We start from the raw sequence: 72,089 nt of genomic DNA on the forward strand, positions 1-72,089 counted from the left end.
CCCTCAAAACCCTATTTTCTCATAGCCAATATGGTTCAATCATCTTCAAGGCTCGTTTACCCCAAAATTCTTGTGTGATTCGCTCCCATACTACTGTGTGCATCATTAGCATCATACATCTTACGCATTTCACACAATGGTGAATCTAAGAGGAGGAAAAGTGTCTGCCGGACGCAAACACACACTCAGGGATGAAGATGCTGATTCTCCTAAGGCCAAAAGATCCTCCAAACGTGTCAAAAAGGGGGCAGTAAAGGCTCAAACTTCACAGCCTTCCACTCAGCCTGAATCCGGACAAGGGACTACATCTCAACCGCCCTCCCAATCAACCACAGTCTCCCCATTCTTTGATGATGCTGCCAAAGAAAAACACTCATGGATATCCCAAAAAGGTTTCATTCCTCAACGTACCATAAATCCCTCTGAATTTCGCAAGATAGGTTTAGAGTCCATTCTGCGTCTCTTTGAATTCCAGAAATGGTCACATATCATTTCCATGCCTAACGTTTATTATCCTGAAATGCTATATCAATTCTTTGCCAATCTTAGGAAAGGCACTGATCACACTGAAATTATGTCAAGGGTAAATGGGGTAGATTTAGTGTTTGATCCTGAGATTGTGAATGCTGTTTTAAATACTGCTATTGAACCAGGATGCAAAAGTAAAATTGCCAATTTCTTTTCTTATGAAGAGCATCCCACTGCTGATAATCACTTTGATAGTGCTAAGATATTGTCTTATTTTCAAAAGAAGTTTTCTGCCCCTTCTGATGCAAAACTAAATGACCTTGCTCCTGTGAATCTCATTGCTTTCTCAATGATTTCAAATTTGCTTGTGCCTACTGATGATCATAGGACAGATGCCAATAAAATGGAGCTGTATCTTTTTTATTGTTTTCGAGAAAAAATTCGATTAACTCCCGAAAGGATGAAGAACATCAAGAAGGAAACTCTGTTGGACGCTCGTGAGGAAGCATCGGACGTCCGGGAGGATCGGAAGCATGCCTCGGACGCACATCGATCGCGTCGGACGTCCGAAAAATTTCGCAAAGTTTTGATGACTCTCTGACGACGTTCGGACGCAGAAGCTGTCGGACGATAAAATCCCATCGGACGTCCGAACGACAACTTGGCTGATTTTCGGACGATGGGATCGGACGATGATTAAGCTGTCGGACGTCCGACAGCCCCAACGGCTAGCTGACTCTTCATCTGCCTTCTATCCGTTGGAAGCATTAATGAAACCCATTTTTGGTCCCCATCAAATACAAACGATTCTGAACCAGAGAGTGTGTGAGACCCCGTAATTTTCTCATTTTCTGAGTTTTATTCTATTTAATAGCATATTTTCTGCATTTTCTTGATTAGGACAATTTCTCGATAAGTTTTATGAGTAAATATTCTTTTTTAGATGATTTTCTAGTATCAGTTAGTTTTTGAGAAATTAAGAGCATATACCGGACGTGGGACCCGCTAGTGCGGAAAGTTAGAAAAAATTCGATCAATTAGGTTAAGTTTGAGATACTGGGATAATTTACTAGGTGCTAAGAGATTATTAGAGGTTGTTATGGATGAGAGTGGAGAGACAAAAGGATAACCATGTATTAAATGAAGGGACAAGTGTCACTTGGTGACTAATCCTTGGACTTTGACTACACTATTCACTACTTTACCAAATAAATAAAAAAAAATTGCCAAAAACTCATCCTTATTTCTAAGCTTCATGGCCGGCTCTCTCTCTCAAAGGAAAAGAAGAAAAATCTCTCAACTTTCTTGCTTCTCATCTCACTCAATCTTCAATTCCAACCAATTAAACTTGAAAGTTCTCTATAAAAATCCTTCTCTTAGTAATTGTGAGGTGATTAGTGAAGTAGTTTGGAAGACTAAGGTGCTCAATTGCCTCTTTTCTTGGGTTGATAAGGTGAGTGGCTATGGAACCCCTCTTTTCTATCTAATAGTGTTTAATTAAGGACTTGTGGTGGTTATGAGTGTGATTTGGTGGATTATTTCATGATTTTGGTTGAGATTAGTGAAGTTTTATATTTATTTGTGATTTTTCTGTTTTCATATGATTATTATGGTGTGGCCTTGGATGATGGTTAGCAAGTGAATTTTATACCGTTAGAAAGCTACAGATGTCTAGTTTTGAATGCTGCTAACGGCACTCAATTTTGACTTTTATACAAAAAGTTATGTTCGATCAAAGGAGCACTGTTCGGCTGCCCAGAACCCATTTCCAGATTTCTTTCAATTTCGAAAATCCAAGTTTTGTTCAACCAAATGAAATAATTTTTGCAAGGCACTTTTTACACATTATATACAACATATATCACTCAATTCCACAGCCAAAAAACCAACAAAAATTCGAAATTCAAGCAAGATAACCACAGGACAGATTTGGCCAGCTTGAACTTCCAACTTTCCTTCTATTTTTCCTTCACTTTCTAACCATATTCATCTCAATCAACACATAAGAAACCACAAATAACTAATTAAACCTCAAGGCAGCTACCTAAAGGCATCATCAAGTCCGCTAGCTTAGAGTTAAAACAAGATAAAATGGGTTTCCTCAAGCCCTCTACCTATTTCATGCTTTGGGTTATCAAATCCATGAAATCTAAACTTGATTCTTGAAGGAAAATGGAGAGATTGCAAGATTTGTTGGTTACTGTGAGAACCCGAAAAAAAAATTTCTTAATTTCTAGGCATTATTTTCTTTCTTTGCACACGTTTTCTATATTTTCATTATTATATTAATTTTATCGATATTTTTATAAGTAAATATAGTTTTTAAATCATTTTTCTAGTATGAGTTAGTTCATACGATATTTGAAGTGTGTATTGGACGTGGGACCCGTTAGTGTGGTTAGTGCGATAAAATTCGGTCAATTAGGTTAAGTTTTACATTAAGGGATTCATTTACCATGTGTTAGGAGATAATTGGAGGTTAGCTAGGTTAATTTGCAAGGAGAGACAAAAGGATGAGATCAAGCATAGGAATGGACAAGTGTCAAGTAACTATTGGAGGATGGACTTTGACCTACTATTCATCACCTTTACTAAATACCAAAAATTGACCAAAATCATCTTCATTTTCCTAGCATCTTGGCCGGCTCTCTCTCAAGGAAAAAGAAAAGAAAAGCTTCCAATTTTCTTCATCCAATCTTGCTCAATCTCACAATCCAACCGATTAAATTTCAAATCTCTCCATAAAAACCCTTAGCTAGGTGGTATTGTAGTAATTGGTGAAGTGGCTTGGAAGGATAAGGTGCTAAGTTACTTCCTTCCTTGAGTTTACAAGGTAAGTGGTTAAGAGATTCTTTCTTTGTTCACTTTGGTGTTAAATTAGTGACATGTGATAGTTAAGGTGGTGATTTTATGGAAGATTTCATGATTTTTGGTAGAGATTGATGAATTTTTATTTTTATTCATAATTTTTCTGTTTTATATGTTTAATGTTGGTTGGCCATGGATGATGGCTTGGTATGGTTTAGAATGAACTTATGGAGTGTTAATTGTAGCTATTTGCGGAAAATTTCGGTTTTTGTGCGGAAATTTCAGCTTAGGGTTCCAATTTTTCCTGTTCTGTCTGGTTTTATTAGAGGATGTTAGAGGCCGAATCTGTGAGAACCCATAAAAATCCTAATCTTTTCCGAGGGTTTTATTTCCTTTAATGGCATGTTTTCTGCGTTTTCTGGCTTAGGAAATTTTACTGATGAATTTTTATGAGTAATTGTAGTTTTTAGATGATTTTTCTAGCATTGGGTAGTTTTTGAAAAATTAAGAATATCTTTTGGACGTGGGACCCACTAGTGCGAAAAGTTCGGGAATTACCTGAATCGGAGTTGTGTGTGCTGAGATATGATTGAATGAATCAGGACTGCTAGATGAATTTCACAGTGAGCTTCGAACTGGAAAATTTGGGGTTGTTTAGGTAACGTTGACATAGTTAGCATGAGAACTGGACTAAGTAGTCTTCATCAAAGTTATAGCCCTCTGTCTTAGCTTCGAAACGGTATAACTTTCACTTCAATCCAATAAGTGTAGTTTCGGTTATGTCGGATACGCTAAGTAGCGGTGAATCTGCCTTTTTGGTTCCTTCGCTTAAAGCTTATTTCCGGTTATTTTCCTAGCTAAATCTTGTACTTGGATGACTTTGAGCCTATTGAATGGCTGTTGTGATGAATTTATATTGTGTATGACTTTGGAATTGATTGAGGAAATTAATGAAGCTATAAGTGGCTTAAAAATAGGTAAATACAAAGGGCGTGCTGCCCAAATTTACACTCGAGAATTAGGTAACGATTTGAGAGCAAATACCATATAAACCATCTAGGATATTTGCGTCCTCTTTTATCGAGGTATATAAGGTCAAATCTGGCCGAAACTTGTACACTTGGAAAAAATTGAAATTTACGACTAATAGAAATATGTTTTCTTCATTTTTTCGACTCAAATGGATATTTCAAAGTTTTACGAGCGAGCATAAGTTTTCCAAATATTTTACTCATATCCTTTGGTTTAAATGTACTCTTTTCACTTTCAAAATCATATTTATACTTTGTACTAGTAGTATTTGAATTGTCTTCGATTCACCTAACTTTTGCTGGAGGAACTGTAATAGATTCTTTTGATTAACCTTAGGGTTTATCGGTGATTGAGAGTGTTACCCGGAAAGATATTCTGGACTTATTTCGCCTTAATAGGTGAGTGTACCACTCCCCTGGATTGTTGTTTAATTGGTTTCTCTATACTTGAAATTTGTGACATGGATAACTGTGAACTCTGTTCTTTTGAATGAACGAGGGTGTACTTTATCACACTCATTCTCTTTCCTGTCCTGTATAAACTGAAATCTATTACTTGTACCTGTTATGAACTTGACCCTGTTACTTGCACTTGTTATGATGTCGTTTGGAAGTGAGTCCAGCGACTTTCCGGTTAAACTTGAGCTCAACCTCATGGGGAGTTAATTAAATCGAGCCATGCAAGGGCTTGGTCGAGGAAATTGACAATCCATGGGTGCTTGTTCTTATGGAATCTTTGAGTATTGAGACTCTTGATTCCGGTATACTCGAGTATTACCATTCCTATTCTTGTTTGGCGTTCGGGCCCGATAAGGGGTATGTTTGGTGAACGGAATTTTGGTGTTAAAGTGGTGTTCTACGGGACTGGTTCCTTCATTTGAACGTTGACGGAGTGTCAAAGAGGCTGGATCAAGTATTGCAACGGGGATTTGGCTCCTGAGAGCCACCTGTATCCTTTACATTGTGGTGTTCTTTCATCTCTTGTATTTGATGTGAATATGTGCCTTAAAAGTGATTTTCATGAGTTCTACTGTTCCTACCGTTTATACTTTTGGTACCTCATTGAGCTTTTAGCTCACCCCGTCCCGTTATCCTTGTTTTCCTTACAGGGAACCACTTTTTGGAACTGTGATTTTGAAGCATGAGTTGAGCTAGTTTAGAGATTTTGTATAGCTCCTCGATGGTTGGAAACCCTAATTGTACTTGGATGCAAATGTTCCCTTTTGACTTGTAAAAATATGAAGGTGGTTTATAAAAGCGTGTACTCATGTTCATGTGCAATGTTTGGTTTGTATATGTCCATTTCAAGAATTATCTAAAGTTACTTGTATTGAACTGGGTCCCGATCGGATTGTGACGTGGCAGTCACTGTTCATCTTCGGCTTTCGATTTTCGTTTTCCTTTTCATGGTTGTTGAATTGTTTAAGCGCGCCAATATATTCCGAAACGTTTTGATTTGTGTAACCGTCTCTGTAGTCCTGGCGAGAGCTAGGCAGGCGGTCCGCTAACCCCTTTGGTACGCCTTAGAGGGAGGTGGAGCTGTCACAGTTACCTCCTTAGTTCTTGAAGAAACTAGAATTTTCACCACAAAAACCTCCAAAAATTTCCACTAGATGATGTCTTCCACCAAGCTAAAGTTAATCTCCGAGAAGTATGGAAATTGGATGGTGATTTGTGAGAGAAATAGAAGCAAATATGGTGCAAGATGAAGGAGCTTTCCTCCTCCTCTTCCTTTGCTATTTTCGGCCGGCTCCAAGAGAGAGAACAGAGAGGGTTTTGTATTCAGTGAAGCTTCTCTTGGAAGCTTTAAAAATTTGTGGCCAAAAGTTGTACAAAAGTCAACTAGGAATAGTGCGCGAATAATGTCCCGAACTACCACTTTTCTCTCTTGTTTGTTGCACTTGTGCACTAATCTTCAAATGTAATTCCTTTAACACTATAATTATTCACTCTTAGTAGTCTACTATAAATTTCTTAAATCTCTACTTAGTCATTCCAATGCGAAATACGCGAACTTCGGATTCGCGCGCGCTAAAGCGAAAATTTGAACTCACTTACCTCTAATCTCTCAATTAACTTTTCTTAGTCTACTATTGATCATTCTTAATTCTCCAAGATTATTGCACTCTCGGATCGAATATTGTCTCGAAAAACGTATACTCGCTATTTCTCGCTAAACGAGCCTGTGAAAAATTAAATTGTTAACGGGACGTTTTTAAAATATAAGTGAGCCTTGTTCCATGTAAATAAATTTAAAATGGTTGAAATAAATTATTCGGAGAAAACAGGTGAATAAATAATTAGATAACCCAGTAAAATAAGATAAAAATAAGAAAATTTTTGGGTCCTCACACATTTCCTTCCTTGTATGTTAAGTGATTGTGAGTATATGTGAGTGATAATTGATCACTATTTCTTCAGGCGCTCAAGAGGATATTGAAGGAAACCTCAGAGCAGAACACTAAAGGACTTATTTACTCACTTACTTTTGATTTGGTGAGTGTTCCCTGCATGTGTGTGACTTGAATAGTTTTGCTATATGTTTACTTCATATTTCTCGTGTGTTTAAGTGTTAAGTGTTCTCTATAATTGCTCCTATGTAATTTTTCACCGTTTTAAGGCGAGTGCGTACTATATCACACTCGACCTACTAAAATAACAAATTTCTACCGTTTACCAGTGTATTTGATTACTTGTGCATGTTGTAACCTCTTAGCTGAACTGGGCCCTGCCCTTGGTTGCTAACCTGCTCGAGCTAGGATTGGGCTCGGTCGGGTAGGTTGGAACCCTGGGCCACTGTTTCGGTATACCCGAGTATTACCACTGGAGGAATAAGGCGATGGCCAGACAAACCAGAGAAATTATTGGAGTTATAAGGTGAAACTGACCGAAATGGTTCCACGTGAACACCGTATCCTTTTAATGTGTGTTTATTTCTGTAAAATGATAAATATCTCATTTTAATGTGCCAATGTGAAACATTGAACCATATGTGCGTTATGCTTAATTTACTTGATTTAGTCGAACTACTTGTGTGTTTTGGAACCTCACTGGACTGTTTAGGTCATTTCACTCCTTTGTTTTCCTTAACAGGGTTCACGATCGAGAGTGCTCATGAATAGTACTAAGTTGTTTTCTCTTGGAGATTTTAAGTTGTATTATGGCAGATGACTGTAGTACATATTCTTTTGGGTCGTATTTAAGCTTGAAGATTGATATAATTTTGAGAACTTGTAATGTAAGACTTGGAACTTTATTTAAGAGAGAGATTTTTCCTTAATTCGACTTTTATTATTGGTTGTGTACCTTCAAGTTTAAATTTAACTTGTATCGAGTCCTGGCGAGAGTTGGGCAGGCATTCCGCGAATACCCTTGGGTTCGCCCTTAGGAGAAGTGGGGGCGTCACATCAACCATACTCCAGAATAGTTGGATTGATGGCACAACGTGCACTAGCTACTCAAGCTAGTCGAGTAGAGCTTCAACGCGAGAACATTTTCTACACTCACTGCCAAATTAAAGACAAAACATGTAGTTTGGTGATTGACTCCGGGAGCTTGTTGATGGTCGACAAACTAAACTTACCAACAAGCAATCACCTGCATCCATACAAGTTGCAATGGCTCAACAATAGTGGAGAGGTATGTGTTCTTAAACAAGTACTCATTTCTTTTCGCATAGGTCGTTATGAAGATGAAATTTTATGTGATGTTGTGCCTATACAAGATGCTCATGTGATATTAGGTCGTCCATGGCAATTTGATGGACGAGTTATGCATAACGGTTTCACTAACAAATATTCCTTTATTTTTGGTAATCTAAAGATAACACTTGCACCTCTCACTCCACAACAAGTTTATGAAGATCAAACTAGGTTCCAAAAAGAATATGAACTTGAGTGTGAAAAGAGAAAACATTCAAATGACAAGATAAAAGGGGAGGCCGAGAGCATTAGTAAGGAAAAAAGAAAGATAGGTTCGACTATAGAGGGCAAGAAAGTGAGAAAACAAAGTATGATCGCCAAAGTAAAATATGTGAAACAAGCTTTGTTCACTAATCAACATCTTTTCCTACTTTGGTGTAAACAGGTTCTAGTAATTACTAACGAGTTTGATGTGTCTTTGCCTAGTAGTGCTACTAACCTTTTGCAAGTATACTAAGATGTCTTTCCCGATGAAATTCCAAGTGGCTTGCCACCTTTGCGAGGCATTGAGCACCAAATTGACCTTGTCCCTAGTGCATCGCTTCCAAACAAGCCACCCATAGGACCAACCCCGAGGAAACTAAAGAGTTGCAATGTCAAGTTGAAGAGCTTTTGAGCCAAGGTTGGGTTCGAGAAAGTCTAAGCCCGTGTGCAGTACCAGTTTTGTTTGTACCAAAGAAAGATAGAACTTGGAGGATGTGCACTTACTGTAGAACCATAAACGCTTTAATAGTAAAGTATCACCATCCTATTATTCATCTTGACAATACACTTGATGAATTGTATGGTGCTGTCATATTCACTAAGATTGACTTAAAAAGTGGATATCATCAAATAAGAATGAAAGAAGGGGATGAATGGAAAACTGCGTTCAAAACAAAACATGGATTGTATGAGTGGTTGGTCATGCCATTTGGCTTAACTAATGCCCCGAGTATATTCATGAGATTAATGAATCAGGTATTGCGTCCCTTCTTAAGCAAGTTTGTCGTTGTCTATTTTGATGATATTTTGGTGTATAGTAAGAGTCTAAATGAACATGTAGAACACTTGTGAGCTGTTTTAGAAGTACTTTGAAAGGAAAGGCTCTTTGCTAACCTTAAGAAGTGCACTTTTTGTACTAACCAAGTCGTCTTCCTAGGATATGTTATGAGTGCACAGGGAATAAATGTTGATCGAGACAAAATCTAAGCAATTGAGGATTGGCCAATGCCTACCAATGTGAGCTAAGTAAGAAGTTTCCATGGCCTAACAAGTTTTTATAGGTGCTTTGTTAAGGACTTTAGCACCATTGCAGCGTCGTTGACGTCAACTATCAAGAAAAATGAGAAGTTTTTCTGGGGAAAAGAACAAGCTATGTCCTTCCAATTACTTAAACACAATCTCACACATGCACCTGTATTTAGTTTAATTAATTTTGGCAAAACTTTTAAAGTTGAGTGTGATGCCTCTGGTTTAGGTGTTGAGGCCGTATTACTTCAAGAGGGCCGACCTGTTGCGTACTTTAATGAGAAGTTGAATGGAGTTTCATTGAACTATTCAACCTATGATAAAGAATTGCTGGCCTTGGTTTGAGCTCTTCAAACATGGCAACATTACTTGCGTCCAAAAGAGTTCATTTTACACACCGATTATGAGTCACTCAAGCACCTGAAGTCTCAAAATAAGTTAAGTAAGCGACACAGATGGATAGCCTTCACTGATAGCTTTCCATTCATGATTAAGTATCAGACTGGTAAAACGAACATCGTTGCTAATGCATTGTCAAGGAGGTATACTCTAATTACTTCATTTGATGCTAAGTTGTTGGGTTTTGACCTTATTAAAGAATTATATGCAATTGATCCAAATTTTGGAGAAATCTTCACTGTCTTACCATGGCAAAATCATGAGCATTATTACGATTCACACGGATTTTTATTTTTCAGGGATAAGTTATGTATACCAACTTATTCCTTGTGAGACTTATTGATTCTAGAGACTCATGGAGGATGTCTCATGGGGCATTTAGGAGTAGCAAAGACCTTGTCTATACTTCAAAAGCATTTTTATTGGTCAAGGATGAAGCGTGATGTGGAACATAAGGTACGACGATGTATTACTTGTCATCATAAAAAATCTAAGGTAAACCCCTATGGTCTTTACACCCTTTTACCCATTCCTAGTATTCCCTGGGTAGATTTATCAATGGACTTTGTACTTGGATTTGCTAGGACTAGGGATGGTCACGATTCAATTTATGTGGTAGTAGATCGATTCTCTAAAATGACTCACTTTATTCCATGTCATAAGACCGACAATACAAAGCTTGTGGCTGACTTGTTCTTTAGAGAAGTTGTTCATATGCATGGTTTACCACGTACTGTTGTTTCTGATGGGAATTTAAGTTCTTAAGTTACTTTTGAAAGACATTGTGGAGTAAACTTGGAACTAAACTTCTATTTTTTACTTCTAGTCATTCACAAACCGATGAACAAACTGAGGTAGTCAATAAAACTCTATCAACTTTATTACATGCAATTATCAAAAGAAATCTTAAGACTTGGGAAGATTGCCTGCCACATGTTGAGTTTGCGTATAACTACATAGTTTATCGCGCTACACAATACTCACCGTTTGAGGTAGTTTATGATTTTAACCCTCTCACACCATTGGATTTGTCTCCACTACCAATTTCTGAGAGAGTTAACTTAGATAGCAACAAACAAGCTGAGTATGTTCGAGAGTTTCATGCCAAGGTAAGGGCAAATATTGAGAAACGCACCCTTCAATATATGCAAAGTACTAACAAAGGGCGTTGTAAGGTGGTCTTTGAATTTAGAGATTAGGTGTGGATACACATGAGGAAGGAACGGTTCCCTGTGCAAAGGCAAAACAAACTCTTACCAAAAGGTGCTGGACTATTTCAAGTTGTGGAGAGGATCAACGATAATGCATACAAGCTTGACCTTCCAGGTGAGTATGGTGTGCATGCTACTTTTAACGTCGCTGACTTGAGTCCTTATCTTGCAGATGACGAGCTTGATTTGGGGACAAATTGCTCGCAAGAGGTAGGGAATGATGATGAGCTCATGGCTAACGAAGCCCCTCCAAGGTCAACAATTCCAAGTTCAATCAATGATCAAGTTGTTCTCCATGGTCCAATGACAATAGCTCGTGCTAAGAAACTTAGAGAGTCTTTTCAAACCTTAGCTCGAGATGTACAAGCACAAGTTGGTGATATGAAAACCATTCAAGGACTTGGACATGAAGACACAATGCTTTACACACTTATTGAAATCATTGACACAAGTGAAGAGGGTTAAGTGCAATCGGGTCAAAGATATGTTGAGATCCGAGGCCGTTGCATTAAAATTCTTTATGGCGTTTGATTAGTTAAGTTTCCAGCATTTTTAGTTGTTAAATTAGAGTTAATTTAAGGGTTAACTAAGTCCTTTAGTTAAGAAATAAAGCAAGGTCATGTTGACCATGGCTAAGTCTGAAATAGGGTGTTTAGGAAAGTCACAATTGTTTCCAATTTTGAGTAGGTTTCTTGTGTCTTGTAGAAGGCTATAAATACAGCCTTTAGTCACAAATTTTGGAGAAAATAATAATAAAATTTTCAGCCAAACTCTTGTGTTTGCAACTCTTTTGTCCAAAAAATCTTCACTTGAGTACTTGAGAATTGTCCTTGAGTGTTCATCGACTTATCAACCAATATATCACAATTGGTTGTGGCGTCTTCTAACAACAACCTTGGTTCACTTTCTTGTTAAGTTGAGGGTTGAGATTAAATTCAAGGTTCGCAACTTCATGGGTTAAAAGGGTCAATAGTTTTTGCAACTCTAACTTGATTCTTTATCTAGATCCGGTGCTTCGTAGGATACAAGTTCAAGCCATTCATTGTGGGTTCGTATCAGCTATCAAACTCCCTTTCTTTTATACTTGCTTTGCATTCCATCTTTGCACTTCATATTCCCTTTAAATCATTTTAAATCATCAACAATCATTCAAATATCTTCTCAACTCACTCTAATTAATGATTGAATCATTGAACCCTACAAAAATATGAAATTTTCACCACTTTAACACATAGAAATGCAATGTTTGACACGTAAACCATAAAATGCATATTTTCACACATAAACCATAAAATGCATATTTTCACTAGAAACCTAGTTAACTAGCTATAAAAATGAGTAAAACCCACCAAAATAAATAATAATACACACTTAAATTACTCAAAATGCACACTTATCACTTATGAAATAAACAAAAATCAATGAGTATAATGAAGTTCTTGGATTGATATAAACTACTATTAACAATGGTATTATAAATTACTACATAAATAATTAAATTCATGCCTTCTTTTGCATAATTAAGGGATTAAGAAAGTAATCATAACTATTCTAAGAAAGAATTATTATGGTTGGCTGAAAGACAAACGATGTTTGGCTAAATCATACTTCATTTGAAATTAAGTTATCAACTTATCATATCAAGTTAATCTAAAAAAGATACATTCAAGTTAAACAATTTAATGACTTGAGAATTGATCTACCCAAACTTAAACTCAATTATAAACTTGATTGAAAAATAAAACCAAACTTAAACACCATAAAGTAGGTTCCCTTTTCTGGTCATTTTCACTTGTAGGTACACTGATTGTTGTTCTCCGGCTTATCTACTAAACTGGGTTTTAACATACTAGCTCTTTGACGCTTTTAATTTTAATAGGTGGATTTGTTGAATCAATAATACAAACAAATTTTGACTAATTTTTCCAATTAATATTCCGAGTTACATATTACACTTGCTAAGCTTGACATAAATGAAAGGAACTTAAACTATGCCCCAACCAAAATAAAACCTACATGGGAGTATCTACCCCTCTTGCATATGAAAAATTGTTTAATCGGAATAAAAATGAGAAATCTAGCCTTTCTCAAAGCCTGTAATCACTTTGGCTAATAATATCCTAAGTTGTTCAATCTACCTAGTAAGATAAATATGCTTTAATGTGACAATATATAAGAATATTGTTAACATTTTGATTAATTGCTTTGCCATATATTGAAGATAATTGATCTACATTGTTGGAGCATGGTTGGAGATTTAATTGGACACGCTAATAGTATCAAAGAAAAACAACGAAATTATATACTTGCATGCTTGTTATATTACATAAGTTATTGAAACTCAAACCGAAAACTAAAGTTTGATCACATAATTTAGTACTAGCAATGGTTGAAAGTGATGAGGTTTTATTGTGAGGACATTTATTTTTTTATTTTATTTTACCGGCTTATTTATTTAAATTATTTATTTATTTGCTCCAATTAATTTATTTCATTCATTTTAATTGCATCCGCATGGTTTATATTCTTAACACGTTTTCTCTTAAAGTTATTTTTTCAATCACTTGATTAGTGAAAATTAGTGAATACATATTTTTTGAGCCGATATTTGGTCCGAGAGTGCAGTGGTCTTGGAGAATTAAGGGTGATCAATTGTAAACTAAGAAAAGTTAATTAAGAGATTAGAAGTGAGTGAGTTGAATTAAGCTCAACTAGGAGCACTAATGGGCCACTATTCAATTGTTGACTTTTTGCACCAAAGGTAGCTTTATGTCACTTCTTCCTTTTCAACAAATCACATCACACAAAAGCTCACAAACCCTCTCTTCTTCGCTCCTCTTGGCCGGCCACTCCCTTCTCCCATTTAGCCAAAATTTTAGCTTCATCTTCTTCAATTTGCTCCCAAAACTTACTCCGACCTAGCCCATTCTCTTGGATCATCCTCAAGCTTAGTAGGAGACTTGAAGGAGGAGAGATTCTTGGTGATTTAGAGCTTGATTTCTGGTTTTGCCTACTACTCTTGGAGGAAAGGTAACTTTCAAAGCTCTCATTTTTCTTCCGTCTTATGGTTAGTTTTAGTCAGTTTTTAACTAGCTAAGCTTGGGTTGTTGATGGGTTCCATAAACCTTGACTTTAGCTAGATGTCTTGAGGAAAATTCTTAGGTAGTGGCCTTGAGGATTTCTTGTTTATTTGGTTGTTGTTTTAGTGATTTATAACTTGGTTTTGGTGTGAAAAATTGGAGAGAAAATTCGAAGAGAAGAAAGGAGCCATGATGTCGGATTTTTGCTGGATCATTTCCCTTGTTTTAATTTTGAATTTTGTGGGTATATTGATGCCAAAATTCTTGCTACATGTTGGGTTATGTGTTTGTAAATTATCTCCCAAAAAGCATTTCGTTTGGATGAGTTAAAGTTTGGTTAAAAGGAGGAAATCAAACCTGGAAATTTCTGACCAGTATGGCCGACCAGTGTGCATTCAACAGCATATAATTTTTCATACAGGAGTCAAAATCAAGTGTCATTTGCGGAATATGAAACTAGATTCAGATAGCTTTCTAATAGTATAGAATGCACCTGCTAGTTTGTTTTCTATGAGCTACAGTAAACCGGCAAAGTTGGCTGTTTTTCCTCACTGTTTTAACCGAGAAACAAGCATAGCTGCAGTTTGTAATTTGTTTTCACTTATCTTACAAAACGAATTTGAAGATAGTTTCTTCTAGTGATTTTTAGAATTTTGAATCTAGTTTTCAACGCCATAAACCACGCTAATTTTAGACTTGTGTAGCCTTAGTTATGACCTGATTACAAACTATATCGAGTGTTCCAAAGCTGGAATTTCGTGAACCAGGTTTCAAAAACTAGCTTTCATAAAACTTTATATCTTGGTGTAGAAAAATCCAAATTGAGTTCTGTTTGTTGCGTTTGAAACTAGACTTGGAGTTATTTCAGTGGTATAAATTTCAAGGGCTGGTTTTATTCCTATGAAGTTTTCCAAATTTTCAAAGTTCACTGAATTTTAAGACTGTTTTGCCCTGTTCTTACTGAAGCAGTGATTTGGAACTAGAGATTTGACTGATTTCTAATTGGAATCTGGAAAAGTGTCTTCTAGAGATTTTAGTTCATTGAGTCTATTTTCCAACGGTATAAAATTTGCAAATTTTGGACTTATGGAACTCAAGTTATGATTTTTCAAAGAAGGCTGCCAAAACTAAATTTTTCCTTGTAAAGTGACAAAACTCCAAAGACCCTTGGAAACATTTTCTAGGTTTCAAGCCTAACTTTCTTGGTTATTTGAGCCTCATTTCATACTTGGGAAATGGATTTCACTCCCTAGTCTTATGCCCTTGGTTCCCATGAAAATGAACCATAAATTGGAGCGTTTAGTTAGAGTAATTCTTGAGGAACTTCACTAGTTTTATATTCGAAATTTGAAACTTCTAACATCAACATTTACTATGAAAATAAGTAGCGTTTTGATGGATTTTGACTCCATAAGTTTAGAAACGTGAACGCTCCTTTATATTCTAAAACTTGGGCATAAGATTAGCAGTTTTAAGATATGAAAACCATTTTTCCTTTCCTCAATTTTCATGCCAATATTAAGTATGGTACTTCTCTTTTGAAATTAAGATTTCTTGCTACGACTTGACTCGGAAATGACTTTTGAGTCTTCCTTGAGTATTATTTCAATGATTAATCAAAAAAGTCTCTTTTAACTCAACTTGAACTTGTGGCTTGGAGTGTGGGTAGCAAGAAGATATTTTCTTATTAGCCTTGGTCGAATACCTAGGTAATCGTGATTGTACATGTCTCAGGTGGTCACGTGGACGCCGAGGAGCTTGTCTGACCTCTTGCTTTTGCTCTTGCTTTACCCTTGACTTTTGGTAAGTGTCAAGTGCATGTTTCATGTGCTATGATTGAAATGATATTTGTACAAGTGCTATGTGAAATTGTTATGATTTTGAACTTGTCGAGGTGAGGGTGTACTTTATCGCTCTTGTCCTCTCCTTCTTGAATACTCACTACTTGTATATGAATTTGTGTGACTTACACTTGTACTCAAACATGCTTGTAACTCATGAGTACTGAGCGGCAGCATGTACCACACTCTATTTGGGTGGGAGGTGCCTCTCATACCGACTCAATATTATGATCAATTTTAAGTCGATTGGAGCGTTGTCTCATCAACCACTCGTGCCAATGGCTAGCCATTCAACTCAAGCCAGCAAGGGTTTGGTTGAGGAGTTTGGTGATCCTTGGGCTTGTGTACTTGACTTGCTTGAATATACTCGAGTAATATCACATTTCGTTTGACTTGCGGGCCCCGCAGGGGATGTAACGGTGGACGGAAATTTGGTGAAAAGTGGGGGGTTCTACGGACTTGTTACTTGCTCGGTTGACGGAGTGTCAACACTTGAAAATTTTGGATCAAGATTATCGGTGAAACAGTGTGGATTTAGCTCCTGAGAGCTCCTGTTGTAGACACCAAATTTTGAATAATTTTATGTGGCATCTATTTCATGATTTTCATTTTAGATTGCTTGCATTCGTTGTTTACTTTTAGTTTTAATTTTTAGTTTTAGCTTTTAAGTTTAAAATTAGCGTAGAGTTTTTAGAAAAAAAAAGGAAAACATCAAAAATATGTTGTAGTCATTTTATTTTTATTCAATGCTTTCTTGAAAAGAAAAATTCAAAAAAAATAGGCTTTAGTTAGATCGGAAAAATGAAAAAAAGAGAAAAAGGAAAAAGGAAAATTTGTTCACAAAAATTCAATCTTTGGGCACTTTAGTTATTTTTATTAAGTTATTTTGGGGAAAATGAAAAATGAAACAAAAAGAGATGGAAAAATGGTCATTTTTGTTGTTTTTAGTTGTTTAGTTTTTAAATTATTTTCATTATTATTATTATTATTATTACTTGGTTTTTGGCAATTTGTTATTATTATTATTTATATTTTCTGTATTTATTAAGTTATTAAGTTCAAAAAAAAAAAAAAGAAAAAAAAAAGAAAAGAAAGTGAAACGCGGCATGCAAGCTGCGTATTGCCGCAGCTTGCAAACAAAGGGCTGGGCAGCCCCTTTAGCTGCAAAATTGGGGAGATTGTTTTAGGGTTGAGCGCTTCATATAAAAGGAAAGAAAGGGGAGCCGCAAAGGAGGAGGTTTTTAGCAGGAACAAGCAGCAAAAACAAAAACAGGGAGATACGGAGAGAGGGGGACAGCGAGAGAAAATTGAAAGAGAGACCTGGGGTTTGGGCTTGGAAAATTTAGAAAGAACAAAGAAATAGAGAGGGACGGCTGGAAGGGGAGGTGAGAACAGCGGCTGGGCTCTGGGGAGGAAGAAGGAGTTTTAGACAAGAAACCACGAGGGAAAGTGCAGAATTTTCTTCCTATGCAAAACCCACAACCAGGCTGATTTTTCAGCCTGCTTTCGCAAGGATTCCCTGCCCCGATTCAGCTCCATTGGTGAAGCCGTGAACTTCTGGTCAACCTACAAAGTGAAAGGAAGGATTTTTGTTCAGATGTCTTGAAGGAAGAACAACCGGAAGATCGCCGAATTTGGCCGCAAAGGAGCAATCTCACCTCTGCTACGTCGGTTTCGTCGGCATACTAAAACGCCGCAACTTGGGATTTTTCGATTCTTGTCGAGGTTCGCTCATCCGGCCTGAGGATCTCCCCACCATCTCGAAGCTTTAAAGCAGGAAAAGGTAATTATCCAGCCCCTTGTTCATTTCTATACATATACAAGAAGGAATCTGTGGAACCGAAGCTTTCATTTCCTATTGATGTTTTACTCTTTTCGTTTAGCCATCTGTTTTCTGGTTTCCTGTTGTTTCGTTGTTGCTGGATGTACGATAACAAAGTGAAAATGATTATAAGGTCTCACATGTTTACAAAAACTGATTGGAAATGCTCCTGGGCAATGAATTGCAGAAACTCAGAAGTCTGTAGGAGTTCATGACTGTCTTTTGGTTTCTTTGCGCGTGGTTTGGGTTGGGAAATCCTTGGCAGTGCAAAGTATGGGGTGGGATATTAACGATGGAATGTATGTCTTGTTGCTTTGGGTTGAAAGTTTGCTGCTTTGTTGGATTTTGCTGCTTGCGTTTGGCATGACTTGTGACTTCGATAAAGCAAACCCAGAAATCTGGTTGTTGTTTTCTATCTTACCCATTCGGTTTTTCCATTCGACTTGCAATGACTGAGTTCTTACAGTAGGATTGTGTTAGTGCTGAAGTTTATTAGATTTTGGGGTAAGTAAACTTGTCAGTTTGGGTCACATACACCAGAGCTGGTATGAAGAGCCGAGATTTTGCTGCAACAAATTGGAGTTTTTTTTTATCTTATTGCAGCAGCAGATTTTTTCTTTGTTGCTGAATGTTTTTGACTGGATCAAAGTTAGGGAATGATCTTTGTTGTTCCATTGACATATGATGAACATGTTTGCCGGGAGCTTAAATTGTTCGCTGCTGTGATCTTACATTTCATTGCATCATGAAGTTTTGATGCTTGCAAGGCCTTTTTGAGGCGTGTCATTTCTTAAGCTTCCTGCTGCATTTTTCTCTTTTTCTTTTGATGTTGGCTAACTCAAATGTTTTATTACAATTCTGCAATAAGAGTTGACATTTCATTTAGTTGGTAGTTGAAATATTTGATCAACCTGTTTGCATAATGAAGCAAATAAAGTCATGACTGAAAATTGCAGCAATCTTCTTCCATCTTGCATAAAGGCTTCATAAGTATTTGCATAATTTCCTTCCATGTTTTGCTTGTTAGATGTGGAACATGTTTGTTTTGTTGCTTAATCCAATGTTTGGATAGATGAAAAGGTTAATCAAGGCTGCTTAGAATTTGTGTATGAGATGGAAATGCAGCTGGTGGTTGTTTTCATTTCAGAAGATGTTCATTGCAGAAAATTGTGTCTTCTACGTATGCATGCATGGATTTTCTTTCAAAAATTGCACTTTGACCCCTTGGCTCCCAACCAATGTTGCTATGACCCAACTAATTGAATGATTTCCTCAATTGGGTCCTTGGCAGTTTTAATTCTACATTTTCACTGCTTGTTCGTTTTAATTAATCACTACGCTTTGTTTCAATTGCACTTAATTCATGATTTTAGGGGCTTTGTGACCAAGTGAGCTTGTGTTTGCCTATCTTCTTTAATTTTCCCAAATAAATTGGTACCTTGACCATTTCTTCTATTTTGGAGGATAATAAGTGATTTCATTTCATTGGGGCGTCAATTCAAGGGAGGTACACCCTAATCCCTTCTTTGCACTTCATTTGACCCTACGTGCTCCTACGTGTTATGTGAATATGCCTGTCTACTTCGCTTTCCTTATCTCCTTGCGTGCATTTACTTGCTTTTACTTTTATTTAAGTTTTATGGGGTATGTGTACACCTCTTGGCTTGTAATAGATAGTGCTCGGAGAGCATCTGGTCCATTCACCCTTTCCCTTTTATGCTTTTATGGGGTATGTGTACACCTCTTGGCTTGTAATAGATAGTGCTCGGAGAGCATCTGGTCCATTCACCCTTTCCCTTTTATGCTTTTATGGGGTATGTGTACACCTCTTGGCTTGTAATAGATAGGGCTCGGAGAGCATCTGGTCCACTTCCCCTTCCCCTTGGTTGCTTGCCTTTGTTGTTACATGTTAAATGGCTTTAGTAGGCTCTTGCATCTAGTCGAGCATGCTAAGTGCTACGTGCTACGTGTTTATGAGTGTTTTGACATGTCTACTTGCTTTCATAGCCATGAATGATTGGAATGGATGAATGTACGTTTCCGCTAGTCCAACGCTAGCCGGAATTCATAGAATGGGCTAGTCCAACGCTAGATCCTTAGGGATTTCCCCTCATTAGCATATCATTTGCTTGTTCACCACATATCATGCATTTTTCTTAGTTTTATCACTTGGCATGCTCCTCGAACCCCCTTTCCCTTCATTTTAGGATTTTTGCATACCATGATAGTTGTAGGGTCCATTTGCTTGAGGGTCCCCTTCCGATAAGGGAAACGAGCGAGTGTGGCTACTCGATAGCCTTAGCACGCTAGTTTCGCCTTCTAATCAAAGGAAAAATCAAGTCACGATTTAGGTCTCCCCGTACCCAATATGCATGAATTCCCTAGGCTCATGCATTCTCAATCCACTCTATCATTACACTTTCACTTTCGTCTCATTTGCACACATGCACCTTTTTATCACCTTCACTTGCACACGAACACTTTTTTATCTTCACTTGCACACGAACACTTTTTTTATCTTCACTTGCACATGAACATTTTTATCTTCACTCGCACACGAGTACTTTCATCTACATTTGCACACCTTCACTTATATCTTATTACTTTTATCATTTTTCTCACTTCACACAAACTCACACTTTCACATGGCATGCATTCCACTCATTTTTCACGTCATTTAGGTTTAGGTGTGACCTCTCCAAAGGATCATTGTTGGGCTTCACAATTAATGTGATTGGCACCACTCAACCTTTGAAGAGAAATTTCCCCCATGTCCCCCTAGGTCTAGGTTTTTGCATTCATATAGACATATCCAACACGCGATACATACCTTGGGTAGAAAAATTAGGGAAAATTGGTTTAAGTCACGCAACTAGCCTTGGCTAGGTCGAAGGGGTGCCTTGGATTTTTATCCTTGCCTTCCCCTTCGTCAAATGTGACCCCCGATCCCTCTTTTGGTTACGTAGACCCGAAAGTTCTCAAAAGGGTTTATTTATTTTTTTTATTTTATTTTATTCAAAAACAAACATCATTTTTGGGTGACTTGGTACACCCTAACTCTATACCAAGTGGCGACTCCATTTTTGATACAAAAAACCCTTTTGAACTTCACTTGGCCAAATCGTCGCATTCTAAGTCCCATGGCCTTTTACTTTTCATTTTGCACACGTTCACACATTACACACCACACATCACACATACACTCGATCAAAAAGTGGGGCGCGACACCTGTATCCTTTTACATGTGTTTTACTTCCTATTTGCACACTTAAATAAAATTTCATGTCAAGTCGGTTTTAAGTTTGATACTTGATTTAATTTGTGTTACTTGCTTGCTTGGTTGATTTTCTTGGCCTCACTGAGCCTTAGTGTGACAACCCCACCTCCCCCTAAGGCGAACCAAAGGGTTCGGAGGACCGCCTGCCCAACTCTCGCCGGGACTCAGTCGTTCACTCACACAAATCAGAAATAGAACCACAAGAAAGAGCAAAACGAGGATCCAAAACTTAAAACAAAGCTTATATACATTGTTATCTCAGAAAGAAGTATAACCGTCGAGAATACAAAAGTTCTCAAGTCACCATACGACCAGCCCGGGTGAGAACCAAAACAAAACCAAAACTAGACCCAGCCAGTCGATACAGAGCTCTCGCCCTTGCTCGCCTTCCCCTGTTAAGGAAAACAAAACTAAAGGGATGAGCTAAAAGCTCAGTGAGGTTCCGAACATAGAATCAAGCCATAAATCAAACAATAAGTCAAGAAACATTTACAACATGTACAATAAACCATACATGAAAAGGATACGTTCGTTCGTTCGTTCTCCTGTCATTCCCCTTTCCTTCATTCATTTGAAAATGCATTTTTCGTTTATACATAAAACCCTCGTTCATTCGTTCGTTCGTTCATTTCATTCACCCTCTCCTGGACATTGGCCAGGCTCCACCAACCTCCACCAACCTACAAGGTAATACTCGAGTATACCAAACGTTCACCTAGGTCACCATATCGCCCGACCGAGTCCGCTTCTGGCTCGAGTCGATCGGTAACAAGGGGCAGTGGCCAATTCAGCCAAAAGGCTTACATTCATGCACAATTAACATTTCAATCGTTCAATCATTGAAAAGTTCACAGTCATTTAGGCTGAATGCGATAAAGTACACACTCGTCTAGAAAACTCGTTTTGGCTAATCATTGAAAGCGTTTAACATGTTATCAGTCATATATACAAGTCATATAATCAAGAAACATAACAGACAAGGAACACTCACCGAATTATGCAAAATAACGTCCAAAATGTCCTATCGGATCTTACCCTCGGTCACCGAGAAAACCTATGATTCAACGAGAAAGAATATTACTATTCATCTAGCAAAACAAGTAAGTGGAAACAAGGAACTCGACTAGTTACGAGTAAAACGGATAAAGGTGACTTTAAAGTGAAAAACAACCATTTGGATTTGTGGACGGAAATAACTAGGGTGTCATAACCAAACTCAAAGGGTTATAACAGTTCCAATGGAAAACACTTGAATCAAAGTCAAGTCAGAATCCAACTAGATAGGCTCAGAAATATTATTTTTTGGAATCGTGTATGTGGTTCAAAATCGATATACATTCAAGTAGGTATTATAGCCTACATGTCTTGACTGAGAAAACCTTAGGTCATACCTCTATATTTTGGTATGAAGTAGTAACTAAATATTTGAAGGTTCAAATGGAAAAGGTATCATGTTTTAAGATGGAAAACAGGTATAGTATTTGCCAAACGAAAATATACAAGTTCAAATAGAAGCTTAGCCCTTGAGCGAAAATTTGGGCAGGACGCCCTTTGTATTTTCCTATTTCCAGCCATTTATGGCTTCATTATTTTTTTTATTCAAACCCAAAGGTATACACACAACAATTTAATTTCAATAGCCGTTCAGTAAGCTCCAAGTAGTACAAGTACAATTCAAGCTAGGGAAAAGTCCGGAAATGAAAGTTAAGCTCTAACCATAAAAACAGTTTTGACATCATTTTGCGGTTTTGGCACCATTGGCACTACGATTATCGGATGGAGGTACAAGATACACCGTTTCGAAGCTAAGAGATAGGGCTACAATGTTGAAGAAGGCTACTCAGTCCAGTTTGTAGTGCAACTAGGTCAAAATTGAAATATACAAAACCAGAATCTCACAAACAGGTTGGCTAACCGCACAATTGTTAAACAGCAACAACTCAGGCTACCGAAGTCCGATTGAAGTGTATCTTATGGTGTTTTGAATCTAAAACACAACCCTACATTTCTTATGAAGACCTCCAAGGCCAAATCATGCATTTTCATGATCAAAAAATGGAAAACTACACGAAAACAGAATTCTGGGCGCGAAACAGGTTTCATGGACAGTCAAGGGTATTTCGGTCATTTCACATGCTACAGTGGTAGGATCAAGTTGAAATTTTGTAGGAAACTAGTTTATACTATTGGCTACAACGTTCATGTTTTGGCCAAAATCTAATTCGGTAAGGATCATGGTGAAAGGTCACGGTCAGATTGGGTGAAATGACAACCCTGTTCGCTGAACTCCTACCTAGACCAGTCTGGGTATTTCCATTTTATCTCAGGTTACCGAGCTCAGATTGGGCTGAAAGTTTACAGGCAACTAGGAAACATCATTATCTACAACTTTCATGTTTTGTGCTAAGGCCAATTCGGCCTCTAACCTGGTCGAAGAGAAACGGGCAGAACAGGGGTTAGTGAAACCCTAATCTGGAATTCATGCATTCAAGTGCTAATCTTCCACAAAACAACATCTAAAACAACTAAAAACCACTAATAAGCAATTAATTGAAGTAAAGAGGCTGTTCTTGGTAAAATACCTTAAAACCACAAGAAAGGTAGGAGCTTAGGCTTTGTCCTCCAAAAATCCTTCCATTCAAGTTCCTAATCTTCCTTAACTAGCACTTTGTATGGAGTAATTTGAGTTTCCAATGGTTGGAACTTAAGATTTTGCTTGGATTTGAAGTTGAAGATGAAACTTTTCCTCTCTTTCTTTCTCTCAAGTGTTCAGCCAAGAAGGAAGAAGAAATGGGATATTTTTGGTCAAAATTTGGTATTAGTAAAGGTAAGAAAGTTAAGTCAAAGTCCAACTCTAATCGGGTCGCGACACCTAGCACCTTTTAATTATAACACTTATTCTTTTGTCTCTCCATCATTAACCATCTAAGCAACCTCTAATTATCTCTTAACATCTAGCAAAATTAATCTCAGTACACAAAACTTAACCTAATTGGCCCAATTTTACCGAACTTACTGCACTAGCGGGTCCCACGCCCGGTATACGCTCCAAAAATCTCATGAACTAAATTATACTAGACAAATAATTTAAAAACCCTATTTGTTCATAAAAATTATCTAGAAAATTTTTCAAATAAAGAAAAGGCATAAGAAGCGTGCAAATAAATAAAATAAAGCCTAGAAAATAAGAACTTTGACGGGTTCTCACAGTTAGCTCATCCCTTTAAGTGTAAGGATCAAAGATAATCTAAGAGGGGGTGAATTAGGTTGATTAAAGAAACTAATCAGATTATGGGCACTTTTCGCTCAATATGAAATTTATCCTCTTTTCTAAGTGATCACACAGTGAATCAATCAATGAATGAATAATATCACTTGAGAGAAGTAGAAGAGATAAGCAAATTAAGGATCACAACATAACAATAAGTAAATGAGAAGAAAGGAATTGCAAACCAATTGACTACCAAACTCCTCTTGAGCTTGAAGATCAATTCAAACAAGCTTCTTCGAGTTGATGAAATACAACCGATCTTGTGTACAAAGGAAGGCTCACTTCCTCCTTGCCCCAAACTCCTTTCGATCAAGTTAGAAAGTTTTACTATCCCTCAGGACAACTCTCACAGAACTACACTATTGAAGTATTCACTCACAAATGTAAAGTTTACAATGAATTTCACACCACCAAAACTACAAACCTTCTTTGGAGAGTGTTTTCTCACTAAAACTACTCTATATCTTTTGTATCTTCTGTGTGTAAAAGTTGTTTGAAGTTTCTGACCATGCTCTATTTATATCAGACTAAGAAAGTGCTTCATTAATGCTTCCAACGGATAGAAAGTAGATAAAGAGTCAACTAGCCGTTGGGAGTATCGGACGTCCGGTACTACCGTTGCTTGCGTCCGATAGCAGATAGAGAGTTTGAAGGATTCTATCGGACGTCCGGTACTTCCGTCCGCTAGCAGACAAAGAGTTTTAAGGGTTCTAGCGGACGTCCGGTACTTCCGATGCTTGCGTCTGATAGCAGACAGAGAGTTTGAAAGATTATCTCAATTATATCGGATGTCCGGTACTTCCGATGCTTGTGTCCGATAGCAGACAAAGAGTTTCTATCGGATGCTCGGTATTGTCTTTGTGAGCATCCGACAGCTTTCGCCTTCTTTTTTATTCTTTCAAATGCTCTTGTTCTTTGAATCAAATTGCTTCATGGCTGAAAGGATTTCTTAGAAAAGATATTAGTACTATCCATTCATTTTGTAAACATCAAAAGACAGAGATCAAGATCAACATTAAGTTTGTTTTCCTTAGAAGTTCGGAAGTTCTAGAATAGCGGTTTTGGTTAAAGCTAGTGAATTTTTGGATGATATTGGAGACATTGGAAGAGTAAACTTTATTATATTTGGATTTTGGATTGTAATTGTAAATAGTAGCCCTAAAAGAATTTGGATTGTATATTTGAAGTATTCCTTTAATTCTAAGTCTATGGTTGACTTGTGGATTTCTTTTAAACTAGAATGAGTGCATGAATCCTAACAAGAGTTGGGTAGGCGCCTCGCTGATACCCTAGGGTTTGTTCTAGGGAGAGGTAGGGGTGTCACATTTATCCCAATATATTTTAATTATTTTGCCTTCTCTTACATGTCATCTTGCCCTAATTTTGAACCAACATCTTTCCAAATAAAACATATGTGAATTTGTTGCCCTTTTCAAGACTAGGTCATGCTTTGTATAAGTATTGTAGATTGCTATGAGAACTCCCTAGAAACTTTTATGTTTATGTGTAAAAAATGTTATTAGAACTAACATTATTAATGTAACAAATGAAATAGGGTATAGGGTGTATGTTTATCCTAGGACAAATAGGATGATGATAAAAATTTAGAGTTTGGAAGATAAAGAACAATTTAATGTATAGTTAATTGAACTTTGAATTTGAACTCATTCTATTTGTCCATTTCACTTTTACTCTTATTACTTCTTCGACAATATATTGTAAATGACTAACAATTTTAGAGAACTAGTAGATTCAAAAAATCTGTATTTTTTTAGACTTATCCTTAGAATTCTACTACTGACATTTGATTAAGCAAGTTGAATTACTTGGATTTCCAAAGAAACTAATAGAACAGGCATAGTATAGTTGGTTCTTATAATATTTACACATATACACACAAATTGCACTCTTTCTTAACTTTTTAATATTAAAACTAAATACTAGATCATATACCTTGAATCACTATTATGTTTTAGGCACTAACTTTCTTGATAGTCAAAGAATCAAGTTAAATAATTCGTGTAATGGGATCATTTGAAGAGCCTTAAATACATGGATAACGTTTAAATAAAAGAAAATTTGCCCTTTTTTATTGATAAGTAACTTGAGTACAACAAGGAAACTGGATTATATTTAGCAGAAGATGAAAATTAATATGGTTGCTTTTTAACATAGTTACAGATAATACTGAACTCAAAGAAGAGTTAAAATTTACATATTTTGAACCTAGTCACTGTCTGAAATAGAGAAGCGAAGAGTTGGACTTGTTATCCCAATACATGCCAATCATTGTACTTTCTCTCAAGTTTTGTGTTGACACGAATTTTGGGACCGACATCCTTGAATGTAGAATTTATTCAATTTTATTTCCTTTCTCAAAGTAACATTATGCTCCGGATTGGTGCCCATGTCACATATCTTGATAGGAATTTGTTCCCTGTAGTTGAACATATTGTAGCTACCAAATTATTCAAATGTTGAACTATATATTCCCAAGCCTCAGTAAAACTTAACTTAAATCTTTCATCAGAACACAAATTATAGGCTTTGAGGACCTTTTTGATCTCCTATAGGAACAATTCTAGAAGTTTAGGTCTGTATGATCTTTTCTCTAACACCTCCCAATAGTGAACATTGTGATTTGATTATATCCAATTCTTTCTCTTCCTCTTTCGTTTTGAGGAAATGGTAGAAAGGAGCTTGTCCATGATGAAACTTTCTAAGAGAAATCTATAGAAAAGGGTAGAAAAAGTGTCTTGAAAAATTGATACAGACATGAGTAAAAAACGTGGAAGTGGATTTTATATAATAGAGAGTTGGATAAGGATACAATGTTGAAGCCTAAAAAATAAATAGTTATTTATTTTATTGTTATGTTTTTTTTACTTCTTTTGCCTATATTATCTAGGTACATTTATTAATTTTCTAATCATATGTGAAGACATGAAACAAGTAATCAAGGATTATTCATTATAGTTATCTACATTCCAATACATGAATCTAACATTGAATACATTGTTGCATATTTATTTCAGCTACAAAGAAAATAAGATAGGGAAAAAATATAATTCATCTATTTTGTGAAATATTAGCTTAATTTTGCTAATAAGTTATTTCTTTGAGGACCTTTGCCAGCAACTCATAGTTGATGTTCAACCCAAGAAGTGTGGAAGGCCTCCCAAAGTGACAAAGGGTGATACGCCGGCAGTGGCTGTGCACAGACCGCCTACTAGACGCAGGAGACGGCGGTCTGCCACTTCTCGCAAGAACAATTTGAGTGAGTCAAACCATTCATTAGCTTCAACTTCTATAATGTTTTAATGATAGAACCGCTAAACTTTCTCGTATGGAATATTCGAGGGGTGTCACAACCAGATTCTTTTCGATAATTAAGAGATTTGTGTAGCAAGAATAAGATTTAGCTCTTAGCATTGATAGAGCCCCTTACTTCGGCAGCTAAAATTCATTTTTTTGTTTAAAACTATGTTTTGATCATGGAGTATCCTTTTTGGATGGTCGACTCTAGATTTTTTGGCAGCAGAGTTTAGTGTGTAAGTTTGTGTCTTTAGTGGAGCAAATGGTTCATGTTGAAATCAAGTTACCCTCTTCCTTGCAAATTTATTTTTCTGTTGTTCATGGGAAATATACTAGAGCTGCTAGACGGTTGTTATGGTCTGCCATGGAAACCCTTTCATCGGGGATTTCCAGTCCTTGGATGGTTGGAGGGGACTTTAACGTGCTCGCTGATATTCATGAGAGGAGAGGGGGTACTGCTACTAGGTTAGGGGACATAGAGGACTTCAATGTAGCTTTATGGTCAGCAGCTTTTCCGGATGTTGATTTTGATGGATCAGAATTTATGTGGACAAATAATCGCACGTGACAGCGATTGGACTGGTTGGTGGTTAATTCGAATTGGAATTTGGCATATAGTTCGGTTCACGTATCTCATTTGGCTAAGGGACGGTCAGACCATTCTCCTTTATTGGTCAAATCCTCAAGTGGCTTGGATGGGAAAGGTTATTTTAGATTTCTTAATGTTTTGGATTCGACATCATACTTTTATGTCTATTGCAGAAGAAAGTTGGAATCAGCTGATACATGCTCAGGGGATGGTGGCCTTTTTTGGAAAATTGATGAGATTGCTGAAGGTACTAAAATCATGGAATCGCGAGTGTTTTGGTCATATTGGTCATAGTGTCCAACATGCGGAGAGGGAATTGCTACGAGTCCAGAAAATTTATGATCGGTCCTGAAGGGAGAAAGATCGTGTGAGCTTGGGGGAAGCAAGGGCGGAGCATCTGCGTTTGTTGGCCATTGAACAGGAGTTTTGGTGGCAAAAAGCTGCAGTCAAATGGATGAAGGAAGGAGATGCTAATACCTCTTATTTCCATGTGGTGATTTGACAACGTCGGAATAAGAATTCCATAGCCCGAATAAAAAAGGAGGATGGAACATGGTTACAAACCAATCAGGAGATTAAGCTTTTGGCCATGGAGTTTTTTAGTTCATTATTTGGATTTGAGGCAGGAGTTGTTCATTATTTGGATTTGAGGCAGGAGTTGTGAGGCTGAATGATATGTCCTTCTCCCTTCCTAGTATTTCTCTATAGCAACGAAATAGGTTAGAATTGATGCCCACAGAAGAGAAAGTGAAGGGGGTGGTGTTTGATATGGACAAAGATAGTGCAGCAGGGCCGGATGGCTTCTCGGCATTATTCTATCAAACTTGTTGGTAGTTAATAAAAAATGACCCTATGGCGGTAGTTCAGGATTTTTTCTTGGGCAGAAATCAGCCAAAGGGATTCACAAGCACGATGGTGGTATTGATCCCCAAAAAAATGGAGCAGCAAAGTGGAATGAATTCGGTCTGATAAGTCTATGTAATGTCAGTTCCAAGATTCTATAAAAAATCTTAGCTTTGAGGATTAATCAAGTGTTGCCTAAAATAATATCAGAGTATCAGGCAGGGTTTGTCTCGGGGAGGCATATTGAAGATAACATATTATTAGCGTTGGAATTAATGATGGGCATTGGCAAGAAGCTTAAAGAACCAAATCTAATTCTTAAATTAATTATGGAAAAGGCTTATGACAGGTTGGACTGGGCTTTTCTCATGTCGATGTTATGTGGCATTGGATTTGGGGAATGGTTCGCTAACTTAGTGTATCGGGCCCTGTCTAATAATTGGTTCTCGATTCTCATAAATGGAGAGCAGATGGGGTTTTCAAATCCTTTCATGGGGTACGTCAAGGAGATCCTTTGTCTCCTACCCTTTTTGTTGTTGTGGCAGAATTTCTAATGCATGGAATCCATCACTTGTTCGATGGAGGGAAACGAATGTTTTATCATCCTTCAAGAACCCATTGCTCGATTCTCTCTTTTGCAGATAACATGATGATCTTTACAAGATTAGCCAGGAATAGTTTGAAGAAGATTAAATGCTTTCCGGATCATTATCAGCAAGTCTCAAGGCAGAGGGTGAATATTGCAAAGAGCTCCTTCATCTATTCATTGAATTTGCCTCAACATAAGTTAAAGCCAATTATGTCAATGCTTGGCTTTAGGAGGGAAGTGCTTTCTGTTCGATATTTGGGGACTCCCTTGTATGTGAGTAGATTGCGTAAATCTCTATTTGAGGGGTTGCTTGTTAAGATTAAAGCTATAATTCATGGCTAGAGTACGAAGTTTTTATCCCACAGGGGGCGAATTGTTCTTCTTTGTCATGTTTTAGCCTCTGTTCCAATTTAATTCTTACAGGTCTTAGCCCCTCCCAAGTCTTGGATCATATTGTTAGGTCGTGTGTTGAATGGCTTTTTGTGGGATGGCAGCGTTGATCGACATACGCATTGGCGTATGTGGGAACAACTTTGTTTTCCAGTAGAAGAAGGGGTCTTGGCTTTAAGGACTTCACAGCTGCAATGGAAGCTTTTAGCATGAAATTTTGGGTGTGGCTGAGAGAGGATAGGTCTCTCTAGGCTCGCTTCATGCATCAAAAATATTTTACAGGTATCCATCCCTTATTGTTGGATGGGGGCCAAGGATCTCACACTTGGAGAAGACTTGGTGTGGTTCAGAAGCTGGTTGAAGAGTAAATTTTCTAGAAAATAGGGGAGGGCAAAGTAGATTTTTGGAGGGATGAATAGGTTTTAAAAGAACCTCTTATTTCATACTGTTCCATGGTTAATCCTCCTCCGTTTCTTGTTTTGGACTTCTTTGTCAATTCAACGTGGAATATGCAGTTTCTTAGGCAGTGGATGCCACCGAGTGTTGTGCCCTCTATACTAGAATTGGAGGTGCAAAAGAATGCCAAGGATATACTAATTTGGAATGTTTCTTCCTCTGCTTGTTTTGAGGTTAAATCAGCCTATGAATTGGTTCGGATAAAAAGAAATTCTTCAGTGGTTTGGTGAGCTATTTGGAGTTCCTTCTTGCCGCTAAAGATTAGCTTTTTTGCCTGGCAATTGCTGCACAATTGTTTGCCATTTGATGATATTCTACAACAGTGGGGTTTTCATCTCCCTTCCAAGTGCCAGTGCTATGATCAAAGGGAAATAGGGCGACATGTCTTTTTGGAGGGGAGTTTAGCTCACCAAGTGTGCGGCTTCGTTCATGCTGGTTTTGGCCTAGCTTATGTCAATTATCCTTGCTTTAGTTTTGCCTTGATGCAATGGATATTGTCGTGTCCAAATGGTGCTCTCAACCACATTCGCTGTGCAGTTCCTTTAGTGGTCATTTGGTGTATTTGGCGGAGTCGCAATGTAGCAAGGTTTGAAGGGGTTAAGATGTCCTCCGCAGATATAATTTCCCAGGTGTAGCAGGTTTTTCATTTTTTGGGAAGATCTTTTAGGGTGAAGCAGTCTCAATTGGTGAGGGACTAGGATTCTATATTTTCAAGGTTTTTTCAAATTCAACAATCTACCAGGAAAACCGCAGTGGTTGTTAAGTGGTTAGCTCTCCCGCTAGGTTTCTTGAAACTTAATATGAATGCTAGTGTGGTGAATGGTAAGGCAATAGGTGGTGGCATGGTGTCTGACCATTATAGAATGTTGTCTTGGATTTCTATAAGGAGCTAGGAGTGATTGAAGTGCTGGAGGCAGAGGCTTAAGCGCTATTAAATGTGTTGCAGGCTTGCTTGCATAAGGGACTGTCGCAAGTTTTGGTTGAGGTGGACTCAGAGTCCTTGCATTATTTAGTATCAACAGGGGGTTCTTCTTGGTGGCTGCTTTGTAATGTTATTCAAAGACTCAAATCTCTCTTAGCAGGGGTTAGAGGTGATACGAATCTCGTTGGTGAGGAGATTCGTGACCCAAGACCGGTTGTTGGACTTGTGATTGATGACTAAGGAAGGTAGCAGTGGAAACCCTACGACCCCTCTAATCCCCGTGACTATGAACTTGTTGATATTATCTCAACCCGTAATCAAACGAATTAGCGAACCTCAGGCAAGTATAGAAGGTGCCACAACTCAAGTGTGATTCTTGAATTAATAAGCCAACAAGAACACTAGAGTATAACTCTAAGTTGTTCAAGGGATGCTCGAAAGCTATAGAGAAAATTATCTCACTAGTTTTTATGATAAAATGTCTACTACCTTTATTGATGTAATATGGCTCCTTATATAGGATACAAGCAAGACCTAATCTAATAAGGAAAAGAAACTAAAGGTGCGGCTGGTATGGCCCTAACAAGTGAAGGAAACGGAAAAGGAAGCTACTTCCTCAATCCTCGACGGATCGGGCTTCATGTGGGCTTTCCTTCCTAGGAGCCGACCTTCATATATAATGACGAATAAAATGACAATCCTACCCTTGGCGATTCTATGTTCAACATGCATTGTCATTGATGCGCTCCAATACTTGAAAAGATCCATCACCCCGTGGTTGTAGTTTATTTCGCCTTTGAGCAGGAAAACGTTCCTTGCGCATGTGCAACCACACCCAATCGCCAAGTTCGAAAGTCAGCTTTTGGCGACCTTTGTTAGCTTGCTTGACATATTGATCAGTTCTCCTCTCAATGTTGGCCCTGACTTTCTCATGAAGTTACTTAACAAAATCTGCACATTTCTTACCATCCAAGTGTGCGCGCTCATTACTAGGTAATGGCACTAGATCAAGAGGTGTTAGCGGATTAAAACCATAAACACATTCAAATGGAGAGAAACCAGTAGTAGAATGGACAGCTCTATTATAAGCAAACTCAACATGAGGTAAACACTCTTCCCAGGATTTCAAGTTCTTTTTTATGATGGCACGCAACAAGGTACCTAATGTACGATTCACTATCTCAGTTTGACCATCAGTTTGGGGGTGACTAGCAGTAGAGAAAAGCAATTTGGTGCCTAACTTAGACCAAAGTGTCTTCCAAAAATAACTTAGGAATTTGACATCTCTATCAGATACAATGGTCCTAGGTACGCCATGCAATCTCACAATCTCTTTAAAGAATAAGTTAGCAATGTGGGATGCAACATCCGTTTTATGACAAGCAATGAAGTGTGCCATTTTAGAGAATCTATCGACTACCACATAGATGGAGTCATGGCCATACTTGGATCTAGGCAAACCAAGTATAAAATCCATAGAAATATCAACCCATGGTGTACTAGAAAAAGGTAATGGGGTGTAAAAGCCATAAGGGTGTACCTTAGATTTAGCTTTCTTACACGCTAAGCAGCGCTCCACCACCCGTGCAACATCTCTCCTCATGTGCGGCCAGTAGAAGTGTTCTTGCAGCATGGCAAGAGTCTTATCAACCCCAAAGTGTCCCATAAGTCCACCCGAATGGGATTTCCTTACCAAAAGCTCACGGATTGATCCATGTGGGATGCAAAGCCGATTACCACAAAACAAATAACCATCAGAAATGAAGAACTTACCTTGCCCGGCGTGTTTGCAAGAAATGTATAGCTCACTGAAGTCACTATCTTGTGCATAGAGCTCTTTAATTAGCTCAAATCCCAACAACTTAGCATCTAAAGAAGTGATTAGAGTGTACCTTTGTGGGAGTGCATTCACGACCACATTGGACTTATCAGCCTTGTATTTAATAACGTATGGAAAGGACTCCGCAAATGCAATCCAACTTGCATGCTTCTTGCTCAAGTTGTGTTGGGCCTTAAGGTACTTAAGGGACTCATGATCAGTGTGTATCACGAATTCTTAGGCCTTAAGTAATGCTGCCACACTTGTAGTGCTCAAATGAGGGCATACAACTCTTTATCATAAGTTGAGTAATTCAGTGCAGCCCCATTGAGTTTCTCACTAAAGTAGGCAATAGGCTTTCCACCTTGGTTCAACACAGCTCCAACTTTAATACCTGAAGCATCACAATCGATCTCAAATATTTTAGAGAAATCAGGTAAGACAAGTACAGGTGCGTGTGTGAGTTTGTGCTTTAAAGCAGTAAAAGCCTTTTCTTGAGAATCTCTCCAGCGGAAATTCTCATTCTTCTTGATCAATTCGGTCAAGGGTGCAGTAATGGTGCTAAAGTCCCTCACGAATCTCTTATAGAAACCCGCAAGTCCATGAAAACTTCGAACATCACCCACAGACCTTGGTGTTGGCCACTCTTGAATAGCTTTCACCTTTTGATCATCCACCTCCATTCCTTGCGCACTTATAACAAACCCTAGAAACACAAGTTCATTAGTGTAGAAATTGCACTTCTTGAGAATGGCATAAAGGTTCTCTCGTCGAAATACATCCATAACCGCCCTAATATGCTCAAGGTGTTCATCGTATGACTTGCTATATATTAGGATATCATCAAAAGTAAACTACCACAAATTTTCCCAAGAATGGACGCAGAACATGATTCATTAATCTCATGAAAGTACTAGGTGCATTAGTTAGCCCAAAAGGCATCACTAACCATTCATACAATCCATACTTAGTTTTGAAGGCAGTTTTCCATTCATCCCCCTCTTTAATCCTAATTTGATAGTACCCACTTTTGAGATCAATTTTGATAAAGAATACAGTCCCATGTAACTCATCAAGCATATCATCTAAGCGAGGTATAGGGTGGAGATACTTTACCGTGATGGCATTTACAGCTCTACAGTCGGTACACATCCTCCACGTACCATCTTTCTTGGGCACTAAAATGATTGGGACAGCACACGAACTCAAACTCTCACGAGCCCATCCTTTGCCAAGCAATTCATCCACTTGCCTTTGCAACTCCTTAGTCTCCTCCGGGTTGCTCTTGTAAGCTGGTCGATTTGGCAATGAAGCTCCAGGGACGAAATCAATCTGATGCTCAATGCCCCTAAATGGTGGCAATCCACTTGGCACGTTCTCGGGAAAGATGTCAACATACTCCTGCAAAAGAGACACAACCTCAAGAGGTCTGTTAGTATCAAGTTCATGCACATTTAGAGCTACTTCTTTGCTAACAAGCATAAGAAGCGGCTGCTCATCTCTTTCTTGGCTTTTATCAGGAGCATTTGTTTTTCCTCGGATTTTACCTCACTTGCTGAGCTATCTATAGCTTTTTTCCTCTCCTTTTTTTGCCCTAGCGCTCACATTTTCTTTCTTTTTGCACAATACTTCTCATACTTCTGTTGCAATTTCAATTGGTCTTCATGCACTTGTTTTTGTGAAAGGGGAGCCAGGGTGACTTTCTTACTTTTGTACAAGAAGCTATACTTGTTAGTCACGCCATCAAAAGTTACCTGCCTGTCAAACTGCCACGGCCTACCTAGTCTAATATGACTAGCCTACATAGGAACTATGTCACATAACACATCATCAGAATATTTATGAATTTGGAAGGATATAAGAACCTGTTTGGTTACTCAAACCTTCCCAAAATTGTTGAGCCACTGGAGTTTGTAGGGTCGCGGGTGATCCCTTGTAGGCAGCTTCAAGTTGTCCACCATGAGTGAACTAACTACATTTGTGCAGCTCCCACTATCAATAATCACACTACAAAGTGCTTGGTTGACGAAGCACCTGGTGTAGAAAATGTTCTCCCGTTGAAACTCTTCCTCCTTAACACGTGTAGTTAATGCTCTCCTTGCAACCAATGCGGTCCCAAAGTGACCCTCGGGTGCATTAAATTCCTCTTCATTTGGCGACTCACCATCACTACCTCCTTCAAGTGGTGGCATGCTGTCGTAGTCGATTTCATCTTTACTCACGATCTCGCCATTTTACAGCATAATCATAGTCCTTTGGTTGGGGCATTGACTAGCGATATGGCCTCTACCTTGGCATTTGAAGCATCGAATATCACGAGCTCTAGTTTGTGCCCTAAGCTCCTCAAATTTTGGAATAGAAGAGGGTGGTTTCCCACCATTAGAACTGCCCACCTTACCTCCCTCGAATCTCAGCTTTGGTGTAGGAGCAGTTGGTGAAGGCCGAGAATCATTCCTTGGTGGTATTGCTGAAATTCAGTCGAGTAGTTCCCCTCCTCTTGAGCCGTTGTTCGACCTTAATGGCCTTGTCAACAAGCTCATGCAACTCCATTTAGTGTTGAAGTTCCACTCATTCAGCAATATCGGGTCTTAACCCATTCAAGAATCTAGCCATGGTGGCTTCGGGATCCTCTTGCACATCCGCCCTAAACATCAGGATCTCCATCTCCTTATGATATTCATCTACACTCCGGTTGTGAGATCCCGATTCATCCTTAATTTTGAATAAGAAATATTAGTGCTAAATTTTGCTATAAAATTTGATTCTAAGGATGATGGTAATTCTTTCCATGTGATTTTGCTTTTTAGAATCGAAAAACCCTAATTTGGAATTTTATTAAAACCCTAATGGATTTACACCTTTGATATTTTTACACAAAACCCTAGTTTACGTATTAATCATAAGTTTATGTGGTAGTAAATATTATGCATGCTAATGCATGGTTAAGTATAGATGATTAAGTTAGTGGAATGATTAGTAGAGAAACTAAGTAAGATTAATTAGTTTGGATTAGATTAAGTTAATGACCTATGGACTAAATTGCAAAGAATTAAATGATTTGGGGCAAGAGTGTAAGAATGACAAAGTGAAGTATGTAATTGTGGAGTCAATTGGTAGGATGGTGAAGTTAATTGGGTTATAGTGTGACTTTTGGTTAACCACAAGTTCTTAGACTTCCTAAAGGTTCCATGAGGTTCCTAAGCTTAATTTTGATTGGTTAATAAAAAAAGGTGGTTGGACTTTGACCAAGTGACTTGATATTAATCTAATTTAGCAAGACAAAGGCCAAAAACAACAAGGAGAATTTCAGCCAGCTCTAGGGAGAGAAGAAGGGAGAAAAACCAAGAGAAAATAAGAGAAAGAGCAAGAAAAAAATCTGGTTGTGTGCAACTAATCCAACAAGCTTGGGAGTTAGAGCAAAAGAAAGCTAAGGAACTTGGTTCTTGAAGTACAACCTTGTGAACCAACCTTTGGAAGGTAAAACAGCCTTGAACTCTTGTAAAAGTTTGTAGTAATTGAGTAGAAATGTTGATTTTTATGTGGTAAGCTGCTAATAAGGGTTAATGATGGTTTAGATATCACTTTTGTGGGTTTGTATGGAAGATTTGGTGATTGCTATGGTGGTTTGAGAAAATTCCAGCAAGTGATACAAATTTCCAGTTTTGATGCTTTAAATTTCTGTTATGATAGATTGTATGTGGTTATATTGGTTGGATTGAGCTCAAAATGTGAAAATTGTAGCTCAAAATTGTTGGTTTATGGTGAGTAGAAAACCGGCCAGGAAAGGGGTTGAAAAGCTAGGGTATGACCAATGCAAATTAGTGTTGATGATGTGTTATGGATTAAGGGGATGGTGTATGATTCCTTTGATGTGGTTGCATGACTTAAATTTGTATAGATTAGGATCATGAAACCCTAATATAAATGGAAGTTATTTTAGTTTGGCTAGGGTTTAGTTGGCTAGGGTTTTTGAAGTGAGTGAAAAAACTAGGGAAATTGGATTCTAGATTGTGGTTGGTGTTTGGTAATTTTTGTGGTAATTTGGGGAAAGAATTTCGGACCATTGGTAGGTCTTTTAGAATCTGGTATAGGTAGTATTGTTTAGTATGAGTTTGGCTAGAAAGTTTGTATGAGAACCATAGAAACGGACTGTGCGGTTGCGACGCAGGAAACTTGCAAAACTGTAAACAGGGCAGTCCACAAATCCGAACTTGAGTTCTATTTTTCTGTATGCTGCGTGCTGATTCAGAAGTTTCTCAAAACATGAAAGTTGTAGCCTCTTAAGTCCTTAATATGCTTGCAAAATTTCAGGTCAAACGGATTAGTGTAGCCCGAGTTATAGCCTTATAAATAAGCTTTCTAACGCCTTTGGAATTTCTTGATTCCAATCTCTGAGTCGTGAGTTATGGTCTTTCAAACAGGGCCTGTTTAGTAACCCGAAATGAACTGGCTGGAACTGTTTTGTACATTTTTTTCCTTGTTCCATTGAGATCTGGCTTGAGATGTCTTCATGAAAGTTGTAACCTTTCTTCTTAGCTTCGTAACGGTACCTCATGCACTTCGATCTGATAACCGTAGCCTGAAATTTGATCAAAATGGTTCTAGGTGCCAAATCTGCCGTTTCCGTTGCCGGCCGTTTACGTTTTCGTTTGCGTTTCCGCACATGCATGTGCCAATTTTGCCATTTTACTTAATTTGCGCACTTTAGTAGTTGTTTGTGTGATAATATGGCTTAACCTTATGCTACAGGCGGTGACGGGCTAGACGGATCCGGTAGGGCCCACTAGCTGACGACTTGAATTCATTTCCGTACTTTCTCTCTTTATACTTGCTCTTTAGGTGAGTAATCAGGGTTTCTGTGTAACTCAATACTAATATGAGTTTACTATGAAAAATGGGCATTTAAGCGAGGGTGTACTTTATCGCACTCGATCTAAACCCCATTAGTTGCTATTGATACCTGTGAAATATGTTTTTGTGATTTGTTATAGAGCATTTATTGCTTGTGAAACATTTGCGGAGCATTTATTGCTTGTGACGCAATTTGGGAGCATTTATTGCTTGAATCAGAGCATTTATTGCTTGAACTACAATTTTAGAGCATTTATTGCTTGAAATATATTTTAGAGCATTTATTGCTCGTGACTTGAGTTGAGGCTCATGGTCTCTCTATGTGGGATCTTTTAAGAGAAGCGAGCTGTGTGGCTCAGGATCTCAAGGGTCAACCAGTGATTAAACTCGACAAATGAGTTGGCCTGGGAGCCACCCGTATCCTTACCATGTGGTGTTACTTTTCTGCTTTTGCTTTGCTCTCACGGTGCAAATGTTGACATGTAACAATTACATTTTTTTTTACCCCTGGTTAGTCACTAAACTTATAGCTTACCCCCCTTCTCTTTTGTTTTCCTTAGCAGGGGCTGACGCGAGGAAATTTTGGCACCATCACTAGTATAGTTGGATTTTGTTTGTAATAACCGAAGAGTTAATATGTTTTTCCTTATTTTAGTGATCCGTGTACGGACCCTTCTTAGGGTCTACGCTTTGGTTTTGGTTATAATCATAAGGATGTAATGATATGGGTAGTTACTTTTGGGGATGTAAATAGAACTCTTTTGCCGATGTATATAATGTGAATAGTACTCTTTTGGTACTTTTAGCTTTTATTTGCTTTTGACTTCGAGTCCTGGCGCCAGCTGGGCAGGCGGTCCACCGAACCCTTTGGTTCGCCTTAGGGGGAGGTGGGGTCGTCACACCGGTTGCCTTGGACTAAGGTTTGCAATCGGTGGTACAAATCCCTAGTATAGTGTCCAGGAACAAATCAGTTGCACATCATGGCTCGAAGCTCGGGCCATGGAATGAGCTTAGGTAGCCCACTTCCCCTTCTTGACTTCTTAATTTGGTCCCACCAAACCACAGCGTACTCAGTGAATTCCATGGTTGCCAACTGCACCTTTTGCACCTCGGTGTAGTTTTGGCAAGAAAAAACCATTTCGATCCTGGACAACCATTCGAGAAAGGCCTCGGGATCGGACCGTCCTTTGAATTCAGGGATTTTCATTTTGATTCCCTTGAACACATCGGTAGGTCCCGTTTGGTTCCTTTGCCTTGGTTGAACGCGAGGTTCCTCGTCATCATCATCATAATTGGAACCATCGGACTCCTCCACGTCCCTTCACCTTCGCGTGGACTTAGAAGTTTTTGGTGTTCCAGATGCTCGGATTTGCAGCAAGTCATCTTGAATTGGTTCTAACATGCATTGGAAACACCTTTCCATTTGCTCCATCATCTTTTCAAAGTCCATAGGGAGGGATGCCCCTTCGTTTCCACTAGACATGTAGTCTCAAATGTACCTGTGAGGGTTAGTAGCAAAGGAAAAAAGAAAGAAAAAGAAAGATTTTTGTACTCTCCCCCTAAAGTGAATACTCTCTCACTCAGATATGGTCACTCAGATCACTCAATTGAGCTCTCCAAAATTTTCTCACAGCCCCTTGCAAGACCTTGAAGAAATTAGAATTTCCTCAAGTGCTCAAATTAAGCTTAAAAATTAAGTTCACGCAAGAATTTGAGGTTCGTAAGAGCAGGGATTTTCTTGGAAAACAAAATTAGGACACTAAGAGTGGAGTGTTAGAATATATTCAGGAATAAAAATTGGAAAAAGAATGGACTCAAAAGCTACAAAAAATAAAGATTAACGCTCGAAGGTCCTGACCAACAAGGAAAACGGTCCTTTTGCTTTGCTGGATTTCTTGGTCAGTTTACTCTTGTTCTAGCCGACTCAAGGTGCTGGTTTTCCTTTTTGCAGAGGTGCGGATACAACCTAGGAGCAATTCTAGGCAAGGGTCGGCTACAAAATAGGGAACAAAGTGACTTGGAAGGCCACTTGGTCTTGTTTTGGAAACCTTTTTGGTTTTAGAAACTAGTTGGGTTTGGAAGTCTGGCAGCGGCTATTTCCTTTTTCTCTTCTAGTTGCCCAGCTGAATGGTTCCCTCTTCCCTGGTGTTCTGGAAGTACACAAAGGCTGGGGTGTTGGATGAATTAAATCGGCTCTCGCTGGCTGCTCAACTCACAAGAGGCAAGAACAACAAGCCGGATGGAGTCGTAAAATCACGATGTCACTCAAGTCTTCCCACGGGCTCCCCCCCTTCAAGTTACCCAAGAACCTCCCAAGAAAAGTTCAAGAACTCTTCAAAAACCCTTCACAGATGCTCAAAGTATAAGAAACTGTTCAAGAAACGCAAGCTACAGGTTTTCAAGGTTCAAGAATCTCAAGAAATCCAACAAGTTGTAGATCAGAATTTTTGAATGTAGACTAGGCTCAATGTAATCGGCAATTGACTCCCAACCGAGCTCTAGTTTCTTGTTTGAGTTCCCCAATTCAATAACAGTATTCAAGACTCTTTTGTTTCGAAATTTGCTTCCTGTGTTTGTTTCATTTTTTTTTTGTACAGTAGCAACTTCGGATGAACACAGGCGTGGTTACCCAAAATTTCCCAGGTCTGGTTGAGTTTGGTTGCTGTCTGTTGTTGGTGGTTTTTGTAATCGTGTAGGCTAGGTTTTGGTTCCCAAACGGGTCAAGGTTCAGCTCCAGGTATAGGCCAACCTTTAACGATTAGGAGTTGTAAACCTAACACAAAATTTCCAGCAAATAACTCCAGGAAGATCGCCACAAATTTCCAGATTTCAAAGCGTCAAGAATCTCTTCAAGGACTCCAAGAAATCGTGAAGTTTGCAACACCCTACTTCCTAGATAGTGAACAACTAAAGGACAGGTCAAGAACAGATTTAGTAATACCCACAACTCAACAAGAAACACGAACAGAATTTGGAAACTTCAAAAGCTGCACTTCGCGACTTGGGGGAAGACAGCGAACAGAAATTTTTTTTCTGTTAACAAACGATGAAATCAACACACAACTAAACCAAACACGACACAATGGACTCCCAGAAATTCCAAAAGTTCAAACGACAGCAATACAGATTCAAAAAGACGACCAGAATTTGAAATCAATGGAGACTCAGACAGATTGCAATATGCGACCAGATTTTGAACTAACGAGATAGACACAAATTCTGACATGAAACGAGGAAGAAACGATGTTACCAACAACTAGCTCTAATGCCAGCTGATACAAATCTCCCTGGTGAGGAGATTCGTGACCCAAGACCGGTTGTTGGACTTGTGATTGACGACCAAGGAAGGTAGCAGCGGAAACCCTACGACCCCTCTAATCCCCTTGACTACGAACTTTTTGATATTATCTCAACCCGTAATCAAACGAATTAGCGAACCTCAGGCAAGTGTGGAAGACGCCACAACTCAAGTGTGATTCTTGAATTGATAAGCCAACAAGAACACTAGAGTATAACTCTAAGTTGTTCAAGGGATGCTCGAAAGCTATAGAGAAAATTATCTCACTCATTTTTATGATAAAATGTCTGCTACCTTTATTGATGTAATATGGCTCCTTATATAGGATACAAGCAAGACCCAATCTAATAAGGAAAAGAAACTAAAGGTGCAGCTGGTATGGCCCTAACAAGTGAAGGAAATGAAAAAGGAAGCTACTTCCTCAATCCTCAACGGATCGGGCTTCATGCGGACTTTCCTTCCTAGGAGCCGACCTTCACATATAATGACGAATAAAATGACAATCTTACCCTTGATGATTCTATGTGCAACACGCACTTAGCCAATTATTCAAGCTAATCAAACTAACACGTAAATAAAGGAAACTACTAAAATGGGAATCTCTCAAAGGACTTGTGTAAGGCCTGCACAAGTACATTGAGTAGCTCACGAAGTCTCTTTGCGCGGGCTCTAGTGATGGGTCCATTTGGAGCTTGCACGCACCCCTCAGCCTCTCGACCACTCATGCCACCGTTAGCGTGCCCACGTACCATGATGCTATCAAGAGGGTTGCTATCTCACATCTACAAAGAAGCAAATGCAGTCGCAAACATTTTAGCAAATCTTGGATATGTTGGCCATTTTATTTTTCAGAGCATGTCTCAGATGCCTGCAAGACCAAGGGCTTTAATTTTTTTTAGATAACTCTAGTTCATCAGGAGTTCGTTTTGTCACTGTAAGAGAGCAGTTCTCTTACTTTATGGTCCTAACATACAGTATGCCCTCCTATATCCTATTTTCTGAGTCATTTTAATAAAATATTGGGCTAGCATCCCATCCCCGTGTATGGAATTTGCCAAAAAAATCATGATTGATATAGAAAATGTGCTAAATAACTTGCTCAAGAAATAAGCTTAAATAATCATGAAAACTTCACTTAACAATCATAGAAATTCATCCATTCCCTAGGTATACAAACCATCAAAACATAAATGAAACACAAACAAGAGCCAAACTTGTATACTCACTACACATGAGAATCAATACAAGAAATAAAATGATAGAAGAGATATCATCCATGTCACTTGAGTTCCAACCTCTCCATCTTCATCCTCAACTTTATCTATGTCTAGTTACATACAAGGATTTGATGAACTACACTAACCTATATTAAGCAAATGAACTAAGGAGAACTAGTGAAAGTTACATTTTTTGTTGCAGTTCCTAGCCTTCCAAAGTTAAGTAAAAATGTGTGTTAAAGGCCCTATTTATAGAAGAATCAACCTCCAATCAATCATGTTAAGGTTGATGCAAGTTGGCTCTTGGAATTGTCAAAAGTTTATTCTATAAGTCTTCATGATTTCTTGGATAGTTCCTATCGAAATTTGATCAGAAAAATTGCCCAAAAATGTTATATGAACAAGTTGCAAGTTGCAAAGCAAGTTGCATAGCTAAAATCAAGGTTACGCGAGGTGAAAGTGTGTATAAGGTCATGTAACACCCTCACATTTCTACTGCCCTGTAGGTTTGACACATTTTGATAATCTCTAAAAACTACTCAATTTTTGCATCAATTTTAGCTACAAATTTCTTGATGATAGAAGTTGAATTAACTTTTGTATAAAACATGAAATTGTATCCCTTTGAACAAACTTTCCAATTCATTAAAAACAGTATCATTTGGATGTCTCTAGGCTGATAAATGATGAAAATATCCTCGTTTGGTCAGGACCCTATTTCAGCTTTTGACAGCAGAAATTCATTAAAGTATTTTATCTTTTTGACCATGAAAAGTTATGAACTAGATTTCGACATCTCATTTAAAATGTAACCCTGTGCCTTAGCTTCAAATGGTTCAAGAAAATCTCAATATACTATTTGTAATTCAAGATATAGCCAAAATTCCAAAAGGTGTCAAAATTGCCAACCTTTACTTGTCACTTGATTGCATTTCACAATATGATACATTTTACACTTCATGTCCACTTTAAATCACTTCCAAATCATCAAGAAGCATCCAAATATCTTCTCAATCCACTCCATTTGACGATTGAATTATTAAAACCTACAAAAGCATGAAGTTTTAACCATTTAAACACAAAGAAATGCAATGTTTCTTACTTTAGCCACAAAATGTAAACTTCACTAGCAACTTAATTAATTAGCTATAAAAATAACTCATACACACACCAAAAACTATGCTATGAAACACAATAAAAGATGCAAAATAATTACTTATTAAATTCCCCAACACTTGAATCATTGCTTGTCCTTAAGTAATAGGAAATACAAATGAACAATGATCCAAAAATTTGAAATAAATCATGTGCGATCTCGAAATTCAAGTCTTCAAAAACTAAGTAAATAACCATTATGCAATAATTCATTTTACCTCAAGTACTCGTAATATCAATTAATAGAGTGATAATTATATCATAATTTCGACTAGTTCAATTCAATTTCTTACCTCAATTTAACTTCACAAGTGAATTACATAGTTAATAAGTAACTTCCTAATCCCATGGTTATCTTCTTTTCAATCTAAAAGAAGGATTTATTCATAAAATATATCAAATACTTATTCAAGTTTTAAAAGTCACTTTTGACCCAAGAATCGACATTTTTAAATGAACATTCCCAATTACTCAACTCTTCACATTCTTGAATTGTTTTGCATACTCCTAATTCAAGTATCGTTTTACGTGAAAACCAATATTTTTAGAATACTCCCAATTACTAAGTACAAGAACCATTGAAATAGAACAACTTATTCACTTTTTCTTCCTTTGTTCATTTCTGAATCAAAAGTAATGATAATAAATAGACATTCCTTTTTAGCAAATTAATAATCATTGGAAGAGTACTGCAAGTATTGACCACATTTATCACTCAACTTTGCAAAATCAGGTAAAAAGAAGAAATTTCAAAATTTAGGCATAATTTCCTTCACATTATAAGATATGCTTTCCTAAAAAGCAAAAAGTATAATCACATAATAGTCAATTCCAAGTTAACTGAGAAGCGAATCTCTCAAGGCACATATATATTTATCTCAAAAGTAAAAAAATTTGAATTATAATGGTATGGAACACATTGCACTTTGGATGATATTGAAAACTTTTAAAAATTTTGGGGCAATTCTAAAATTTGGAACAAGTTTTTGGAAAAATTTTGGCTGAGTCTCTGCTTATAACTGGACAAAATTTCCTACCAACAAACCTTGATTTGAACAATTTCAAAGAGCAATAATATTTCCAAGCTCAAGTCCAACTTTTGCAAACAACAATCAATCATAAATTGTACTAATAAGCCCAAGTTTTTCCCCCTCACACTTAAAATGTACATTGTCTTCAATGTGTAAAAGAAAAAAACAAGATAAAGAAAGAAATACTTCCCTATTGACGTGATTGAAGTTCTCAAACATGAAGTTCCACGATCATCATAAAGTTTATGAACCATTTGTTGTAATTCTACCACAAAGGAAAGTTCATGAGCTCCAATTGATAATCATTAGTAGTGACAAACTTCAAAAGGAAAAACAAACTAATAGGGTTCAAATAATGCAAAAATAAAAAAGGCATAAAGCGTTCTTGCAAATTACTACTCGCCTATGACTTGTTATTGTATCTATACAAAATAAACAAGAAACTACTTAAGGTACAAAGGCAACACCGTACTTCCTAAATTTCTTAAGTATTAAAACTTTTTTCACTTAAAATGACTAGAAAAACAAGTGTAAGTTATAGTTAGGCACTCTATAAATATCACCATATCATAACAAGACCAAATTAGGAGCAAAAATTTAAGCCAAGAAATATACACTGCACATATTTAATTTAACTCCAAAAATTTATAAAAATTGCTCAATTCTTCAAATATTCAACGTTTATCATACAAGCATGTTCTATATGAAGACTAAGCAATAGAGTGGTCCATTACAACATCTTATCATTAATGCAAATGTGTCATTTTTCAAACTAGTTAAACTAGCCATTTTCTAACCTCCAAAATGCAAATTTTCCCCAAAATGATACAGGTATGAAATGCTACTCATTAATCATCAATAACAAGTCATATTAAGGTTATTTCTATTATTCAATCATGCTTATCAACATTCCAAGACTAATTTCTACGTTGATCAAATATAGGAATTTGTACAAATTAAAACATCATATAAATCATCACATTCCCATATTTGCTCTCATAAATATGCTTAGAAATGCTAAATATGCTTAAAAAGACAAAGAGCTATTAATTTTTTATGCTACTTTTGACAATGATTTCCTTTTGCTTGAATTATCTAGGTACATTTATCACATTTTAACTATATGTGAAGATGGGAAACAAGTGATGAAGAATTATCCATCACAGTTATCCACTTTCCAAAATATGAATTTGACATTGAATACATCGTTGCATCTTTAATTCAATTGCAAGGAAAATAAGATTGGAAAAAACAAAATCCTGTACATCTAATTTTTTGAAATATTAGCTTAATTTGCTAATGAATCATTTCTTTAAAAAAGTTAGGATGTAATAGGTAGTGTTAGATCTATGACATATTTCCTAATTAGTCATCTATTTCCAAGTATCAAAGATAAAAAAATAGAAAAGATTACAATTTGAAAATAATTGTTCTTTAGTTTAAAAATTTGTGAACTAGGCTTTCTTGGATTGTTGATCTTGATCCCTAGCTTTTGATGTTTACAAAACAATGGATAATACTAATATCTCTTCAAGAAATACTTTCAGCTATGAAGCAAATCAGATTCAAAGATTAAGCACATTTGAAAGGAACAAAGGCTGCTGAAAACTGTCGGACGCTTGAGAAGTAAGGATCGGACATCTAATACTCATTGCGCAACTTCGGACGCATGAAGAACTCCATCACCGGACGTCCGAAAGAATGAAGACATTCCACCTAACTCACTGACCTCTTTCGGACGCAAGCATTGGACGTCCGATAAGATCCTTCAAGTCGACGAAACCATCAGACGCTGAATATGTCTCCACCGGACGTCCGATAGAAACAAGATTATTTCTCAAATATCTTTGTTTGCTGTCGGACGCACAAAGAGCTTGCACCGGACGTCCGATAGAATTGAAGAAAATTTCTCAAACTCACTGCCTGCTGTCGGATGCAAAAAACAGGAGTACCGGACGTCCGATACTCCAATGGCTAGTTGACTCTTCAGCTACTTTCTATCCGTTGGAAGCATTAATGAGGCACTTTCTTAGTCCTATATAAATTGTGATTGGTCAGATACTTGAAACAACTTTTGCACACTGAAGATATGTGAGGCCCCAGTCCGTTCTTAAGTTTGATATTAGGTTATATTCATTATTGTGCGGTAACATTAGGTTTTGGGACTAATTCGAAAACCCTAAGTTGGGGTTAGTATTGAAACCCTAGTTTTGTATTAAACATAAGTTAGAGCGGTGATTCACGTTAGTTATGCTAGTGTGTGTTTTAGTGCGGGTAAGTATAGGATTTGATCCATTTTAGATAGGTTAAGTGAGTTTAAAAGTTAGGAAAACCCTAAACTAGAAAAGTTTCTAGTGATATGATTTGTTCGAATCTAAGTTGGGTTTAAAACCCTTAATACTACCCATGACAAAAAGGTTGTGGTTTAATTGCTTTCATGTGGGATTAAGTATGATTAAGTATCGGTGATTAAGATAGGAAGGTGATTAGTGAAGCAATTAAGTATGATTATATGTTTTGGACTAGATTAAGTTATAACCTATGGAGTTAATTGAAAGAGTCCAAAATGTTTGAGGGCAAGAGTGGAACTAAAGCTAAGTTGAAGTGTAAGGGTTAAAAAGCAATTAAAGCACTCTTGTGTGATTGATTAGCTTAATAAATATCTCTCCTAAGTGGTCTTGCACCACATATTAGTCTCAAGGGCCATAACTAAGTCATTTGTAAGACAAACAAAACAAAAATTAAAGAGAAAAAGTGAGAGAGAGGGCCGGCCACCTTGAAGGGAGAAACCAAGGGAAGTTTGTGAAGTTCAATCAATTTCCTTCCATAAATCTTCATTTTGAAGCATAAAGAATCCACTTTGGAGTTGGCTTAAGGTCATTAGCCATCATACATACTTAATCTTGAGGTAAGAAAGTCTATTTGAAGACTTAAGTTGATTATTGATTGATGAACTAGTGGCTAATTTTGGTAAAGGATCTTAGTTGTGCTTGATTATGGTACCTCTTATGTCTATCACTTGTTTTTATGAAGTAATTTGGTTAATTTTGGGGCCTTGATGATTCAGCCATAGGAGCCCTAATTAGGGTTTCATGCTAAACAAGTTAAGTAGCTCTAATTTTGTGCTATGAAGATTGTAATGGTTGTGTTTGATGATTTGTTTTATTTGTTTGGTGAGTGGATGGTAAAAACTGATTTGGGTTAAGAAACCCTAGGCTTCCTTAGGTTGGTTTAGTTAGGGTTTGGTTAGTAAGTTGTTAGATTAAGTTTGGTAATGCAAATAAAGTTAGTTTAAGGATCATGGTTAGTTTTGGCAATTTTGTAGTGGCTTAGAGGGAAAACTTCGGATCATTTGTAGGTCCTTTAGAAGTTAGTATATGTGTGTTTATTTGGTATGAAAGTAGTTAGAAAACTTGCATGAGAACCATGAAAATGAACCATGCGTTTGCGACATTGGAAACCGGCAAAACGGGTAACCAGGGCAGTTCAGCATCTGCACTTCAGTTCCATTTTTCTTGATACTACGTATTGATTCAGAAGTTTCTCAAAAAATGAAAGTTGTAACCTCTTATGTCTAGAATATTCCTGCAAAATTTCAGGTCAAACGGATCAGTGTAGCCCGAGTTATAGACAAAACACTAGCACCTGTTTTGTACCCTGAATTGTGTTACGTTTTGACTTTTGCTTCTGCCCATGTTTTATCCGTTTTGATAACGTACGAACTGGGTGTTGATCCCTTCATAAGAAATGTAGATCTTGGTCTCAGATTCGAAACGGTATAAAGTGCATCCAAATCCGAGTCCCGTAGCTTCAGTTATGACCAAAACACGATCGATTGTCAGAACTGCCTGCGCATTGGACAGTTCTGACAAGAATGTTTGGACCCATTTTCCTCCATGCTCTGTATTGATTCAGCTTTTGGTCCAAACATGAAAGTTATAGCCTTATGTCTTATCTTTCTAACGCCTCTGGAATTTCTTGATTTCGATTTCTGAGCCGTGAGTTACGGTCTTTCAAACAGGGCCTGTTTGGTAACCCGAAATGAAATAGCTGGAACTCTTTTGTGCAATTTTGACCAATACCTATTGAAATCTGAGTTGAGATGTCTAAATAAAAGTTGTAGCCCTTCCTCATAGCTTCGAAACGGTGTCTCACCCACCTTGATCCGATATTCCTAGCCTAACTTTTGATCAAAACGGTTTGAGATGGCAGATTTGGCCGTTTCCGTTTGCCGTTTCCGCACTTGCGTGCGCCCATTTTGCCGTTTCCGCACTTGCATGTGCCGATTTTGCCGTTTTGCTTGTTTTGGGCATGTTAGTGGCCGTTTGTGATAATATGTGATACAATCTTCTATTTCAGACAGTGGTGAGCTAGGCGGAGCCGGTGGGGCCCACTACTAGCGAACACGCGCTAAGTGATTTTACTCTTGTACTACTTTTGTATTTTGGGTAAGTATTCAGGCCGTTTTGTATATAACTTGCTTATGTGTTTTGAGGTGAATGAAAGGGTACCTAGGCGAGGGTGTACTTTATCGCACTCGACCTAAACCCTATTTTACATGCATATTTATACATGACATGTTTAAATGAATTATTTTGGGTTTGAGCCCCTTGAACTTGTAGCTCGAGGTGACGTTTGTGAGTTTTGAGTTTGAACCCCTTGAACTTGTAGTTCGAGGTGACGTTTGTAAGTTGGGGTTGATTTTCCGACCTAGATGGACTATTCGAGCCGGTCAGGGCTTGGTCGAAGCCAGTCCAACTTAGTCTGAGGTCACCAAGTTTGTGAATCCGGTTCACCGAGAATGTGAACCAAATTTGTGACCCGAGCTTGTGACTCAAGCTCAAGTTTGTGATTTCGTTCGCCCGGGCAAGTTTGTGAGGAGACTGGCCAGCGAGGGTGATAAGGTGTTCGGTGGGTGTACAAGTGGAGTTCTACGGACCTTATTTGTGGTCGACGGAGTGTCGGCAGGAGGTCACGCATGGCAAACGACTTGGCTTTGGAGCCAACCTGTATCCTTCCTTTGTATTGTTACTTTTGCACTTGACTTGACACTTTTGTGATATTGTTGTTTATCTAAATGTGAAATTTACACTTTTACCCCGTGTACTTACTAAGCATATAGCTTACCCCGTTTCCTTTGTTTTCCTTAGCAGGGGACGACACGGGGAACGCCTGGGCACATTCACTAGTATAGTTAGGTCTACTTGTAATAGTCGGACAGTTAGGATGTTTGTTTTTGTTTTGGTGGTTTGTTGGTTTGTATAAGGACCTTCCTTAGGGTCCTTCTGCTGGTTGTTATTATAATGTATTAGAGTGGTTTGACTCGATACTTTTGGCGGTTGTATATCTTATGAATAGTACTCTTGTGGTTTATATAGTTTTTTTTAGCTTTGAGATTTTGAGTCCTGGCGCGAGATAGGCAGGCGTCCTGCCGATACCCTAGGGTTCGCCCTTGGGAGAAGCGGGGGCGTCACAAGATACAAAAGATCTAGAGTGATTTTAGTGAGAAAATACTCTTCAAAAAAGATTTGTAGTCTTAGTGGTGTGAGGTTCATTGTAAGCTTTTCATTTGTGAGTGAATACTTCATGAGTGTAGCTCTGTGAGGGTTGTCCTGAGGGATAGTAAAACTTCCTGACTTGACCGAGTGGTGTTCGGGGCAAGGAGGAGGTGAACCTTCCTTTGTACGCAAGAGTGATTGTAATTCATCAACTTGAAAAACTTATTTGAATTAATGTACAAGCTCAAGAGGAGTTGGGTAGTTAATTGGTTTGCAATTCTTTCCTTTCTATTTACTTACTGTTACGTTTGTGATCTGTACATTATTTATCTCTTCCACTTGGTTGTCTTCGATCCTTACATGGATATATATAATTTAGGAAAAAAAGTATAATTTTGGATTGTTCAATATAAAGTTCATTTGCTTGACTTTTCTATAATATATCTGGTTAATATAATCTTATTAAATTATTTTCACCAAAATTGTCAATGAAAACCATTGAGTTTTGCAATAGACCTGTTAGAAGTGCAGGTCACAAGTCTAGACTGCCTATGGAAGACAAAAAGGAAAAACCACCTAATTATTTGCATGAAACTTTAATTAATTCAAAAATTGAACTTCCCATTTTTCAAATTTCCTTAAATATGTTGTTACCTATGATGAAACTTATTTTTTTTTTGACATGCCTATGTAATTGATGCAAATAAAGAAAAAAAGAAAGAGAAAATTTATAATTTATTATTGATAATACAATAAAACATTCTAGTTTTCTCAAATTGTCCTAAAATAGTGTTGGCCTTTCCTTTTAATCTTAAATGTTGGCTTGCTTTAAACAAATATTATCTTGTGAGTGCAAATCCTATGTATAAAAATCAATAACTTTAATAATATTAAAATTATCCACCAATATATTTTTAACCCATCAATACTTTATAATATTAGAACATAACTGGTTATTTTTTTATAAACTTGTCTTCACATAAATTGTTCAAACTTCAAAATTATTAGGGAGTCTAGCATTTAATCGAATGAACTCTATTTAGAGAATCATAAATTGATTACTGCCTAAAATAACTTAGATACTTCAAAAGAGTGAAAACTATAATCTAAATTTTGTAACTACACATAACTTGTAAACTCTATTTCTCTATTTTGACTACCTAAGAGTAACTTACATCTAATTAGAATATGTTCTTTTCATTTATAGTAAACTATATTCATTTTAATACACAACTTGTTAATACTGCTGCACCTTCATACTCTTAAAACATTAACATATAATCGAAAAATATAGCATGCTTATCTCAATTTTGCTCTAATAAATGGAAAATTGAAATTATATTTTTATACTTAATCTGCAACCACCATATTAACGGTACAAGAATAGTAAAGTTTTGATCAAACCTTCTTATCCAATATTTTGACGTACAACCATGGAGCTGAATGTTATATTAAACTATGTAGATATAATTTTCTTTATATGTAAACTCTACAACGATGTATAATAATAATTTGCTTTGTAGATTATTCATTTTCCTAATGGTATTATAAATCAACATTAATACGATAGGTTATCCTTGTGAATTTTATTTTCTTTTTAACTTTCAAAGTATCATAGCAATCGTTACTTTTTCATATTATTCAATGCATGCTTTCACACTGATACATTCATATCAAACTCCATCATGTGATTTTTCGGGTAGTATTTAAGATATTGTGAATAACTGAATTCAGTTAACATTCTATTTTCTAGTTCATTATTATATTTGTTCAACAAAGTAAATAACGTGTGAGTAAATAATTAAGTAAACCAGTAAAATGAAATAAAATAAGAAAATTTCGGATCCTCATAACCTCCCCTCCTTAAAAGAATTTCGTCCTCGAAATTCACACTTACGATAATACCGTACCCCTTATTTGCCAGGTCCACTAGATCTATCAAAATTTACAGCTTCTATAATTTGCACTAACAATTAAGCACTGATTTTTTCATGGGAATCCTACCCTCCAAACTATATGGCAACAATCACACTTTACTTGTACCACTCACGAAAATAGACTTTTCACAAGAATAGTCAACTCTAGGGTCAATTAAAGGTCTGGTTAAATGATTCCATCTGGTGGTTCGAAACTCGAATAGGAAGATATATTTTCGATAGAAAACTAATTTTACCAAAATCTTCGACTCAATTTGTCCAAAAATCATTTACTGGCATTTGATCTCCAAAATTAACAATTTTAGAAATAATCGGATTTCTTTGGTCCCAAATGACCACTCAAATTTTTGTTCAAATCAAGTCAATCATAATATGCGAGACAAAAACGAGAGTTTTTTTTTTTAGTACAGCTGATAAGTAATGAGCTCAAGTCACTCCACAATTAACCAACGAAATACTTCAAAAGTTCAAACATTCATAAAAGGTTGAAACATGTCCACAGGACCAACCACAAGATACGGTAGAACAATTATTAAAATTGCACAGGGGAGAACCTCTCTAGGTACCCAACTAGATCAATCTTTTATATCACTAGTAGGTCTAATCTTCTCGTTCATTTCCAATTCATATCTATCACTAAGATCCCATTGGATTACATAAGACCAGCCATCATTCTTTCTCAAGAGTGCGGGTTGCCTAAACCCACACCACAACCCATTCATTGTCCTTGCTGAGCAATACTTAATATAAGTCTATAGGCGTAAGAAAAGGAGTAATTAGGCATAGAAGAACTTAAAGCATATACAAGTTACAAATACATTTAGAATTAGAAGTATGATTCTTTACATATATCAAAAGTCATAATATGAATCAAGAGGTCACAAACAAGCCAAGTAAAGTACATACCAAGTCAAAATCAATAAACAAAAATGAACAAGTGATTATCAAAAGTGCATCCATCTCTAAAGCACAAACTCTTAAGTTCTACTCCCATCGTCCCACTACGAAAGATCACAAGTAGTGCTTTACTAGATTAATTGGAACTAAATGATCCCCATTCCTTAACATGTTCAACTTTAACCCCAACACAAGGATCTTCTAGGCCACGATCTTCTTCACCTCTCGCTCTTAATTATTGTGCCATCTTAGCCAAATGATTATCGGTTTCTTGTAACTATTCACGTGAAATATCAATTCATTCTTATTCCCCGCAAATGGAGATCTCAAGTCCTTAGCATTGTCCTCAACGCTTGAGTACTCGGGTACAAGAATCTGAAATAAGATAATTAACATCTCGAACTGGCCAGTTCCCAAGAGTAAATCATCACATTTAAGATTCCTACCCAACATACATACCAAATGTTTTTCCCAAATATCAAGACAAAGGGGTTTATACCTATCACATTCATGATTCACAGTTTATACTTTAGAGGAGTACTTAAGCCTTTACTCATTCACATAATAAGGACCATAACATCACTTGGCCCAAATTCACCCCGCGCACAGAGTACGCGAAGCGGCTCTGATTTTCATCCTTACAAGCGGTCACTTAACTTTCAAACCAGTCCCACAGTCCGACATCCTAAACTTTTAAGCTTAGGATACACTACAAAGATCTGAAGCCTAAACTCTGATGCCAACTGTGACGCCCCCACTTCTCCCTAAGGCGAACCAAAGGGTATCCGCGGGACGCCTGCCCAGCTCTCGCCAGGACTCGGTACAATCCACAATTCAAAACTCAAAATACTTCAAATAACTTCAATACGTAATTAAAGTACTTCAAAATATTTCACACTTACAATTATTTAGCTTTCAAGCTTAAGTACAACCCAACAGAATATGTACTATAACCATCCGCTATAATACAACTTAAAATTTTCAAAAGAAAGCTATCTAGTACTATTCACAAACACTCTTGGTCTCGAACCCTGTTAAAGAGAACAAAAACATGGGATGAGCTACACAGCCCAGTGAGGTTCCAAGACACTCTAGCAGTTCTAATAAATCAAGTAATTGAGCATACCACATGCATGGTTCGGGGTTGCACGTTGGTTCATAATAGATCAAGTAATTGAGCATACCACATGTATGGTTCGGGGTTGCACGTTGGTTCATAAACATGAGACAATTATCATTATACGAGTACTTTGACCATATCACAGGTATGACACATTAACATGAGACAATTATCATGAGACGAGTAATTTGAGCATGTCACAGGTATGAGTCAAGATTTGTACGTTGGCACATTTGCATGAAATAGTTATCTCCATGCAAAATAAACACATATTGAAGGATACGGTGTTCCAGTGGAACCATGTCGGTCATCTGCACCTTATAACTTCGGGATCCCCTCGGTTTGTCTGACCATCACCTTATCCCTCCAGTGGTAGTACTCGAGTATACCGAAATGGTGGCCCAGGGTTCCAACCTACCCGACCGAGCCCAGTCCTGGCTCGAGTAGGTCAGTAACCAAGGGCAGGGCCCAAGTTCAGTTTAGAACTTACAACATGCACAAGTAATCAAATAACTTGGCGAACGGTAAAAATTTATTCTTTTGGTAGGTCGAGTGAGATAAAGTACACACTCGCCTTAAAATGGTGGACAATTTCACATGAGCAATTACTAGCAACAATTAACACATAAACACGTAAGCAATATTTGATAAATGTGAACATGTAATTTACGGTAATCAAATAATCAAGTAGGTAATCAAGTAGATAGGAAAACGGTAAGTAATTACGGTAAACGGTTAACGGTTGACGGTTAACTGTAGTAATCACGATTAATTGGTAGACATTAGTCATTTTAATAGGCCGCCATTGGCCGTTTCTCACTTTACCACTTGAGAGTCGAGGAGGTTCACTCCAGCCGACTTATGCAGTCATAGCATAATTAATCATTTAAACACATCACATGAATATGCAATTCTAGTATTTCATGTTGAGTAATTCAAGTAGTCACGTAAATATTCTCTTCAAGCATTTCATATCGAGTAGTTCAAGTAGTCACGTAAATATGCTCTTCAAGCATTTCATATCTAGTAATTCAAGTATACCTTACTTAGATATGCATGAGTGTGGTAAATACTTATCATGTAGCACTTAACACTTAATGACTATGGGATAAGCATGTCATAGACTTATTCAAATTACGTACTCCTATATGGAACACTCACCTATTCAAAACAAGTGAGTAAGTACTCAAACAAGTGTTTAGGCGTCCACTTCGATTTCCTCTTGAAGGTCTCCTTGAGCGCCTGAGCAAATAACCATCAATTATTATACACTATCACTTAGAACCCCTACTTATCAAAGAAAGTTGTACTAGTGTACAATCTAAGGAGAATTCATGAATTGAGCCTTAATTATTTATAATCGAGGCTCGGAAGTGGGTTTTAAAAACACAAGAGAAATCTGATTTTCGCCTTTGAAATCAAGTGTAAAACGGTCTAGCAATATCGGAGGAAAATGGAGAGTTTGAAACCCTCAATTTCCTTTAAGTTCGGAAATTTCAGATTCGGCAAGCAAACTTTGGAAAATCAGATCTCACTCTCTATGAGTCCAAAATTGGAAAATTTGGTACCATTAGAAACTACTTCTAACGTACTAAAAGTTCCTCGAATACACTTTTCCATGATTCCAAACGGAAATACTCAAAATTTAGCTCAAATTTGCTGTTTTGGGGCACTTGAGACAGGTTTAGGTCAATTTTTGGCCAAATTTGAAAATTCGGCAAAATTCACTTGATTTGAACTAACCTCAGAAATTTGGAACTCTATTAGATTTGCAATCCAAGTTTAAGACAAAACAAACGGAATAAGAATCGGAGTTTTGAGCACCAAGATATAGTGGCTCTTAGCAGTATCACACTAACATATAAGGGCCATTCCTCTACCAAATTTCATAGGAAAATTCATTCGGGAAGTTGGTTAACGAAACCACTAAAGTCCCAAGAAGTTCCAAGGCAAATCTGTCTCGGACTTCTGTTTTTCCATTTTCAAGCATTTGGCCAAAGAAATTTCCTCAAACATGGTTCATTGGTGTAGACAAGGTCTAATAAACATTCCAAGATAGGTTTGGTAGGTGATTAACACCAAGAATCTCGAATTAACAAGTCTCAATCAAGTTTAGTAACAATTCTGCCCAAAAGGAGGGTTTTCCTTCAAGAAGTCAGTTTCGAAATACGGCCACAAATCACTCAATTCAACTCGGAATTGGATGTGGTTGGTGGCGTTGGAAAACACATTCATAAAGCTACAATTTCTCAGAAGAATCCATTTTCAAAATCTGTCCACAACTAGTCCACATTGGAGCCTCAAGTTGTAGTTCATGTTCTGCCTTCCAGGGAACTAACGAAACAGGGCAGCCAAGTTCAAATGGTTGGTATGGATTACTCATGTGGAATCAAGACATTCATTTTATACTGTTGGAAATCTGGGAATGTCTAGTTTCCATTGCCACAAATGGCACTCGATTTTGACATCGGAGTAAAAAGTTATGGCCGAAAGAAAAGAACTGCCTGGGCAATCCGGGAAAATTTTTCAGTTTTGCTAAACCTTTGAAATCACTACAATTGACCAACCAAATCATGTTATTTTTCAATGAAACATTCTACACCATTCATATAACATGTATACATCACAAACAAGTTATTAGAACCTCAAAATTTCGCACCAAAGTGCACGAACATGGCAGGGTTAAAATGGTCACTTTTGTTCATTGCACCTTCTTTGAATTTCTACCAACAACTCAACATTAATCCACTAATTTAAGCACGAATAGCATCATCATTCATCAAATCAGTCCACCCAATCCAAGTGGGAGTTCATAGAGCCCACACAACAATTTTTCCAACATAAACAAACTACCCACATGCATGCATGAGCTTACATATGCTTTACTACTTCCATAAGACAAGATTTAAGGGCTTGATCGTCATATACCTTCTTAGATGCTAAAGGTCAGATTTTTGGCCACAACAAAGCTCCAAGAAACTGTGGAAATGAAGCTCTTCTCCTTGCCTAAGTGAATCTCCAAGTGGATAACAAGTTGGGTGTAAATTTTGAAGTGATTTGGAGCAAGAAAATAGAGTGAGATGATGAAGCTTTTGGTTCCTTCTTCTCTTTAGGGAGTTTGGCCAGCTTGAGGGGTGAGAGAGAGTGTAAAAATCTGATATGGTTAGCTTCTAGAGTAAGCTTGGTTGTTGGGGCTTGGTGCACAAAAGTCAACTCTTCATTAATACGCATATGCGCGTGTTTCGTGCTCGTTTCCGCTCGGGTTTGTTTCACTTGTTCACTAAACATCTAATGCACTTATATTCATACTATTATTATTCACTCTTAATGGTTAAGAAAAATAAAGGTCTAAAGTCCCTTAATTAATCGCACGCGTGAAAACACGTACTTCCGATTTGTGCGCGATAAAATGAATTTTCCAAGAAATTCTTATAACGATAGTATATGTGAGAACCCGTACTTTTCCCATTTTCTAGGGTTTTATTTATTTAATGGTTTGTTTTCTGCATTTTTTTTAGTAGGAAAATTTTCTAGATATTTTAATGAGCAGATATAGTTTTTAGATGATTTTTCTAGTATTGGATAGTTTTTGAAAAATTAAGGATATATAACGGACGTGGGACCCGCTAGTGCGAAAAGTTTGGAAAAATTCGGCCAATAAGGTTAACTTCCGGATACTGAGTGAAATTTATCGGGTGTCAAGAGATAAGTAGAGGATGTGAAGTGATTGATGTGAGAGGAAACAAGAAGGATAGGAATGCATTAAGGAAGTGACACTTGTCATGTTGGGATTGGTGGTAACTTTTTGACTACTATTCAATGTTTTACCCTTTGATTAAATAAACAAAAAACTAACCAAAAATCACCATTTTCTTCTCTATATTGGCCGGCCACCTTGAGCTTAAGAAGGAAGAAAACTCTTCAAAATCTTGGCTACCATCTAGCTCAAATCCTCCAAAACAATTGCTTGATCTTGTTTCTACTCCATAAAATCCCTCCATTTGGTACTAGTAAGTGATTTGGTGAAGTGTTTAAGGAAGCTAAGGTGTCCAACAACTCTCCCTCTCTTATTTACTAGGTGAGTGGTGATTGAACTTCCTCCTACACTTAATCAAGCTTAAGCTTAAGTTGTGCTTAGTGGTAGCTAAAGTGCTGAAATTTGTGGTTTATTTCTTGGTTTGAGATGAATTGGTGAAGTTTTCAATTTATTGATGAATTTTCTGGTTTAATGTGATCATGATATTGTGGCTATCTATGATGATGGGAATTGATGTTTAATGACTCTAGTAGGTGTATATGATAGATAATTGTAACCAATTTCTGGTTTGGAAGGAATTTGAGAAAGTTAGGGTTTTCTATCCCCAATTCTGGCCGGTTTTGTATCTCATGGTTAGAGGCCGAATTGGCCTTGCCTTAAAACATGAAAGTTGTAGGTATTGATGTGTTAGAGGTGCCTATAAAATTTCAGGTCAATTGGAGTAGTGTAGAATGAGATAAACCGAAATTACTATTGCTGTTCTGGGTTCATCAGGATGTAAGAACTGCGTCTGTAATTGGTGGTTTTGGCTGGAATTGCTTTGGATTTGGTTGTTGAGGCCTTCTGATGAAATGTAGCTTGATGTCTTTGCTACCGCATGCCTTTGGAATCAATGAATTTGGACTTGTATAGACTGAGTTGGACTAATTACAGCATAGTGTATTTTGTAAACCTGCAATTAAGGTTCTGGTTTGGTATTTTGCATATTTGACCTAGTTGTGCTAGGAATTGGACTGAGTGACCTTCTACATTGTTGTATCCCTGTTTCTTAGCTTCGAAACGGTGGGTCTTACACCCTCATCCGATAAGTGTAGTGCAATTTGTGTCATTACCGCAAACTGAGGACAAAACTGTTTTTTTTTTCAGGGCCAAGTTAGTTACATTTCTGAAATTTCTGGTTACCTATGATGCTTGTATATGCTTATGAAACCCTATTGGGGTTGTGATTGGCATTGCTTTATGACTCGTTATCGAGTCTCATTGTACTTGTTTGCGTGTTCTAGGGCGTGACGGTGTTTCACGACGTACTTTTGACGACGGTGCATGAAACATCACCTACATGATTGGTGAGTGTACTACTCACATGAATGTTTACATTGTGGCTTTGATATATGTGATTGTGATGCCATGAAGGCTTACTTGGCCATTAGAATTGGTTAAGGTGAGGGTGTACTTGACCGCCCTCACCCCTTTTGATACTGTTAATGACTGTTTACCGTTTCACTGTGATACTGAACTTGATATATGAGTTATTGAATTCCATTTCATGGAAACCTGATTTGGTGTCGTTTGGACGAATGTCCAACGGCCTTACTGTGTTACTGAGCTCAACCCCGTTGGTAGTCAAATGAATCGAGCCGGCGAGGGCTTGGTCGTGAAAATTGACATGCCACGGGGACTGTATTGGGGAATCTTGTAGTAATGAGACTCTTGATTCCGGTAAACTCGAGTATTACCAAAAGCTACTGATTGGAGTGCGGGCCCGGTTGGGGTATGTTGGGTGGAAGGAATGGAAGTGAAGTGAGGTCTACGGTTGGTACTCTTAAACATTGACGGAGGGTCAATGAGGTTGGATCAAGAATGTAAGCGTGGAAAGGGGCTCTTGAGAGCCGTCCGTATCCTTTTACCGATTTGTTTTATTCCTTAATTGTGTACTTGAAATGAAAGGTTATGCTATATGCTCTTCGTTGCTTATGTGGTAGTAACTCATTGAGCTTTAGCTCACTCCGTTCCATTTGTTTTCCTTACAGGAAAATGACTATTTTGGGAAAGGTTGTGCTAGTTGGTTGTCAAGTTGAGCTCATGTAAATGTATATTTTGAATAGCTCCTTGAGGGTGAAAACCCTAAGTGTTTTGTTTCAACCAATGGTTGGCTTGTAATTGGCTAATTGCACATGTATGAACTTGTTGGATATTTTGGTATGCCGCTTTGGCTTGTAAATGTTAAATTTCGATGTATATATGTTGGAGTGATGTTTGGTTGAACTCCGGATTCTGACGTGGCCAGTACTGTTTATCATCGGCTTCGATTTTCGTTTTTTTTATTTTGTGATTTTGACTTGTTTGCGCGCGTTGGTGTGGTCCGGAACGTAGTAGTTCGACGTAAACTGATCCGTTAGTCCTGGCGAGAGCTGGGCAGGCAGTCCGCTAACCCCTTTGGTTCGCCTTAGGGGAAGGTGGGGCTGTTACAGTATAACTAACTATCACTTGAGCACTTAAACATAAAAATACCTATTTCAAGGCTAATGTACAAGTCTCCAATTTTTCAAGCTCATTGTACTCTCAAATCAGCTATAGTTTTCAAACACGTATTCACTATTCTCAACGAGCTTTCAAAATAATAACTTTTGGAATCAAGTCATTTTTAAAATACATGTGAGCCATAATTCCATGTATTTGAGCAATAAAAGGTTGAAATAAAATATTCGGAGAAAACGTGCGAGTAAATAATTAATTAAGCCAGTAAAATAAAATAAAATAAGAAAATTTCGGGTCCTCACATTAAGTCAGTGTATGATAGTTTAAATTACTTACCTTTCATCCATTCTTGTGATTACTAAACTTGGATGAAGATTGAGGAGCAAAGATGGAGAGTTGTAACTCATGTGACAAGGGTGATATCTTTCCTACCCGGTCGTTCCTTGTATTGGATTTCATGTTTAATTATAATACAAGTTTGGATTTTGTGTTAATTATGTTTGGTTAAAGTGTATATCTTGGGTGTTTTGGTTGAACTTTGTATGATTGCTTTATGTTGGTTGTTTGGTCAGTTAATGCTATTATTTTGACCGAGTTATTTGGCACTTGTTTATCTAATCATGATTAATTAGTCATTAATTGTGATAATCTCAAGGTGTTGAGTTTGCAATGAAAATTGAATTTAACATTGGTTCAAAGAAGTGCTAAACCTAGGAATATATTCACGAGAGTAGAGATGCACTTTTGTGGCCTTAATAGTAGTTTCATGTAATTTTATAGAATTTAATGAAGTTATAGTTAATTTCATAACCAGAGGAGTAGGATGAACTAGCCATATGTATGGTCAATACACCGGCAAGAGCAGATATCACTCTAGCATATGAGAAATGGAATAACTGAGATATAGCATCCAACTGAGCAACATCAGATATTAGCTCAATGAGTACCATCAATCAAATAGAGTTGCCAACAATACTCTTATGAAGATATCTTTGAGTGTCTCAACAAGAAATGCCTCTAATATTCCACACCAATAAATTGACTGGATTAATCATCAAAAATCAACGAGGATTTAGCTTGAGAAAAGAAGAGATGCAGCTTCTTATTGTAATTTGTTGGCTGCCCAGATTTTTAATAAAGATAGTTAAAGAGTTCTACATCCTTTGCATCTATCATTGGGCCCCAAGGATAGTTATCCCATAGGAGGATAGAACCCTTCCGATTCATATCCAAGAAAACCTTAAAGCCACGAAGCTGCTGTTTTGAAGCTACCTTACACCAATATTCTCCATTGAACTCCACCTCTTTAAACCTAAAACTTTTGCCTCTCGAGAGGAATGAGCTGGAGAAGATATGACGCCCCCACTTCTCCTAAGAGTGAACCCAAGGATATCGGCGGGACGCCTGCCCAACTCTCGCCAGAACTCGATACAGTTCCAATTCAAACTTAAGGACAAACGATCATATAATGAAAGTCAAAGATATAAAGAAAAGTCGCTTCCTTAGAATATTCAATCTTACATCACAAGTTACCAAAATACATCAACATTTCCAAAATATACAATATCCAAAAGTTGTCTAAACGAATACATTTAAAATCCTAATAAAAAGACCATCAAATTGGCTTCTCCAAGATTCATTCCATTTCGACTCCTGTTAAGGAAAACAAAGCTAATGGGATTAGCTATTGCTCAGTGAGGCCAAGAAAAACATGCAAGCACGTAGTTCAAATAGCAATAGCATTTATACGAGAAATAGAGCTATAACATTCAAGCAATTCACAATTTAATATGAACACACTCAATAAGGATACAGGAGCTCTTAGGAGCTAGGTTCCACTTGCTGTGCCAATACTTGATCAAATACTTCCCCGCGATGACACTCCGTCAACCGGATCAGTATTAAGTCTGTAAAACTCCACTTACTTCATAGTTGCCGTTCACCGTTACAACCCCCAGTCCCGGGCCCGCTCTTCTATAAAAGGCACTACTACTTGAGTAGGGCAAGCGAGATCTCTTAATAGATCAAACTTGCAATTATCTCATGGTTCACCGAGTTTCTTGACCAAGCCCTTGCTGGCTCGAGTCGCAAGGTCGGCCAATTGAGATTTCGACGTCCCCCAGTTCAATTGTTGGTTGAGGAGATTCACTCCAAACGACATCCAGTCAACCAAATACAATTCAGTTATGAGCAGTTCAGTTATACAATCGGTTAAAAGAGAACGAGTACGATAACGTACACACTCGACTCAACAATTAGGAACCATTCAATCCATAAGAAGCAATTCACAAAATTGCAACAAGTCATGCACTTGACACTCACCAAGTCAAAATAAGGGAGTAAGTGCAAAAGATCTTTAGCGGTCGGCTCCGAGATTCTCTTCAAGATCCTCTTGAGCGCCTGAAGACATAACAATCATCCATCATCCATAAATACTTACAAACTCCTTGCCAAACAAGGAAGAATGTACGTTCGTTTTAAGCTAAGACAATGTCTCAAAAAGCCTCAATCTCTCGAAAATCGAGATTCAAAAGTGAAGGTTTAATAACACATAAGAAACTTATTTCCTCCATGAAATTGAGTTTAAAATGATCAATCAATTTCAAAGGATAGGGAAAAGTTTCCAAAAACTCATTTCCCAACAAGTTGAAAAATTTCAGTTTGGCGCGTCAAATTTAGAAAAATCAGATCTTGCACTCGGTAGGTCCAAAAATGAAAAAATTTATACTGTTGGAAACTAGATTCGAAGTACTAAAAATTCCTACAAGACACTTTTCAAGATTGTAAACGGAAAGCATGCATTTTTCAACTCAAAGTTTCAATTCCCAGAAGACAGGTTTGAACCAGTCTTGTTTTTCGGCAATCTTTGGAAATTCGGCATAATTCACAAAAAGTGAATCATGCTCTGAAATTTGTAATACAATAATAGTTTCGAACACGGTTTCAAACACGACAAACGAAACTAAATTTGGAGTTTTGGGCATCAAGATATAGCAGCTTAAAGTTGGCTGAAATTTGAACACTGATCAGAAATTTTCTAGATTTGAAGAGCCACTTTTGGGGTGTTATTTGGGTATCGAAATGGCATTGAAATTTCACCAAATTTGGTACACTCAACCCTCCATATATGGATTACCTCTCTATCAAATTTCATGCAAAAATTCACGTGAGAAGGTAGTTAAAAAAATGGCCAAAGTTCATAAAATGTTTCAAGGCTAATCTGCCCTCTTGCTTTCTTTCCTTTTCAAACGTTTTGCACAATGAAATCAGCCCCAATTCAATCCATTTTTGAAACCAAGGTTCTAGAAACATTTAATAAGCAATTGGTGCATAATTGACACCAAAATTTTCGAAGCAAAACATCCCAGAACAAATCTAACCATTCGGCCAGCAAGAAAGGAAAAACTTTCCAGTTTCCAGTTTTGTCGCACTTTCAAAATCAGGCCACATCTCACTCAATACAAGTTCAAATTAAGAATGGTTTATGGCGTTCGAAACTAGGTTCAAAATGCTACATTTCATCAAGAGAAAATATTTCCAAAATCAGTTCACAAGTGAGAGAAAATAGAGCCAAAATCTGCAGCTTCTCCATTCCTCTCGGACAGACAATCAGAACAGGACAGTGAAATTTGTTGAATCACTACGGTTCACTCAGTTCGAACTAGCAAGTGAATTTTATACCGTTAGAAAGCTATGAATGTATAGTTTTTAATGCCACTAATGGCGCTCAATTTTGACTTCTGTACAGAGAAATATGTTCAGGCAAACAACTACTGTTCGGCTCTCCTGAACACCATTTCCAGATTTCTTCCATTTTCGGAAACCTTAATTTTGAGCAACCAATTAAAACAGTTTTTGGAAGACACTTTTTACACACAATATAGCACATATATCCATCAATTTCACAGCCATACAAGAACCAAAAATTTGAATTAAAATAGAGCAACAATGGACAGAATTTCGGCCAACTCTAGTCTCACCCATTTCTCAATTTTCTCTCCATTTCTAATCCTAGTTCCACTAATTTAACACATAAATACAACAATCAAGCACTTTAATCCTCAAGGCCTACCTATAATCCACCTCAAGATCGCTAGCTTAGTGGTTAAAGCAAGATAAATGATTTTTCTCAAGTCCTCTACCTATTTCTTGCTTAGGGTTGCAAACCCATGCAATCTAAGCTTCATTCTTGAAGAAAATGGAAAGATTTGAAGGAGATGGAGGATACCTCTTGAACCCTTGAAGAAACCAGAAATTTCTCACCACAAAACCTCCAAGAAAATCCACTAGATGATGTCTTTCTCCAACCTAGAACTAACCTCCAAGTAGTATGTGAGTTGGGTGAAGATTTGCGAGGGAAATGGAAGCAAAAATGGTGTGAGATGAAGAGAGCTTTCTTCTCTTCTTTTCCTTTACTGTTCGGCCGACCAAGAGAGGGGAGAGAGAGAAGGGTTTGTGTTGTGAATCTTCCCTTGGAAGATTGGAGGGAAAAAGGTACAAAAAGGTGTTCAAGGTCAACTTTGAATAGTGCGTGAATAGTATCCCGTACTACCACTTTTCTCTCTTGTTTGTTTCACTTGTGCACTAATCCTTAAATGTAATTCCCTTAACACTATAATTATTCACTCTTAGTAATCTAATATAAATTTCTCAAATCTCCACTTAGTCGTTTCGAAGCGAAATACGCGAACTTTCGATTCGCGCGCGATAAAGCAAAATTTAAGAGCAATTCATGTAATGATAATATAATTAACTAATTCTATGGTAAATAATTATGAAAATAATTATTTTAAGAATAAAAACATGAGTCCTCACATCCTCTCCCTCTTAAGAGAATTTTGTCCATGAAATTCATACCTTGGTTTTGAAATAGATCAAGATATTTTCCTCGAATTTCTTCTTCTACTTCCTAAGTTACTTCCTCTAGTCCGTGGTTTCTCCGTAGAACTTTCACCAACGGGATTCGCTTATTCCTCAGTTCTTTCACCTTACGATCTAGAAGTTTTATTGGTTTCTCCTCATAGGTCAGTGCCTCATCAATCTCAATATTTTTCGGTTGCAGAACATGAGACGGATCTGGATGATATTTCTTGAGCATCGATACGTGAAAAACATTATGGATCCGAGATAAACTTGGTGGCAATTCCAGCTTATAGGCCACATTTCCCACGCGTTGAAGAATCTTATAAGGCCCTACGAATCTAGGTTGCAACTTCTTTCCTTTTCCTACCATCAAACTTCCTTTCAGAGGAGTAATCTTAAGGAAAACTTGATCTCCAACTGCAAATTCTAGATCCTTCTTTCGATTGTCTGCATAGCTCTTCTGACGACTCTGTGCGGTTTGAATCTTCTGGCGAATTAATTTCACTTTTTCTCGCGCCTCTTCAATCCATGGTACTGTAGTTGGGTCTAAGATCTTTCGTTCACCTACTTCATCTCAACAAATAGGAGATCTACATTTCCGACCATAAAGCGCTTCATAGGAATCATTTGAATGGACAAATGGAAATTATTGTTATAAGCAAATTCCACCAATGTCAAATATTTACCCCAACTCTCTCCAAAATCCAAAATACAGCTTCTCAACATGTCCTCAAGAGTTTGAATCGTCCTCTCAGACTATCCATCAGTCTGTGGGTGGTAAGTAGTGCTAAAATTCAATTTAGTTCCCAACACTTCTTGCATTTTCTGCCAGAACCGCGAAACAAACCTAGGGTCTCGATCGGACACAATACTTACAGGTATCCCGTGTAGCCTTATAATCTCATCCAAGTATAATTTAGCTAACTTCTCCAACGGGTACTTCATGCTAATCGGTTCAAAGTGAGCCGATTTGGTCAACCAATCCACTATTACCCAAACTGCATCATGAGCTCTTTACGTCCTAGGTAATTCAGATACAAAATCTATGGTGATATTTTCTTACTTTCACTCGGGTATTTCTAAAGGTTGCAAAAGACCAGATGATTTTTGATACTCGGCTTTAACTTGCTGGCAAATCAAGCAAGTGCGGACAAATTGGACAATTTCCTTTTTTATGTTCTCTCACCAGTACAAACTCTTCAAGTTTTGGTACATTTTATTCCCTCCAAGATATACCGTGTACTTAGAACGGTGCACTTCTTCCAAGATTTCTTTCTTAAACCCTTCGTCCTTTGGCACTACTATACGATTTTGGAACTTTAATACACCATTCACTCCTAGATTAAAATCCGACTTTTCTCCCTTTTTGACTTTCTCCAACCACTTTTGCACTTCAGGGTCCCTTTCCTGAGTTTTCTTGATATGTTCCAATAAAGTGAATTTCACGACAATGTTCCCAAAGATCACTTTTCTCGGTTCAAGACTAGGATTCCAATAACTAACTTCTTCCAACAAGTGTAATTCTTTAATCATCAATCTTGCCACTTGCACTTGACGATTTAAAGCATTAGCCACCACATTGGGTTTTTCTGGATGATAATTTATCGTGCAATCATAGTCCTCTAGAAATTCCATCCATCTACGTTGTCTCAAATTTAACACCTTTTGAGAAAACAAATACTTAAGACTCTTGTGGTCTGTAAAAACCTCGAATGTCACTCCATATAGGTAATGTCTCCACTTTTTCAATGCAAACACTACAGCCGCTAACTCCAGATCATGAGTTGGATAGTTTCTCTCGTATGACTTTTATTTCCTAGAGGCATACGCAATCACCTTACCATCCTGCATCAATACATACCCCAAGCCTTCTTTGGAAGCATCTGTATATACTACAAAGCTATCCTTTCCATTAGGTAAAGCTAATACAGGTGCCCTCGTCAATCGTCTCTTTAACTTCTGAAAACTTTCTTCACATTTCGGGCTCAATATAAATTTTTCACTTTTCTTAGTCAATTCAGTCATGGGTCCAGCAATTTTAGGAAAATCCTTGATAAACCTCCGATAATATCCTGCTAACTCTATAAAACTCCAAACATCAGTAGGGTTTTTCCGGTTGCTTCCACTTTGCAACTGCTCCAATTTTGGCTGGATCCACCTTAATTCCATCCTTGGAAATTATGTGACCTAAGAAAGTTATTTTTTTCAATTAAAACTCACATTTACTAAACTTAGCATACAACTGATGTTCCCTCAAAGTTTGCAAAACAATACTCAAATGTTTCTCATGGTCCTCCAGAGTTTTAGAATGCATCAGTATATTATCGATGAACACCACCACAAACTGGTCTAGATAAGACTTAAAAATTCTGTGCATTAAATCCATAAAAGCCGCAGGTGCATTAATCAATCCGAACGGCATCACTGTAAACTCAAAGTGTCTATACCTCGAGTTAAAGGCAGTTTTAGGTATATCTTTCTCCAGAATTCTCAATTGATAATAACCCTGCCTGAGGTTCAACTTTGAGAATACTACCGTTCCTTGCAATTGGTCAAATAACTCATCTATGTGGGGCAAGGGTTCTTATTCTTAATAGTAATATCGTTCAAGTCTCGGTAATCTATACACAGCCTTAAACTCCCATCTTTCTTTTTAACGAACAACACGGCTCCCTACTGTGAATCACTTTCTTTTATAAAATCTCGCTCTAGCAAATCCTGCAACTGCAATTTCAACTCTTTCAATTCAGTCGGAGCCATTCTATACGGCGTTTTGGAGATAGGTGCTATCCCCAGAGTCACATCAATTTTAAAAACTATCTCCCTTTCCGGAGGCAAAGATTCTAATTTTTTAGGAAAAACATCCGGATACTCCTTCACTACAGGCATATCTTCCAACCTCACTTTATCACTAGGAGTATTTATAAGAAAAGCCAAATATCCTTGAACTCCCTTACTCAATATTTTGCTAACTCAAATTCCTAAAATAAGAGCAGATGAGGCTAATCTGCCCCTTACATCCAATTTTAGGGTTGCCTCTCCTGAAATGTACAACTCTACCATTTTCGTCTTACAGTTCAACTGTGCATGGTAGCGAGCTAACCAGTTTATTCCTAAGATGATATCATACCCCTTAATATCTAAACCCATTAAATCGGCCAATAATTTTCGTTCTCCAACCCATATCTCACAATCTCTATACACCAAATTAGCAATTAAACTCTGATCCCTAGTAGGTGTTCTAATCTCCAAATCATAAGGTAACATAATTGGCTTCACATCTATTCCACTCATGAAATTTGGGTTTACAAAAGAATGTGTCGTACCCGGATTGTAACAGCCCCACTTTCCCCTAAGGCGAACCAAAGGGGTTAGCGGACTGCCTGCCCAGCTCTCGCCAGGACTACGGATCAGTTCACGTCAATCTATTACGTTCCGGAGCATACCAACGTGCGCAAATATGTCAAAATCACAAAATAAATAAAAAACGAAATTCGAAGCCGAAGATGAATAGTGCTGGACACGTCAGAATCCAGATACTAGGCCGAGAGTAGCCAAAATTTGCTTTCGCCGTTTGAAATACGAGTTGATCCAAAAATCGACCAAATATCAACCAAACATACACACATTGAAATGTAACATTTTCAAGCCAAAACGGCATATCAAAAATCATTCACTACGCATATACATATTCGGTTTGCCAATCAAAAGAAAGTGAACCCAATACACATTAAGGTTTCATTCGAAGAGCTATCCAAAAGATGCATTTACTTGAGCTCAACTTGACAACCAACAAGTATAACCTTTCCAAAAGTGGTCATTTTCGTGTAAGGAAAACAAATGGAACGGAATGGGGTGAGCTTGCGCTCAATGAGGTACCCAACAGATAGCATTAAAATCATGGCATTTCACATTTAACAAATCAGATACACATGTCAGATGTAAAGCAAAGGAACCAATGATTCAAATCAGAAGGATACAGGTGGCTCTCAGGAGCCAAATTTCCCAGCGCAGTACTTGATCCAAACCGGTTGACTCTCCGTCAACGTATATAGAACCAACGCGTCCGTAGACCCCTCTTTACACCGAATTCCGTCCACCAAACACCCCTTTACCGGGCCCGCTCACCGTAACCGAACAGAAATGGTAATACTCGAGTATACCCGGAATCAAGGGTCTCAATACCCAAAGATCCCAAAACAGACTACCGTGGTTCGTTATCTAATCGTCCAGGCCCTTGCCGGCCCGACTCGAATAACTTAGCCACAGGATTTGAGCTCATAGGTCACAGAAAGGTCGTTGGACTCAAGCTTCCAAACGACGTCAGAACAGATACAGATCCGGATACAGATAACAGATACAGATAGCAGATTCAGATACGCGTTCAAAATTGGCATATGAACAGACCAGAGAACGAGTGTGATAAAGTACACCCTCGCCTCCATTTTATCAAAACAGTATTTGGCTTCAATAGTCATAAATCAAGTATTCAGATATTCAGATATTTCACATAATGGGTAGCAGGCAGTGGTACACTCACCGATTCAACTTCAAAAGTTTCACTTCAGATTGGCCTTAATCGCCAAGAAACCCTAAAATAATCAAAATAAACCAATTGAGGGTTTCATATCCAAAATCGAGTAAACGGAATGCACAAGTGAGGCTCGACTACACGTCGTACGCCTTGCCCAAAAAAAAATACTAATGCAAGGGTGCAAAAACATGATTTTCTTGGAAACAAAAAGATAACATGAAGACCTAGGGTCAACAACCCAAAAGCCCTTCATTTCCATCAAAAGGCAAATCCAACTTAAAGAACCAAACGGCCTAGAAAATCGGACAGCATTTCCCCTAAATTTCTTACTTTTCCAGCCATTAAGGCTTCATTATCTCCTCAAATCAGTCCCAAAACCTCACACAACAGTCATCTCATTTCCCAAAAGCCGTTCACTAGGCTCAAAGCAGTACAAGTACAAAAGTTAGCTAGGAAATGACCGGAATAAGAGTAAGTCTTAAAACATGTAAGCAAGTACAATGAGACTCGATAACGAATCATAAAGCCATGCCAATCACAACCCCAATAAGGTTTCATATACATATATATAAGCATAATAGCAAACCAGAAAATCAGAAAATATAACTCATTTGATCAATCAACAAAAACAGTTTTGGCCTCCGTATGCGGTAATGGCACAAAATACGCTACGCTTATCGGATGAGGGTGTAAGACCCACCATCTCGAAGCTAAAAGACAGGGCTACAACAATGTAGAAGGCCTCTCAGTCCAAATCCTAGCACAACTAGGTCAAAAATGCAGAATACCACAACCTGAACCGTAATTGCAGGTTCCCAAATCACACAAAACTGTAATCAGTCCAAGTCAGTCTATACAGGTCCAAATGCATTGATTCCAAAGGAATATGAAAGCTAAGACATCAAGCTACATTTAATCAGAAGACACCATCATCAAAATCCAAAGAAATTCCAGTCAAAATAGACAATTACTATCGCAGTTCGCACATTCTGTTCACCCAGAACAGCAACAGTAAAAACGGCATAACTCACTCTACACTACTCCAAATGCCCTGAAATTTTGCAGCCACTTCAAAATCATCAATACCTACAACTTTTATGTTTTGAGAAAAGTCCAATTCGGCCTCTATCTATGACCTAAAATTTCGGACAGAATGAAGAACCAAGAACCCTAATTTTCCAGAAATTCTTCCAAATCCAAAATTGATTGCAATTATCAACTATGCACACCTACTAGTGTCATTATAGGCCATTGCCAATCATCATAAACAACCACACCATCATAATCCAATTAAACCAGAAAAATCATCAATAAAATAAAAACTTCACCAAATCACTTCAAACCAAGATAAAAACCAGAAATTTCAGCACTTTGATCACTAATAAGCATAACTTAAGCTTCATTAAGTGCAAGAGGGAATTCACACACCACTCACCTAGTAACCAAGAGAGATAGAGATGTTGGACACCTTAGCTCTTCAAACAAACTTCACTAAACTACCTACTAGCACCCAAGGAAGGAATTTTATGGAGTAAAAACTAATTTAGGCAAGTAGTTTGGATGATTTGAGCTAGGAATTTGCCAAGATGATGAAGAGTTTTGTCTTCCTTCTTGCTAGAGAGGGCCGGCCATCCAAAGGTAAGAAATGGTGATTTTTGGGCAATTTTTAAGATATTTAACCAAGTTTGGTCAAAAGTCAAAAAATGAAATAGAAATTCATAAATCTTCTCCAATGAAATGGTGACACTTGTCACCACCATTAATGCATTCCTATCCTTTCTTTTCTCTCTCACATCAATCATTTCACACACTCTACTTATCTCTTAACACCCAATAAATTTTACACAGTATCCGAAACTTAACCTTATTGGCCGAATTTTTTCGAACTTATCGCACTAGTGGGGCCCACGTCCATATTCTATCCGTACTTTTTCAAAAACTACCCAATGCTAGAAAAATCATCTCAAAACTATATTTACTCATAAAATCCACCAAGAAATTTTTCCTAAGCCAGAAAATGCAGAAAACATGCAATTAAAGGGGAAAAACCCTAGGAAAATATTAGGGCAATACGGGTTCTCAAACGGATCAATTAAAACCTTAGCTAAACGATGAAAAATAAGTATCGTACCTTCGACCACCTCAGTAGCATCGGGAATCTGCTGATAGTCCGATGCGTAAACCCTAGTAGGTACTTTAGGTCGACTCTCTCCAGCATTAGTCTGCTTCGAGTTTGACTTTTCTGGCCTCTGAGTACTACCTCCTACCTTCGGCTTACTTGGACAACTCGCGAGTTGGTACTCGGCACTGCCACAGTACAAGCATTTTCCCGACTTTCTCCAACAATCATTCTCCAAGTGATTTGGCTTGCCACAGTAGCCACAACTAACT

This window comes from Coffea arabica, chromosome 3e, assembly GCF_036785885.1.
Source record: "Coffea arabica cultivar ET-39 chromosome 3e, Coffea Arabica ET-39 HiFi, whole genome shotgun sequence".
NCBI classification, from domain to species: Eukaryota; Viridiplantae; Streptophyta; class Magnoliopsida; order Gentianales; family Rubiaceae; genus Coffea; species Coffea arabica.